A 72,089-nucleotide genomic window follows, 5' to 3' on the forward strand; every position below is an offset into this window, starting at 1 on the left:
CAAAATTTAATAGAAATAACTATATTTGAGATAAGGACCTTGTACTATCACCCGTCTAGGTAAAAGCATATTTGAGTTATCTTTGTCAAAGACAGGCGGACAGACATGTTACAAAAAATGTGTTTTTCAAACACTAGGAGGTCTAAAACGTGTTCGAATTTTTTTTACGATTACTATACTTTTTCTTTACACGTATAAGAGAAAGTAAAAAGGTGTTTATCAGGGACATGTTAAACATAGATGCTTTTCGAAATACAGAAATGGAATTTTTCGAAGATTGTAAAACTTTCTGTGCATCTAGGTATGTGTTTGTGTGAAGATATCTACACCTTTTCCCAATCATATATATTTACGAATTTACCATTTATAAACGCAATGCATGCTGGTGAAAACATGCATTTTGTCTGTGTTTAACCTTATGATTCAAAAGTTATGCATATATTATCATCTTTCTGCATTTATTATCAATTATAATCTAAATTTTTTAAGGATCATCTCCAACTCTTCCTTCGAGAGTTTTTGCTTATAACTTCCTACAAGATTATTTTATAATAACTTCCTCCATTTATAATGGCTGTAAATACTTTTTTGTACTTTTCTTTATTGTTTATCATAATGACATGCTTCTTGTGCTTTTATTATTGTGTGAATATTGATTTGAAATAAAATTAATTATTTCCTCAGATGAATAAGTGACGATAGAAAAATGACGAATCGACATTTTTATTTTATTTATTTATTTTTCAAATAAAGGATAGCGTTTCTTCGTTTTGCAAAGCGTTTCTATTTACGAGAAGTATTTCAATGAGAATGCACGAATTCCTCTAAAGTAAATTTCCCATACTTCTCTCTAAAATTGCAATGAATACATCACTGGAAAATATATATATTGTTAACAGATATAATAGGTAAGTAAATATAATACAATTTTATTTGACAAAATTGTAATTGTATATGTAAAAAAAATCCCAATCCATAAAACGTCATGGTATTTTTAGATAAATTATGAAATTTGAGAACTATTTGAATATATCATATGTTTTTTCTAGACATTATACGCAGAACCTAGTATTCTATGGAATTGCAAATAGTATTTAGATAAAATTTTTGAACTGAGTATATAAAATATAAGAACTGTATGAATACATTGTATGCTTTTCTTAAACTTTATATGTCTGGATATTCTATAAAATGCCAATTGCTATTTCAGCAAAATATGGAAACTGAGTATAAAATATAAGAATTATTTGAGTACATTCTATGCTTTTCCTGGACATTATAAGCCTAGATATTCTATATAATGGCAATTGCTTTTTAGATAAAATATAAGAATTGTTTGAGTACATTGTATGCTTTTACTGGACATTATAAGTCTAGATATTATATATAATGGCAATTACTATTTAGATAAAATATAAGAATTGTTTGAGTACATTGTATGCTTTTCCTGGACATTATAAGCCTAGATATTCTATATCTGGCAATTGCTATTTAGATAAAATATAAAAATTGTTTCAGTACATTGTATGCTTTTCCTGGACATTATAGGCCTAGATATTCTATATAATGGCAACTGCTATTTAGATAAAATATGAGAATTGTTTGAGTACATTGTATGCTTTTCCTAGACATTATAAGCCTAGATATTCTATATAATGGCAATTGCTATTTAGATAAAATATAAGAATTGTTTGAGTACATTGTATGCTTTTACTGGACATTATAAGTCTAGATATTATATATAATGGCAATTACTATTTAGATGAAATATAAGAATTGTTTGAGTACATTGTATGCTTTTCCTGGACATTATAGGCCTAGATATTCTATATAATGGCAACTGCTATTTAGATAAAATATGAGAATTGTTTGAGTACATTGTATGCTTTTCCTAGACATTATAAGCCTAGATATTCTATATAATGGCAATTGCTATTTAGATAAAATATAAGAATTGTTTGAGTACATTGGATGCTTTTCCTGGACATTTTACGCCTAGATATTCCACAGAATAGTAAATGTTATTTCAGCAAAATATTGAAAATGAGTATAAAATATAAGAATTACTTGAATGCATTGTATTCTTTTCCAAGATATTATAAGCCTAGATATTCTATATATGGCAATTGCTATTTAGATAAAATATAAGAATTATTTGAATATATTGTATGCTATTTCTGGACATTATAAGCCAAGATATTCTATATAATGGCAATTGCTTTTTAGATAAAATATAAGAATTGTTTGAGTACATTGTATGCTTTTCCTGGACATTATACGACTAGATATTCTACAAAATAGTAAATGTTATTTAAGCAAAATATTGAAATTGAGTATAGAATATAAGGATTATTTGAATATATTGTATGCTATTTCTGGACATTATAAGCCTGGATATTCTATATAATGGCAATTGCTATTTAGATAAAATATAAGAATTGTTTGAGTACATTGCATGCTTTTCTTAGACATTGTATGCTTAAATATTCTATAGAATAGGAAATGTTATTTAAGCAAAATATCGGAATTAAATACGAAATATGATAATCATTTGAATATGTTATATGTTTTCCCAGGTATTGCATGTAATTCTAAGTTATTCTTTAAAATAACAAATCATTCAAAACATTAAAAATAATCAAAATATTGAAGAATATGGCGAAATATTGGAATTATATACTTTCACTAGACATTATATGTAATAACTTCATATTCTGAGGCAGTTGCTTTGGGAGGTATTCTTTCTATGAAAAGCATTTCACTGATGTTTGGAGATAAAATTTGGCCAAGGATATTTATGCAAAATACTGTAATTTAATATGAAATATGAGAATTATTTAAAGATGTAATATCATTTCTTGGCGCACTGTATGCATTACTGAACAGCCTGAAAAATAACAAATGGTATTTAAGCAAGGTATGAATAACTTTATATTTAAAAACCATTCATTCTATAGAAGTACGAATATTACTTAAAATAAAAATAATACAGAACCATTAAAAATCTTTATTCAAAATATCTAAAGCAAAATTTAAGTAATATAAGACTATATCTCTCTTATTAAAAATTGAAATAAAATACGACTCTAATTATTGCATAAAAAAAGGACCTAATTTTTATTTTGAATTGCATTTAATTTTGCGATATTCAAAACGAATTAGTGATGTGGTTCTTATTTTGTCATAAGACAATACATAAAATTTCTTGAGATATTAATCTTTTTCTGTTTTACTTAAACATGTTTAGGCATTCTGTAAAGGCATTTCGAAACGAATTAGTGATATGGTTCTTATTTTGCCAACTTATATATATATATATATATACAACTTGAAAGGAAAAATAAATGCATCTCAAAGAAGAATTTTTTTAAATTTTAATTTAAATGTTAATTAATTAAAAATTAAGGTGAATTTTGATGTTTTTCCGCTTTTTTGCAATAACTTCTAAAATTATTATTTCACAACAATAAATTTTACACCATTTAAAATTTTTAAAATATTGCCTTTTTAATTATTCGAATTTAAAAGTCGTATAAATTTTTCTTAAATTTGTCAAAATTTTAAAAAATATTTTTCTTTTATAATTGCCAACAATACCGACGGGATACATCAGTCCACGACACAGGTGAGGAGAAAAAGAGCGAAAGAGAGACCGACATATTTTTCTTCAGTGATTTTATGCTATGAGTTTCTGATAGGGATTTTATGACACGAGTCGATTTAAGTAAGGGAATTTTAGGCTTCTCTAAAAGAATGTTGCAAAGCATTAAGGACTTTCATCCCTTCACTCGGAGCGTGGGAAGCGCTGTTTTTACCGTTGTCCAAAGCGCATGTAGCATTAATTAAATGAAAAAGTTGAAATTGCATAAAAAAAAGAGAATATTTTAGAATGAAGTTAATATGGGCTAAATAAATCTAAAAATTAGAAAATTAATTAAGATTTAAATTCGAATTTAAAATATCATTACATAGACAGGGTGTCTCAAAAACCTTGACCGCGTCTTTTATTGCTTAAATATTGATGACAGACATATACTATGAATTACAAAGTTGCGTAAAAAAAAGGTGCAAAATGTTATGAAATCGATTAAAATTTTCAGAGGATTAAACTTTAAAAATTACAAAATTTAAATTTTTATACGGACCCCATACGAAAAAATATCCCAATGAATAAAATATGCTCCATCCTCTAATAAGTTCATGTACAAAATTTCAGAATTGTACCGTGAAAACTCTCAAAGATATGTTAAAACAAAGTTGGTGAAGGGTCAATCACAAATTAAAATGCAAATGTTTTCAGCTTCAGTGCAGATGACGCGACGCAGGAATGCATCATAAGAAGATAAAATATGCTTCATATCTTTAGTTTTAAATTCAAATTTTAAAATCTATACTTCCTGAAAAATACTTTAAAATTTTATATCATGAATTATAGAATATAACTTAAAAATATCACAATCAGCGAACTTGTGAAAACACTTATGTAATCTTTCCTTTAAGTTATAATTTCTAAAATTTTTAATACTTTTGAACCAATAAATAGCAAAATTATTCTTTATTTATTTAATCATTACTTTCTTTGTTAATTTGTGTACGACCCCAAAAACACGAACATCCGACATGATTTTTCCTCTTTGCGAACTCATATCCAGGCATCGAAAAGTGGTTTAAGTCAACATTTATGTAGTTTCATATCTTTGAGACTTTTTGTGATAAATTGCTGAAATTTTTTACATGACATTATTAGAGGATGGGCACATTTTACTCATTAGGAATTTTTTCGTACGGGGTCCATATAAAAATTTAAATTTTGTATTTTTTAAAAGTTTAATACCCTGAAAATTTTAATCGATTTCATAACATTTTACACCTTTATTTTATGAAACTTTGTAATTTACAGTATATGTCTATGATCAATATTTAAGGAGTAAAAGCCGCGATCAAGGTTTTTGAGACACCCTGTATATATAAATTTGAGATTCTTAAATTTATTCTTACCAAATAAACTAAGAGCCAAATGCGGCTGGTTTTTATATAGAATTTGTAACAAATTTTCTTCTTGTTACAATGAAGTACAGGTTAAGGAATCGAGATTCTGTTTATTTTTTCATATTCTTAGGTAAACTATGCTAAGTTTTATTTATCCTTTTAATACGGGAAATAATTTCATGAAATTTGTAAATGAAACCATCCGATATTAAATGTATTAAGAAATATATCCTTTAAGATGAATTATTATTATTGCTATTTTATTAATTGTTTTTATCGAGTAGGTTTTAATCCTACCAACATATTTCTGTACTCAAAATCCGTTACATACAATAGCATACCCAGTCATTTTGTGGAAATTTATCCTAAATTTTGTCTGATTAACATGGAAGTGAAATTGGCAGATAAATAGTGAAAATTAGATTTATGTGGCGAGAACAATTGAGTCATGTGAATTAATGACATGCCATTATAATGACATTCTTGTTTACAATGTCCAGAATAAGTGCAAGGTTGCTCATTGTAATAATATATCTTAAATATCTGCAACAATATGAAGTTGATATACTGTTGAGGAAACAATTAATATTGTTACAAAATTTCTGGGTTCGTTTGGATAGTGGGAGTTATACGGTGTGGAGAACACTCAATCAGCAGGCGGCAGTAGAAAATGAAACAACGACGCTTATTTACACGAAGACACACAGGGCAACACAAAGACGACAACTATATACAGCACACAATTATCTTCAGCCGAGACGTGCAGACAACAGCACACAACAGACTCTAATGAAGACCGTAGCACACAACTTAATTCAGCACTCACTTGACTCCGTCGCTGCTCCGCTAATCTCTGGAAGGCCAGTTCTTTCTGCCGATTCCGACTACTCTGCCCCAGCAATTGCGGCCGCTTCCTTTTATAGGTCTCAGGAGGCGGGGCTAGACGCCTCTCAACCAATCAGGAACGTTCGAGGCGTATCTCCGTTCCTACTGGACGGGTCGGGAAAATTCTCGATGTTTCGGGTATAATCTATTTTGGCGCCAAAGTCGCCAAATTCGTCGGAAAGTCGCCAAATGGTCGCCAAGCTCCGGGAACCTCCGACGCGACACCGGACTCCGTCCAATACCGATGACTGTAAAACATTTTTTCCGATAGTGGAACCAACTATGCTGGGAAGCAACATTACAGATTCGTAACAATATCAAATTATGCACAAGAGATTTATTTGCATTGGAACTCCGTTACAGTCACCAGTAATTAATGCGCCGGCGAAAAGCTGCTTTTAAATAATGGGTTTGTATTTTTCCTTTAGACTGGATTTGTATGGATGGTAAGTAGTTGTTTTTTATTTTTCCTTTAGGAAAAAACCGTGAATTTAAATTTAACATTAACGATTTTATTATCTCTTGTGACTGATTTTCTTTGGAAAGGAAAATGATTCCATTATTTTATTTATTTGCAACACGATTAAAGTTAAAATTAAGATTTCTTACGAGTAAAAGAATAATGATTTTTATGTAACAATTCACTAGATGAACTACGTCCTCACATTGTACATAAGAATATAAAGGGAAATTTTTTATGCGTGTATTTGTGTTACAGCGTTCTGTAAGATAGATTCGAGATTTGTATGTCTAAAATGTTTAAATGGATTAAAATTAACATAAAATCGGACTAAATTTGTTAATCATCGTTTGGTAACATATCTCAAGTTTGGATAGTTAACATGTTAGAATAGGTGGAAAGTCTGTGTCAAAGAATTTTTTTCAGTTAAATAGTTTGAGAACCAGCAGAAGAGGTTAGGGATGATGAATATTTTACGAGCGGTTATTACGTAACCAATATCAAAAAGTCACAAATACCAGTGATCAATACTTTTCAAAAAGGGGTGGGGTTCAAATCCTTGATACGATCTTAATGGTTGATATTTCGATTACAGGTTTTGGATCACGATAGAAAATAACAATCGATACGATATCACTGAAATTTACCGGAGCGGTGACTTCACTGGAAAGTAACAATCGCTACGATTTGTCCAATGGAAACTCTCGAACAAAATAGAAAAGGAGAAATCTGTGAATGGATTGAAAAATAAACGGACCGGTTATTGGAATTATCATATCTTTGAATTGCATATCACTGAAATTTATCGGAGCGGTGAATTCACTGGGAAGTGTGGAGTCGCCGCTCCACTTCCTAAGAGTAACCTTGACTTTCTGATATTCGCATTTGATGATGCACTATTCCACACAAATCCTTTTTAATTGCTTGTGACATGACTTTGCATATATTCCGTTTACTGCTGGCGCCATCTATTGGTAGAATATAGAACTGAAGTCAACAATTTAAAGAAATGACGTATCTATTTAATTCAAATTTTTCAGAAAATGGTTTACTCCAATAAAGAAATTAAATAAATAGTTTTGAAAAAAAATCAAATTTAAGAAGTAAGCTGAAATAGATAAATTAATTCAATCACACGTTACTTAAATTAGTAAATTAAGTATTAATTACAATGAATAAATTTTATGTTTAATATTAAGTAATAATTTTTACTTTATAATATGACTGAAATAACAGATATTTGGAACAAATATTTAAAAATAACAATCTCAAAATTATTTGTTATTCAAAAAGTCGTGGATTATGCATCTCTAAACAAAACAGAAAAGGAGAAATCTGTGAATGGATTGAAAAGTCAACGAACCGGTTATTGGAATTATCGTATCGTTGAATTGCATATCACTGAAATTTATCGGAGCGGTGACTTCACTGGAAAGTGTGAAGTCGCTGCTCCACTTCATGAGAGTAACCTTCACTTTCAGATATTCGCATTTGATGATGCACTATTCTATACAAATCCTTTTTAATTGCTTGTGACTTGACTTTCGAAATATTCCATTTACTGCTGGCGCCATCTATTGGTAAAATATAGAACTTAAGTAAACAATTTAAAGATCTGACATATATCTATATCTATACTTATAATAAAGCTCAATGTGTGTGTGTGTGTGTGTGTGTGTGAGTGTATGTGTGTGTGTGTGTGTGTGAGTGTATGTGTGTGTGTTGGCGCTCTACAGGCCAGACCATTCAACCTACAGCTACCAAATTTGGCACGTGTATACCTTGGAGGCCGGGAATGTGCACCTGGGGGTTATTTTTTCGAATTTTTAATTAGAATTTTATTTATTTAAAAATTAAGCAAAATTTTGGCGTGTTTCTGCTATAACTTCCGAAAATATTACCGCACAAAAAAGATTTTTACATGAAGTTAAAGATCAAAAATTTATCTTTTAAATGATACCAATGTTTTAACCTTAAAATTTAATTTCTATTTTTAATGAATTTTTAAATAAATATTTTAACTATATTTCAAAGAATGTCAGAAAGGTATGTCAGAAAGTTGCTAGGAGTTCAAGTCGTTGTATTTTTAAGCTCTTCTGCTCTATTTTATTATACTATCTGATATATTAAAAGTTGTCATATCTTTTTCTAGGTTCACTTTTTATTTCTTTGCCCTTTTTATGTATCTATAAACAAAACATTTTCGACGTGACAGTTATATTATGAAATATCGCCAATAAGCATACTGATCTATTTACCTTATAAACACGTTTTCATGCCAGCGTCCTGGCATAGGGGTAGCGAGTCTTCCCCGTGAACTGGGCGTCTTGTGTTCGAATACCTTTTTGGGCATGGTTGTTCTTCCGTTGTTCTATCTGTGAGATGTGTGAATGTGCCCTCCTGTAAAAAGGGGTTGCGTAAGCGAATGAGTGATGTGTGAGTAGCAAAGTCGTACTCTTGGACCAAATTGGCGCTACTATAAAAGCAAGAAACGCTCCCCCACCGGCTTAAAAAAGCTGTCGTCGTAACAGTGGGCTTGTCCACGGCAAGTGACATAAGAAACAACAACAACCACACATGTTTTCATTCAGGTAACAGAAATTCTTAAATTTTTCGGCATTTGTACATTTTTGGCACTGGCAGTATAAATTTCATATGAAATACAAATTGGCGAAATCGGTGTGATATATTCCCCAGGGAATAAGTGTTCATGGATTCCGACAATTGTTTAAAATATAAAAATGATTGGCGAACCATTGTCGTCGAAAGCAATTAGAATTTCTCATTTTAGATGAAGATCTAGGTCGATACAGTAGAGATTATTGAGTTTGAACTGTGCACTTGTTATATAATCCATGCCATAAAACGTGCATCGTATCTCACGCTTAACTAATGTTTTCAGTTCACGCTGGATACTGCGTGACGGAGGTTTGCTATTTCTATTAACATAAAATAATAGAGACACAATTTAAAAACAATAAGTATATCCTTACTCTTAATCAATGAATTTCTACTTATTGTTTCTTTTAGTGAATTACCTTTTGTCGTTTTCCGGTCTAAAGGGAAATTATTCAAATGTAACAGAAAGAAATTAACCAGTGGGATTGGTCTCCGCAAAACTTTCTCGCATTCTCTCTAATAAAGGTATTTTCCCAGAGAACGCCTTGATTGGTATTGGAGTGCAATAGTTACGAAATATTTTCTGGCGTGAATTTTGTATTTTTACTGAATCTATCCTGCAATCCTTGGCGAATTATTTGGTGATTAATCTCTGACATGCGGTTAATAGTATCTAAAAATCGAATTTGTGTTTTATATGAGTTTTTCCAAACCGATTGGAACAGAAATTTGGCACAAAACTACACTTGCAGTCACAAAATCCTATACCAAATTTTATATATTTAAGTCACTGCATTTTTGAATTATCGTGTTTGCATGTTTCTGAAAGTTCAGACCGACAGACAATCAATCCCTTGCTGGATTTGGCCCAAAATTTTATATATGTCTACAATATAGATGTTAATTCTGTGTACCGAATTTAATTTATTTAGCTCTCTTCGTCTTGTAGTTATTTTGTTAACCCTTTCTAGGGCCGTGGGAAGTATGCTTCCCACCAAATTTATCAATCTTTGTATGAAATTATGTAGGTTGGCATCAGTTCTGACAACTATTTTTAGAAAGACAGAAACTTAGAGGCTTTAGTTCTTTAGTTTACACAAAATGACGTGCCTTGATTTGTTACTTAATTATTAATTAACCAAATTAATTAATGAATCAAATTAAATTTATCTAATAAGCTATATGAATCCCTTTTCTTATTCTAATTTCAAGCCTAAAAATATTCTAACATAATATGACTAGAAAAAAATAGCCCTTTAGGTGGTTAAATTATATTCAAATAGCCGGACAGACAGACTTCCTCTGAGAGGTTTTTGCTCAAAATTTGATGGAAATTTACAAATTTGATATAAATACCGCATACCAAATTTCATACGTCTAGACGAAAACGTTTTTTTTTTTTTTTTTTTTTTTTTTTGGTTTCTTTGTTACAGACAGACAGGAATTTTCTTAAATGTGTTTTTTGAACTCAGTGAAATCTAAAACTTGGAAATTCATCACAATCCCGAATTCGAATTTTTGAGAATTGCATTACTTTCTCTATACTACGTGTACAAGTAGTTTAATAAATGTTCACACTGATATATTTTCTTCTTTCTTGTATGCAAAGCATACAATTGGAAAGTATGGTAATTGCTAAAAAAATTCGAACTCAAAATGTTGACGAATTTTTACATTTTAGACATCTCTGAATCCGATTGTTGTAATTATGCCCCGCTGTCTGGTTACAGGGTAATCCAAAAACGAATTGGAGCTAAACAAATGAAATTTTGCATGCGGACTTCACGTTAAATTTGTAGATTTCTGTAAAATTTTGAAGAAAATCGAGAGGCACTCTGTCTATCCGGCAAGTGAACATAATAACTGCAAAACAAAATAAATTTAATTCATAAAATGTGTTTCACAGATTTAGCATTTAAATTTCAGATCTGTATCAAATATGGATCCAAATCATTCAAGGGCATGCACTGCATGCATGTAAAAGCTCAATTCAGCAAACGTTTGAGCTTCACACAACTCTTACGCTTCGAGGGACTGATCCACCTATTCCGCCGTCCTTTACACGACTCGCTTCACGACTATGACTAACCGCATCTTGAGATTGCCGGCTTTTTATAGTTCCTGGAGGCGGGCAGAGAAGGTTCTGGACCAATCAGTCATATCTTGGTTCCTATTAGTTCAACTGCTAAAATTCTGGAAGTTTCTAGTAATATCTATTTTGTAGCCAAAGTCGCCAAATGGTCCCCAAGTTTGTCACTAAAGTCTGAGATCACTGAAGAGGCACCCGATCAGCACCCAACAGAGCTCATCGTAAAACAGACTTTCCAGTGATTGAACTAACTGTGTTGTGAAGCAACTTTACAAGTTTGGAACAATACTATATTTGCAACTAGGTGTCGACTTTTGGTTTCAGTTCTTTGGAAAAGCAGTCAAAAAATATATGCGATTTTTTAGACTGCTATTAACACATTCCGTACGGATCACGAGATTTCTCGTTTTTAGCAGACCAAATGTTGTGGTCGAATCTCGAGATAACTCGTTTTCATGTTTTTTCCCCCGGCTAAATCGATGCATAACTAACCACAACACATTAATGACAACACAGAAATCTGTAAGACATACGCCTGGGACAACACGTTTTTGGGCAAACTTGTACGGTCTAAAATCATAACAACTTTGTTATTTATGAACCAATAAAAGACGAGAAACGCAACACGAGAAAACTCGTGGTAGGTCTGTAACAGATGTGACGCGAAACACGAGAAAACTCGTTAACGGTCCTTCATGTCTTAAAGCAAGATACTGCTGCAAATCGAGCCGAACACCATTGCACAAGGGAATATGCTTTACAAAATATCACACTCCAAAGCATTATTCAAGTCTGTGAAAAAAATAATATATAAAATATAAAAAATCTTTTATAATAAAGACACGTATAAAATACATGTATTATTTAAGAATACCTAATGTAAATATAATACCAAATGCAAATTAAAAATGTGCATATATGCATCCTATTGTTTGCCAAGCATGCTTCTAGAGCGTTCAAAAATGTGTGGGCCCTGGGATCGCGTTTAGCCCGCAGAGGGCCGTACGCAATGTGTTAATGACGCATTCCGTAAGTTCCTTTCAAATCGTCCGCAAAATCGTAAGTTCTTTTACTGAATTGTATTGCAAGAGAGGGAATAATCTAGTTAAATGTATGTCCTGTCTCGAAAGGAAACAATGGCCATTTTGGGACTGACCTCATTTTTACTTTCTTGTGTACGTAGTGACGTAGTACAAAGAACGTATGTACGCGTAGTATAAAGAATGTATAGTAATCATAAAAAATTCAAATCCTTTTGTCTATCTGTCTATGATAGAGATAACTCAAAAAGGCTTTGAGTTCGATGGTTGAAATTTGGTATACGGTGTTTACACCAAATTCGGCGATTTCTATTAAATTTTGAGTAAATTCGTCAGAGAAAGTCCGTCTGTCCAGCCGTTTGAATATGAGTTAACACGATAATTACAAAAACGAAAAGAGGTAATCAGAGAATGCACTGATTTAACATCTATTATGTGGACACTTATGAAATTTTTAGCCAGATCCATTTAAGGGTTGATTGCCTGTCTGTCTGTGTGTTAAAAACATATAAACGTCATAACTCTAAAACGGAATTAATTTGTGGAGATGGCATTCCCGAGGACAGACCCCGCGACGTTACGCTCCGTAGCCATGTAGCATAACCACTAGACAAAAGTGACCACTCGTATCCGGAGGATGTTAACTATGTTATGAAGCTACCACCACAATACTCCCCGACCAGTGAGTCGGCGGAAAGACGAACCATATTATCACGCCAAGCGTTATGACGTCACAACTTAAATGTATGAAATTCGGTATGTGATTTTATGACTATCAATGTAGCTGTGTGTAAAATTTTTGTTTCAATCTTCAGGTAAAAAATTTATATAAAACACAAATACAATTTTTGGATACTATTAACCGCATATCAGAGAGGAATCGCCAAAAAAATTCGCCAAGGATTACTCGAGAGATTCGATAAAAAGGCTAAATTCGCGAGAAGAGTTATTATTTTGTAACTATTGTACGACAGAGCCATGTAAAAGCGTTAGATGACATGACAAATTTATTAGAGAGTAAGCGTGAAAACTTGGATGGATCATTCCCTGTGATTTTGAACGAGGGCCAAGTGACGAGGACTATATCAACTGAAATTTTTAAGACCAGTAAATCTGATTTCGGCGATTTTCCTTAGAATACGTCATCAAGTATGAATGCACGGAAAACTAGAGCTTGAAATAATAGCTACAGGAAAATGAGATGAGATTAAGCCATGGGGACGGTTGAAATGGAATGACTTGAATACATTTTCTTGTGCACACAGGTGCACTAACAATAAAAGCTGCCGACTTTTATTTAACAATAAAAGCTGCCAACTTTTATTGTTGACGCACCTGTGTGAAACAACTGAACGAAAACGTGCGGTGAACACTTTCAATAGCCGCGAGGCCACCAAAAAGCGAGTTCAACGAAATCCGAGGATTTCCATGAGAAAGATGGCTTGTGAACTGGGAATAAGTGACCGATCAGTGCAACGAATGTCAAAATCAGAGCTCGGATAAAAGCCTTACAAGTTCCAGAAAGTTCAGCTTCTCTCTAAAGAAAACAAACGCGTGCGGCTCAAACTCAGCGCTGGTAGAGATTCCTTTCCGCTAATGAGAAGCTCTTTACCGTCCAACAAGCACATAAATCCTAGAACTATAGGATCTAGTCTGTAGATGGTCCAAACGCTTCAGCAATTGTTGAACATCACCAACATCCGAAATCGGTCATGGTATGGCGCGTAATTTGCGCAAGTGGCAAGACACCTCTGGTTTTTGTGGATGAGGGCGTTAAAGTAAATCGCAAAGTGTACCAGCGGAACATTCTAGAAATTATTACATTTCCGTGAGCCAAAACTAACAATGTAAAATGGGAGTTTCAACAAGACTCCGCGCCAGCTCACAAGGCTAAAAGAACAGAAGAGTGGTACAAGGCGCATTTTCCGGTCGTGATGTCATATGGGGAGTGGGCACAACACTCGCTGAATCCCAATCCCATGATCACAGTGTATATGGTCCATTTTGGAGTCTAGATGAGTGGTGTAAGGCGCATTTTCCGGTCGTGATATCATCTGGAGAGTGGGTACAACACACGCTGAATCCCAATCCCATGATCACAGTGTATATGGTCCATTTTGGAGTCTAGATGAGTGGTGTAAGGCGCATTTTCCGGTCGTGATATCATCTGGAGAGTGGGTACAACACACGCTGAATCCCAATCCCATGATCACAGTGTATGGTCCATTTTGGAGTCTAGGTCTTGCACAAAACAACGTAAAAATTTGAACACTGTAAAACAATGGCTTCGGTGGGACTGGGATAGATTATAGGTAAAAGACTTGCGATCCATTGCTGAAAATTTTAATAAGCGTTTGCGCCTCTGCATTACTGCAAAAGGCTGTCACTTTGAAACAAATTAAAAAAATTTTTATTTATAAAAATCTGCTCTTATTATTCTTTGTTATATTTTGTTAATTTATTTATTTTTAAACAAGTTATGTTAAAAATTGTTGTCCGGGATTTTCTGCCGCACCCTGTATATATTAATTTAAGACTTACTAGTAGAGTTACTGAGATTTCTCACGAAAAAGATGGTAGGATGGGAAAGGCAGGGGGGGGGGGTAAGCAACCATTAATGATCATGAGCTTTCACATTAAATAAAAATTGGCGAAAACGGTACACTGTATATAACTGGAGGATTCTCTTGCTTTCTTAATTATTTTAAATGTAATGATGATCTTTATACCATGATTACACCATTATTTTCCTTTACAGCGAAAGTAAATAAAGTAGAGTTATTGGCATTTCTCTAGTAAAGGATGGTAGGGGGGGGGGAGGTGAGATGACGAACAGACGTCCATTAGTGATCGTAAACTTCAATATGAAATAAAAATTGGCAAAATCAGTACACTGAATATACTTGGAGGACTAGTTCTTTGGTTTTCTTCATTATTTTAAATTTAATAATGATTTGAACTTTGTGAAATCTTGGATCAAAGTGCTAACGAGCAGATTATTTATTTTTCTATCAGTTTATATGTAAACAGGATAATACAAAGTTATCATTAGCAATAATGGAAATTTATTATGTTGTTTTAAAAGACAAAATTATTTATCTATATCAGATTTTCACCTTAATCGGTCAAATGAAGAAAATCCGAAATTAATAACTATCTTTAATATATTATGAAATTAAACACAAAATATTCCGCATTGAGTAAATATATGAAGGACCCATGAGGAAAAAGCTTTTTTAATTCTGCCCTCATGATGTGTAATGGATTCGGCATGGCATTGACGTGTATCACGTCAGCATACATACTCACCATGTGGAATTAATAGAGTTTTAAAAAATATTAAGATTATAGTTAATGCAAATTTTCTTCTTTGATGTAAAATTGAATTATCTTCCTTTTCTTAACGCTCCCAAATGATTACGAAATTTAATAATATTTATGATAAACATTTTTTTTTTTCTAAATTTGTGCTGTGTTGGTATACAAAGGGGTTATCATCCGTTCCCATCCACTTCAATGGAATTGAGAAACTTAATCAGTCTTATCAAGGAATTGGTTTCCAAATATAGTACAAACATGCTTAAAATTATCGCAGCCTGACTCAACTGGTTGCTAATAATAGAATCATTGAAGAGATATTTCCTAAAAATAATGCAACCTCTTGCATAAAGACACACTTCCGACATTTTTTTTTTTTTTTAAGTTTTGGACTTTAATTTTTGATACTTGACGCGATAATCGCTAAAAACATTTCAAACTATTACGTAAGGACACACCTCCAGCTAATACTTTGAACATTGAACTTAAAAATTTGGGAATTTTGTCATTTGGAAATTTTTTATCAGTTTTAACTGAAATCAAATAAATACAGTCTGATTCAATTTCCTTAATAATGCTTCGGCTTATTTCAAGCAAATCTTCCTGGTCAGGCTTTTATCGAACAAAAATTTAACACATCGAGTCAATATTTCAACTCATCCTAATAGAAACTGAAGGAATTTTTGAAATCATTTCTGTGATAAACAATTGTTTTAAAATAATATATGAGAAATTTTCTTCTCAAAACGAGATATCGTTTTTTATACAATGTGTTAAAGTTCACTGCTTACTACCAGAATTTGAAGATTTCCTGCTGAAATCTATATTTTTGCCTGCGATTTACGATGAATTCAATAATTGAAAAAGAAATGGCCATTACGAAATACGCTAGGTGAGGTTATTTTATGTCATTCTTTTATTGAAAATTTCTGTATCTGCGCTGTTTGTATAAACATTTAGAAATTTGTAGTGAAATGATTTCATCAATTAAATTTTTTGTTTAAAATATATTTCCGGAAATTAGAAACTAAAAAATGGAAGGTCAAGTTTCCATTAGTTAATTTTAATTCTTTTATAGTTATAATATGTCCCTTGCAGTTATGTAAAACCTCTTTATGTATGCTGGATATTTTCAGAAACTGTTTTAGTCTTCGCCAGTTAAATTTATATCATTCGATAGTTTTAAAGCATGCTTGATGACACGATGAATCTAATGAATATGTCAAATAATTTTAAAACATTTTTTTGTAGATTTTGGGTGTTCTGAATAATTTATAAAATATTTTTTTTAGATTTCAGTTGCGGATTTTGTATCGAACATTTTAAACGCAACCCTGCTTATTATTTCTTGTGATATATTAAATATCTTATATTCGTCGTTAACTATTCAGTGTCATTTTAGATTATTGGATAATTTTACAACTTTCATAAAGCTACTGATTGTCCGGAATAATTTATAAAAAATTGCTTTCAGCTTCTGATATTGTATCGAACATTTTAAGCGTGACTCTGCTTATTATTTCATGTGACCTATTAAATATCTTATATTCGTCGTTAACTATTCTGGGTCATTTTAGATCATCGGATAATTTTACCACATTTATGAAGCTACTGATTGTCTCAAATAATTTATAAAAAATTGGTTTTAGATTTTAGTTGCTAATTTTCCATCGAATATTTTAAGCGCGAATATATCGAATATTTTTTTAATTATTCTGCTTATTAATTATTTTACTTGATATATTAAATATCTTATTTTCGTCATTAACTATTCAGTGTCATTTTAGATCATCGGATAATTCTACCACATTCATAAAGCTACTGATTGTCCTGAATAATTTATATATATATATATATATATATTTTTTTTTTTATTATTATTTTTTTTTTTTTTTTTTTTTTTTAAGATTTGAGGTGCGAATTTTGTATTGGACATTTTAAGCGCAACTCGGCTTATTATTTCACGTGATATATTAAATATCTTATTTTCGTCGTTAACTATTTAGTGTCATTTTAGATCATTGGATAATTCTGCCACATTCATAAAGCTACTGATTGTCCCAAATAATTTATAATTTTTTTTTTTTAATATTTTAGTTGCTGATTTTGTATTGAACATTTTAAGCGCAGCTCTGCTTATGATTTCATGCCATATATTAAATATCTTATTTTCGTCGTTAACTATTTAGAGTCATTTTAGATCATTGGATAATTTTAACACATTCATAAAGCTACTGATTGTCTCGAATAATTTATAAAATATTGGTTTTAGATTTCAGTTGCTAATTTTCTATCGAATATTTTAAGCGCGAATATATCGAATATTTTATTAATTATTTTACGTGATATATTAAATATCTTATTTTCGTCATTAACTATTCAGTGTCATTTTAGATCATCGGATAATTCTGCCACATTCATAAAGCTACTGATTGTCCTGAATAATTTATAATTTTTTTTTAGATTTCAGTTGCGGATTTTGTATAGAACATTTTAAGTGCAACTCTGCTTATTATTTCATGCCATATATTAAATATCTTCTTTTCGTCGTTAACTATTTAGTGTCATTTTAGATCATTGGATAATTCTGCCACATTTATAAAGCTAATGATTGTCCCGAATAATTTATAAAAAACTGATGTTAGATTTCAGTTTCTGATTTTGTATCGAACATTTTAAGCGCTTTCATCTGCATTGTAGCAACTCTGCTTATTATCTCATGTAACATTAAATATCCAACATTTGTCATTAAATGCTTAATGTCATTTTAGATTGAATAATTTCAATACATTCATGAAACTATAGACTATCCTGAATAATTTATAAAACACTATTTTTAGCATTTTGATTATTAATTTTAAATTATTCAATATTTTTAACTCATTCATAATTGGCTGCAGTAACTTTGAAAATTATTTCATGCGATATAAAATATTTCATAAATCAATGTTAAATATTCAGTAAAAAAACTAAATATTCAGATAAGTTTAATACATCATAAGACCACGGCGGGATTAATAATTATTCCATATAAATAAGTTTTAAACTGTTTTCAGATTTTGATAGCTAATTTCTTTTATCATTGGATATTTTAGCCCATAGTTTTGGAAAACCTGTTAATAATTTTATTAGCATTAATTCTGCTTATTATATTAGTACATATTTTGTAGTGCATTGCGTGACCAAATAATACCGATTTTACAATGAATTAATTGCCTCTAGCAACCATCTTGTTCACACCGCATATGGCTTTTCTGGCTACTAACCTTTTTATCATTTGAGAACATGATGCTGCTTTGGTTTTAGTTTTTGGGGCGATTTCAAGGCAACAAATTGTTGAAGCCTCAAAATGCGTAGTCAACAAATTGGCGATTTATCCCTTTTTTATTTTGGAGAAGGCTTTCACAGTATAGCTTTTGAAATTTATATCGTCTGCTAATGTAGTTTTATTTTGGAGTCGGCTTTCTTCACAGTATAATTTTTCCATTATCTATCGTCTGCTAATGTAATTTTTTTTGACAATATCTTTTTTTATTTTTTTATTTTAGTTTTATGCTTGTATGTAAATTATAATGTCTTTATGTAGAATCTAAAAAAAAATTATAAAGAATTTGGAAATAGTCTGAATTTACTCAAAACGACTTTCAGCTTATGCTCATTAGTTTAATTTACTTATTTAATTTTTTATAGAATAGAAGATTTTAGATTTTTTTTCTTTCTATTAACACATTGTAATATATGTAAGAGATTTTGACATGCATATTGGAATAGAGTTCGGCATTCTGAAATCTAGGGGTATTTCATATTATAGAATCTTTATTGGATAAAAAAATAAATTAAAATAATTCGCAGATTAATTACCAGAAAATTTTATAGAAAATTTTAAAAACTAATAATTACCAAATTATTTTAAAATTGTCAAAGAATTAATCATTAACAAATAAATTAAAAAAATAAATTAACCATTAAGAAGTAAATTTTTAAAAAATGCAAATTAATCATAAACAAATCAAGTGAAAGGTCAATAAATTTTTTTAAAAATTAATTCGTTACTTCAGTAATAAAAGATAAATAAAATAATTTTTAAAAATAACATTTAGAATTGTAAAATTGTATATTAAAATAATGTATTGATTTTTATTTCTTTCATACAAATACTGAAATATTTTTTTTTATTTTATAAGCATTTAAAATTGTTAACTAGCTTAGAAAATAACTGATTTGGGCAAAATAAATTTTCTAGGAAAAGAAATAATACCGGTGATTAGTAATTAGTTAATCATTACTAGTAACGATAAGTGGCAATAAATTGTAACTAATAAAATCTCATCAGTAGCCTTGTAATTAGTTCTGTTTGCTAATTATTTTGTCTTCGTTCTCATTAACTCTATTTCCTGATTTTCATAGGCATCTTTCTATTCAGTGAAAAATATATTAACAATTATTAAGGAATAGGAAAATAATAAACCAGACATTTTTTTAAACTAAGCTATATACAGTGGCTCAAAAAATTGAGAGTACACCTTACGTTTACTTGACAAATGCGACTTTCAATATAAATAACACATTAACGGGAAGTACAAATTTGTTTTTATTTTTACACATAACAAATGGTTTAATTTAGAGTAAAAATAAAGAAAAATCAACGGAAAATTTCTAAATTGAAAATTTTCAGAATCATTTTAAATAAACATACGCAGAATTTTGCCTCAAAAAATTGAGAATACACCAATGAAATTTTCGCAATATCACGCATAGAAACAAAGTGTTAGTATTAAATTGAATGTCTTTTGGCTCTTATAATGGTCTCTAAACGTCATGGTACCGATTCGACCCATTTTTGGTGGTATCTGAAGATATTTTACCCCATTCTTCTTGCACCACTTGTTTTAAATAGATTTTGTTTCTAATTTTGTATTTTTGAACCACTTTTTCGAGTATCCCCCACGAATATTCAATGGCATTGATGTCAGGGTACTGTGGTGGTATGTGTAACTGTTTTTTACAATGAAAAAGACATCATATTTTGACGTTACGTGCATTCTGTTTGGGGTCCTTGTCCTGCTGGAAAATGGAATTTCCATCTAAACCCAAATTTTTAACACTTTCCTTTAGATTGCTGCAACCATATGGTTCATCCAACTTGTTGCAGAAACTTTTCAAATCATAGGCAGAAGTGCAAGTGCTGAAACTGTGCGAAATGCCATTAAACAAGCTGGATATAAAAGTAGCATTGTTAGAGAGAAACCGTTCACCAGCTTGCAAATTCAGAAAAAGCATTTGAAGTTTGCAAAAACTCATCAATTGAAGACCAATAACCTTTGGAAGAAATCTATATTTAGTAATGGAAGAAACCTCAACATTTTTGGCAGTGACAACCATCTTACTGTATGGAGAAAGCCTAATACTGCTTTATATGCAAAAAATTTACGGCCTACAGTTAAACATGATGGTGAGTCAGTGATGATTTGAGGTTACATGGCTTCATCCGGGGTAGGAAATTTAATTTTTATAGATGGCATTATAAATGATACTATTTACTTGGATATACTTCGCAGCAATCTAAAGGAAAGTGCTAAAAATTTGGGTTTAGATGGAAATTTCATTTTCCAGTAAGACAACGACCCCAAACAGAATACACGTAATTTCAAAATATGGTGTATTTTTCATTGTAAATAGCAGTTACACACACCACTACAGTACCCTGACATCAATGCCATTGAATATTCGTGGGGGATACTCGAAAAAGTGGTTCAAAAATACAAAATTAGAAACAAAACCCATTTAAAACAAGTGGTGCAAGAAGAATGGGGTAAAATATCTTCCGATACCACCAAAAATGGGTCGAATCGGTACCATGACGTTTAGAGACCATTATAAGAGACAAAAGACATGCAACTTAACAGTGACACTTTGTTTCTATGCGTGATATTGCAAAAATTTCATTGGTGTATTCTCAATTTTTTGAGGCAAAATTCTGCGTATGTTTATTTAAAATGCTTCTGAAAATTTTCAATTTAGAAATTTTTCGTTGATTTTTCTTTATTTTTACTCTAAATTAAACCATTTGTTATGTGTAAAAATAAAATCATGTTTGCACTTCCCGGTAATGTGTTATTTATATTGAAAGTCGGATTTATGAAGTAAAAGTAAGGTGTACTCTCAATTTTTTGAGCCACTGTATACATATAACCAAATTAGTAAGAATATTACAGTATATAAGCAAAAAGCATAAAAATAGAATCAAAAAAGAAATTAATCCGGCCTGAAGACTTTCTCAAGAGTCACCCTCAGCAGGGATTCAAATAAGGGATATTTTTCTGTGAGGGGTCTGACTTCCGTCCAACAATATTGACTTCTCGTGACCCGAAAATGTCCTGAAATTGAGGTCTTAGAGATAAAACACTTTTAATAGAAATAAAATAATAAATTATAACTTCCAATTCAAGCAAAAATTACAATAACATAATATAAACTATAAAAGAACACTCACAACCAAAAATCATTAAAACAAAAAGGAAAGCACATACCAGTAGCAGGTAAAAACTTCTACAAAAAAAGCATCAAGGCCAAGCTATATTAATGCTTCCCGCGTGCATCAGAAATAAATTGTAATTGATATTTCATAATGTTTGTATTTTTGATTATTTTTATATATAGGTGTGTGCGTGTGGGTGGGTGGGTGTCTATGTGTGTGTGTGTGTGTGTGTGTGTGTGTGTGTGTGTGCGCATGTGCTTGCGTGCGTGCGTGTGTAATTGTGAAAGTATTTCTTTTTCCACCTTTTCCACATCACACAGCAGCGTTAGATCCAGATTTCGAATTCTTGTCACAATTTAGACGCATGCGTAGTAACAATAAGAATTTACAAAATAAGAAGGAACATGAGTATAAAATTCCAATACAATTATTTCCCCCCAACAGGGACTGTAAATATACGTATAACTGAATATAAAATATCTAAAATAAACTTTTAAAATGAATTTTATTTGATTTAAAACTAGTTATTTAATAACACGAATTGGTGATTTAAATTTATTCCATGTATACTTTTCTCCAACAAATCAAAAATATTCTTAACAAATAATTTCGTTAAGAAAGTATCGAATTCTTCAAAATAAAATGCAAAATATTTAAGAGATGTAAGATACAAGAAATTCAGGATTAAAAATTTCAGATGTTATCTAAGTTTGAACATTTACTGAACGTTGTTAAAGTTAAATGCATTCTAAAAGTAATCACATATCTTCAAGATTCCCATTCAATCTTTAGTGTTTAAAAAGAAACCCTTAGAAAGCAATGTTTAGTTCTCAAACCTTTGGACTCTTTAAAACTAAATACTTCACTTTTCTAAATATGATTATAATTCGATTTATTTTTATCTCTTATAACGCATACTGTGTTGGCTGCGAAATATTTAATCCTTTGCTCATTACAAAACACGAAGAATCTTGCATCTTTTCTGCAATGAAATGAAAATTCTAATTATTCTAATTAATTAATACAGACAGTCTAATAACATACAAATAACAATGGAAGGAAATATTTATTAAAAAATCTAAAACAACGACGTGATTAATATAAATGGTACTTTCCCATTTTGCTAGAACTATGGATACAGTCACCAAAAATAATACAACCGACGCAAAATAGAATATAGTTACATTTTTTATGAGTATGCTATAGTGGCGCAGTGTCTATTGCGTATTGTCGCCAATGAAGTCTGCTTGGCGAGATTTGACAAGGCGAAATGGGAAAGTACCAGTAAATTTATCTAAAAAGTAAAATAAGCGTTAATTCCTATGTCAAGTTCGAAAAACAATGAATATGAAAATTATATCCATTAAAAATCACATAGGATACCTTTATTATTTCTTCGTGGTATTAGATTACCTAATATCACGAAGAAATAATCTTAAAAGTGAGTTGTACACTTCAAGTAGCAATTAAATCCAGTTAGGGAAATTATAATTTTAAATTTGTAAAATGTTTCACCATGATTAGATAACCTCAGCATTGCACGATTTGTTAGAGAATGAAATTTGTTCTGAACAAACATGTGACTGCGATATCGAGAAATTGCACTGAAAAATGATATCTTTTCCACTCGCAAAGAAATTATTGGAAACTTGAAAAATGGTGCAACGACGCAATCGTATTGTATATGTTATTGGGCTTTAAGCGGAACTTGACTAGGTTAGAAAAAACATTAGCCAACATTTTTTTTAATGTTTTTAGAATCAAACGATTTCTACTTTAAAAGAAACGAGAGGAAATGGTCCCCCAAAACTTTCTCACATAACCTCTAATAAAGGTATTATGGCAGACAATGGGTACATGGTGTGGTGAATAGCATATAAGCCAGTTAACAACTCTTCTAACCGAACCATCCTTTTGGTATAATGGTTTAGTTACTGGACTGCTAACCACTAGGTCCTAGGTTCTATCCTCTCGCATACCATACCGCCACATTGGTGACCTCGGCCGATGAACCTTCAACCTTCGTAACAGCTGTTGTGGCGTCATCTACCCGCAACCATAGTCATCAGAACAGCTAAAATGGTACTAGAGTGCAGTAGTTACGAAATATTAACTTTATGCGTGAATTTACCATTTTTATTGTGTCCATTCTGTCATTATTTAGTGTTTATAACTGGCATGAATTAATATTGTCCGAAAATCGAATTTGTGCTTTGAGTGTGACGGAAGTAAATTGAAGTTATGTTGGACTTGCAATCAGAAATTCCCAAACCAAATTTGATATATTTAGGTCATTGCGTTTTTTAGTTATCATGTTTATTTATTTCAGAAAGCATAAAGAAAGCAGACAGTGGCGTACAATAGTCACGAAATATTAACCTTTGGTCGCTTTTTAGCATTATATTTTTTTAGAAATATTAACCTTTGGCGCCAAATTTAGCATTTTTGCTGAATCTATTGTGTGATCTTTGGTGAGTAACTTGGCGATTAATCCCTGGTATGCGGTCAAAAGTATCCAAAAATCGAATTTGGGTTTCAGACGCGTTCTTACCAACCGATTGAAACAAAACTTGGCATAAAACTACACTTAAAGTCACAAAACCATGTACCAAATTTGACATACTTAAATTATAGCGTTGTTTACAAGTATCTGAAAGTACAAACCGACAGATGGTCAACAACTAATTGGATTTGGCTCAAAATTTGCCAAGATGTTAAATCCATGTACCGAATTTTACGCTTCTAGCTCTTCTTTTTGAAGCTATCGTGCTAGCTTATATTCGAACAGTCAGTCAGACAGACTTCCTCTCAACGAATTTTGCTCAAAATTTGATAGATATCCATAAATTTGGTTTTAAGCCTGTATACCATATTTCATCCGTCTAGATGAAATAGGTTTTGAGTTATCTTTGTCACAGACATACAGACAGACGGACATTTTCAAAAAATATATTTTTATAATTCAGAAAGATCTAAAACGTAGAGACGTCGTCAAAATCTTAAGTTTTAATTTTTTGACGCCACTATACTTTATAATGTTCTTTCTTATGGCACTTTACAAGCCCGCTGATGAACAGTCAAGGATTTAAGCCGAGAGTGCAGTCCCTTCTGAAGGCCAAGGCCCCTGAGCAGCCGAGAGCAGAAGTCTGAATTCTAGCTCATATGAAGATGACACACACATTCGCTCGCTCAACCCCTTTTTACAGGGAAGCTCTTTCACACACCTTACATATAGAACACATGGAAGAGAACAACCATACCCGAAACAGGACTTGAACTCGGGACGCCCAGGTTACGGGTTACCCCTAGGCTAGGTCACCGGTGCTATACTTAATACTTCGTATATGAGAAAGTGGAAAAGCATGCATCAAAATAATGAATTACTTTATTACAAATTTATTTCAATGCCTTTTTCGGAATGGAGCGCATTGCCCTATTTTACATGGATTTTCTATGGAAAAAATTATTTCGCTTGACAAATTTTTCCCTAGGCTAGGTCACCGGTGCTATACTTAATACTTCGTATATGTGAAAGTGGAAAAGCATGCATTAAAATAATGAATTACTTTATTACAAATTTATTTCAATGCCTTTTTCGGAATGGAGCGCATTGCCCTATTTTACATGGATTTCCTATGGAAAAAATTATTTCACTTGACAAATGTTTCCCTAGGCTAGGTCACCGGTGCTATACTTAATACTTCGTATATGAGAAAGTGGAAAAGCATGCATTAAAATAATGAATTACTTTATTACAAATTTATTTCAATGCCTTTTTCGGAATGGAGCGCATTGCCCTATTTTACATGGATTTCCTATGGAAAAAATTATTTCGCTTGACAAATGTTTCCCTAGGCTAGGTCACCGGTGCTATACTTAATACTTCGTATATGAAAAAGTGGAAAAGCATGCATTAAAATAATGAATTACTTTATTACAAATTTATTTCAATGCCTTTTTCGGAATGGAGCGCATTGCCCTATTTTACATGGATTTCCTATGGAAAAAATTATTTCACTTGACAAATGTTTCCCTAGGCTAGGTCACCGGTGCTATACTTAATACTTCGTATATGTGAAAGTGGAAAAGCATGCATTAAAATAATGAATTACTTTATTACAAATTTATTTCAATGCCTTTTTCGGAATGGAGCGCATTGCCCTATTTTACATGGATTTCCTATGGAAAAAATTATTTCACTTGACAAATGTTTCCCTAGGCTAGGTCACCGGTGCTATACTTAATACTTCGTATATGAAAAAGTGGAAAAGCATGCATTAAAATAATGAATTACTTTATTACAAATTTATTTCAATGCCTTTTTCGGAATGGAGCGCATTGCCCTATTTTACATGGATTTCCTATGGAAAAAATTATTTCGCTTGACAAATGTTTCCCTAGGCTAGGTCACCGGTGCTATACCTAATACTTCGTATATGAAAAAGTGGAAAAGCATGCATTAAAATAATGAATTACTTTATTACAAATTTATTTCAATGCCTTTTTCGGAATGGAGCGCATTGCCCTATTTTACATGGATTTCCTATGGAAAAAATTATTTCACTTGACAAATGTTTCCCTAGGCTAGGTCACCGGTGCTATACTTAATACTTCGTATATGTGAAAGTGGAAAAGCATGCATTAAAATAATGAATTACTTTATTACAAATTTATTTCAATGCCTTTTTCGGAATGGAGCGCATTGCCCTATTTTACATGGATTTCCTATGGAAAAAATTATTTCACTTGACAAATGTTTCCCTAGGCTAGGTCACCGGTGCTATACTTAATACTTCGTATATGAGAAAGTGGAAAAGCATGCATTAAAATAATGAATTACTTTATTACAAATTTATTTCAATGCCTTTTTCGGAATGGAGCGCATTGCCCTATTTTACATGGATTTCCTATGGAAAAAATTATTTCGCTTGACAAATGTTTCCCTAGGCTAGGTCACCGGTGCTATACTTAATACTTCGTATATGAAAAAGTGGAAAAGCATGCATTAAAATAATGAATTACTTTATTACAAATTTATTTCAATGCCTTTTTCGGAATGGAGCGCATTGCCCTATTTTACATGGATTTCCTATGGAAAAAATTATTTCACTTGACAAATGTTTCCCTAGGCTAGGTCACCGGTGCTATACTTAATACTTCGTATATGTGAAAGTGGAAAAGCATGCATTAAAATAATGAATTACTTTATTACAAATTTATTTCAATGCCTTTTTCGGAATGGAGCGCATTGCCCTATTTTACATGGATTTCCTATGGAAAAAATTATTTCGCTTGACAAATGTTTCCCTAGGCTAGGTCACCGGTGCTATACTTAATACTTCGTATATGAAAAAGTGGAAAAGCATGCATTAAAATAATGAATTACTTTATTACAAATTTATTTCAATGCCTTTTTCGGAATGGAGCGCATTGCCCTATTTTACATGGATTTCCTATGGAAAAAATTATTTCACTTGACAAATGTTTCCCTAGGCTAGATCACCGGTGCTATACTTAATACTTCGTATATGAAAAAGTGGAAAAGCATGCATTAAAATAATGAATTACTTTATTACAAATTTATTTCAATGCCTTTTTCGGAATGGAGCGCATTGCCCTATTTTACATGGATTTCCTATGGAAAAAATTATTTCACTTGACAAATGTTTCCCTAGGCTAGGTCACCGGTGCTATACTTAATACTTCGTATATGTGAAAGTGGAAAAGCATGCATTAAAATAATGAATTACTTTATTACAAATTTATTTCAATGCCTTTTTCGGAATGGAGCGCATTGCCCTATTTTACATGGATTTCCTATGGAAAAAATTATTTCGCTTGACAAATGTTTCCCTAGGCTAGGTCACCGGTGCTATACTTAATACTTCGTATATGAAAAAGTGGAAAAGCATGCATTAAAATAATGAATTACTTTATTACAAATTTATTTCAATGCCTTTTTCGGAATGGAGCGCATTGCCCTATTTTACATGGATTTCCTATGGAAAAAATTATTTCACTTGACAAATGTTTCCCTAGGCTAGGTCACCGGTGCTATACTTAATACTTCGTATATGTGAAAGTGGAAAAGCATGCATTAAAATAATGAATTACTTTATTACAAATTTATTTCAATGCCTTTTTCGGAATGGAGCGCATTGCCCTATTTTACATGGATTTCCTATGGAAAAAATTATTTCACTTGACAAATGTTTCCCTAGGCTAGGTCACCGGTGCTATACTTAATACTTCGTATATGAAAAAGTGGAAAAGCATGCATTAAAATAATGAATTACTTTATTACAAATTTATTTCAATGCCTTTTTCGGAATGGAGCGCATTGCCCTATTTTACATGGATTTCCTATGGAAAAAATTATTTCACTTGACAAATGTTTCCCTAGGCTAGGTCACCGGTGCTATACTTAATACTTCGTATATGTGAAAGTGGAAAAGCATGCATTAAAATAATGAATTACTTTATTACAAATTTATTTCAATGCCTTTTTCGGAATGGAGCGCATTGCCCTATTTTACATGGATTTCCTATGGAAAAAATTATTTCGCTTGACAAATGTTTCCCTAGGCTAGGTCACCGGTGCTATACTTAATACTTCGTATATGAAAAAGTGGAAAAGCATGCATTAAAATAATGAATTACTTTATTACAAATTTATTTCAATGCCTTTTTCGGAATGGAGCGCATTGCCCTATTTTACATGGATTTCCTATGGAAAAAATTATTTCACTTGACAAATGTTTCCCTAGGCTAGGTCACCGGTGCTATACTTAATACTTCGTATATGAAAAAGTGGAAAAGCATGCATTAAAATAATGAATTACTTTATTACAAATTTATTTCAATGCCTTTTTCGGAATGGAGCGCATTGCCCTATTTTACATGGATTTCCTATGGAAAAAATTATTTCACTTGACAAATGTTTCCCTAGGCTAGGTCACCGGTGCTATACTTAATACTTCGTATATGTGAAAGTGGAAAAGCATGCATTAAAATAATGAATTACTTTATTACAAATTTATTTCAATGCCTTTTTCGGAATGGAGCGCATTGCCCTATTTTACATGGATTTCCTATGGAAAAAATTATTTCACTTGACAAATGTTTCCCTAGGCTAGGTCACCGGTGCTATACTTAATACTTCGTATATGAGAAAGTGGAAAAGCATGCATCAAAATAATGAATTACTTTATTACAAATTTATTTCAATGCCTTTTTCGGAATGGAGCGCATTGCCCTATTTTACATGGATTTCCTATGGAAAAAATTATTTCGCTTGACAAATGTTTCCCTAGGCTAGGTCACCGGTGCTATACTTAATACTTCGTATATGAAAAAGTGGAAAAGCATGCATTAAAATAATGAATTACTTTATTACAAATTTATTTCAATGCCTTTTTCGGAATGGAGCGCATTGCCCTATTTTACATGGATTTCCTATGGAAAAAATTATTTCACTTGACAAATGTTTCCCTAGGCTAGGTCACCGGTGCTATACTTAATACTTCGTATATGAGAAAGTGGAAAAGCATGCATTAAAATAATGAATTACTTTATTACAAATTTATTTCAATGCCTTTTTCGGAATGGAGCGCATTGCCCTATTTTACATGGATTTCCTATGGAAAAAATTATTTCACTTGACAAATTTTTCCCTAGGCTAGGTCACCGGTGCTATACTTAATACTTCGGATATGAGAAAGTGGAAAAGCATGCATTAAAATAATGAATTACTTTATTACAAATTTATTTCAATGCCTTTTTCGGAATGGAGCGCATTGCCCTATTTTACATGGATTTCCTATGGAAAAAATTATTTCACTTGACAAATTTTTCCCTAGGCTAGGTCACCGGTGCTATACTTAATACTTCGTATATGTGAAAGTGGAAAAGCATGCATTAAAATAATGAATTACTTTATTACAAACTTATTTCAATGCCTTTTTCGGAATGGAGCGCATTGCCCTATTTTACATGGATTTCCTATGGAAAAAATTATTTCACTTGACAAATTTTTCCCTAGGCTAGGTCACCGGTGCTATACTTAATACTTCGGATATGAGAAAGTGGAAAAGCATGCATTAAAATAATGAATTACTTTATTACAAATTTATTTCAATGCCTTTTTCGGAATGGAGCGCATTGCCCTATTTTACATGGATTTTCTATGGAAAAAATTATTTCACTTGACAAATTTTTCCCTAGGCTAGGTCACCGGTGCTATACTTAATACTTCGTATATGTGAAAGTGGAAAAGCATGCATTAAAATAATGAATTACTTTATTACAAATTTATTTCAATGCCTTTTTCGGAATGGAGCGCATTGCCCTATTTTACATGGATTTCCTATGGAAAAAATTATTTCACTTGACAAATTTTTCCCTAGGCTAGGTCACCGGTGCTATACTTAATACTTCGTATATGTGAAAGTGGAAAAGCATGCATTAAAATAATGAATTACTTTATTACAAATTTATTTCAATGCCTTTTTCGGAATGGAGCGCATTGCCCTATTTTACATGGATTTCCTATGGAAAAAATTATTTCACTTGACAAATTTTTCCCTAGGCTAGGTCACCGGTGCTATACTTAATACTTCGGATATGAGAAAGTGGAAAAGCATGCATTAAAATAATGAATTACTTTATTACAAATTTATTTCAATGCCTTTTTCGGAATGGAGCGCATTGCCCTATTTTACATGGATTTTCTATGGAAAAAATTATTTCACTTGACAAATTTTTCCCTAGGCTAGGTCACCGGTGCTATACTTAATACTTCGTATATGTGAAAGTGGAAAAGCATGCATTAAAATAATGAATTACTTTATTACAAATTTATTTCAATGCCTTTTTCGGAATGGAGCGCATTGCCCTATTTTACATGGATTTCCTATGGAAAAAATTATTTCACTTGACAAATTTTTCCCTAGGCTAGGTCACCGGTGCTATACTTAATACTTCGTATATGTGAAAGTGGAAAAGCATGCATTAAAATAATGAATTACTTTATTACAAATTTATTTCAATGCCTTTTTCGGAATGGAGCGCATTGCCCTATTTTACATGGATTTCCTATGGAAAAAATTATTTCACTTGACAAATTTTTCCCTAGGCTAGGTCACCGGTGCTATACTTAATACTTCGGATATGAGAAAGTGGAAAAGCATGCATTAAAATAATGAATTACTTTATTACAAATTTATTTCAATGCCTTTTTCGGAATGGAGCGCATTGCCCTATTTTACATGGATTTCCTATGGAAAAAATTATTTTGCTTGACAAATGTTTTCCATTTCGAATAAAATTTGGGAACAAATTATGTTCGTCAAGCGGGGTGGCACTATACTGTGTACTGTGTGTATTAAGCTGTGTATTAACAGCTTAATACACAGCTGTTTAAATGGATGTATCCGATAACTCCACCAGATATGTAAATCCACTGCTATCATAATAAATTTCCGATAACGCTACGATTGACATTCCGGATTAACTTACTGTCGCTATTGGAGACTTTGACATCCTCTGGAGTACCACAGCTCCTATTGGGTAGTAATGAAACAATGCTGTAACTGGGATTAGAGTTTTGAATTCTTTCAGTGGTAATAAGCAAATCGGTTATTAGCAGATACTTAGTAGTAGATAAGCAGATGCCTAAGACCGCTGAAAATATTGCGCACAAATAATTTATATATTATCTTAAAATTAATATATATATGTAATGATGGCTCTAAATCTAAACTAAATCCTAATTAATTTTCAAAGCTTTATCTTAATTTAGGCCATATTAACTTCATTCTAAAATGTTCTCTCATTTCCTGATCCAATTCCACCTTTTTTATTTAATTAATTCAACTAATACTTAATGTGCGAGAAGGCAAAAATGCAAGTTTTCCTAATAAGTCCAACTGTCTGCTTTAATACCTGATTTAATATTTCCTAGAACAAAGAAAACCAACTACCTGAAATCCATATCCGCGTATATTGATATAAGAAACCGTGCATACAGCTTTCAATATCAATTCCGCTGTAGTTCTTAGAATTCTCTTTCAAGGACAATGTGCAAACAGTGACGACGTTTATATGCTACATAATGTTCCGTAATTCTTCGTATCCGTACTCACGATTTATTAAATGTCTGTAAAGCAACCAGAAATGTGTAGCCTCCTAAAAAAATATGTAATCTCATAGGGCTTGATTTATTTCGTTATTAAGTTAATTAGAAAATGATTATTAAATTTTTACTTAAAATATTTAATTGAATACAGTTACGAAACTAAAAAGTCTGTTTATATATATATATATATATAAGCTAATTTCCTGATACAATTCCACCTTTTTTATTAATTGATGCAACAGAATCTCTGTAAAACTGCTGAAATCGACAAGTTCCCACATTCCGAGTGAAAAGATAAAAATTTGTCAGTCTAAACAAATTCTTTTAAAATATACCTATTTCCCCTTACCTAAATCGATACGTGTGAAGAAACCCTAACACGTGTGAAGAAAAACTGTTTCATTCTATTCACGCTCTTTTCTCCTTTCACTCTTAGGTCGTTCTGTAGATTGACGTACCTCGTCGCTTTTTGCTTGTACATAAAATATGCCTCCCGGGAGGGAATAAAGAGAAATTGAAAATTCAAAAGTCCTTTCTCTGTCTTCGGCCACGAAACAGATCAAAATCATATATATATATACGACAAATTCAGAGGGGTGATAGTAGACATCAAGAGGATAAAGAATCACCATACGACATGGGGTCCCAAACGACATTTAATTGGTGAAAATCGCAAAAATATAGGGAGTCGGTAACTGTTGGAAAATGTAAAAAAATAATAACAAATGGTGTTACAACTACGAATTTTTTTAAAGGGAAATCACAGTCTTAAAAGTTTTTTTTTTTCATGTTGGTAACATGTGGATTTTATGATCTGGGGGGGGAGGGTCGCAAATTACTGAAAACGAAAATGCAGTTTAGAACCCATAATTGCAAAAATATTAAAACTTGAAGGAAAATAAAACCTTGAAAATGTAAGTAATTTTATAGTCTATAATTTGATATAAATGTGTGAAGTGAGAACTGGGGAATTTTAAAGATATTCAAGAAAAACTTAAATGGGAACCAGAAAACATCGCTACAACATTAGTACCGATGTTCGCAGAGAGATTTATCAACTTCGAAAGACAAATTCAGAGCAAGGATAATAGGCCTTAAATGCATAAAAAATTACCAGAAAACACAGGGTTGCAGGTAACGTTTTTTAATGAAAATCGCAAATCAGATGGAGTTTGCACGTGGATGCTTGATGCCACACAGGAAAATGTATACTTTTCTGCTTGAGCTTAATTCTCAGATGAAGCTTGCTTTACGAGATAAGATCTCTTCAACACACACAATGCGAACATTCAGTCTTTCGAAAATCCCCACATCACTATCTCCTCGAACTTCATCTACTTATGGTCTATTATTGTTTGCTCTGAATTTGTCTTTCGACGGCGCTCTCTGCAAACATCGTTACTGATGTTGCAGCGATGTTTTCTCGTTCCCATTTTAGTTTTTCTTAAATATCTTAAAAACTCTCCAGATCTCACTCTCCACGCTTATGTCAAATTATAGGCTATAAAACTCCTTACATTTCCAAGATTTCATTTTTCTTCAAGTTTTAATATTTTTGCAAATATGTGTTCTAAACTACTTTTTCGTTTTCAGTAATTTACGACCCCCCCCCCCAGATCATAAAATCCACATGTTAGTAGCATGAAAAAAAATCTTTTAAGTATGTGCTTTTCCCTTTAAAAAAAATTCGTAGTTGTAACATCATTTTTTTTTTTTTATTAATTTTTTACAGTTTCCAACAGTTCTCCGACTCCCTATATTTTTGCGATTTTCACCAATTAAACGTCGTTTGGGACCCCATGTTTTATGGTGATTCTCTATCCTCTTGGTGCCTATTATCACCCCTCTGAATTTGTCTGTCAATTCGGCAATATATATATATATATATATATATATATATATATATATATATATATATATATATATATATATATATATATATATATATATATATATACAACTTCAATTTATTCCATCCCGGGAGGCAAAATTTATGTACAAGAATAAGTGGTAAGAAATACGTCAGTCTACATCGCACAAGAGCAGAAGAGCAAAAGAGAGACCGAAATTTTTCCTTCCGTGATTTTACAATGAGATTTTTGATTGGATTTTTTTTAACACTCGGCAATTAAAGCAAGGGAATTTTACGTATCTTTAAATGAATGTGGTAACCAGCTGAAAGCGTGACAACCTACTGAATTTACAGTTTTCTGGAGCTCTTGCTAAAAGTAATTAAATAAAAAGTAGGAATTTGATAAGGAAATAAGAGAACATTATAGAATTGAAATTAATATGGGCTAAATTAAGATAAAATCAGGAAATTAATTAAGACTTAAATTAGATATAAGAATATCATATGCATTTTTTTTTCTATTCATATTTAATCATTTTAAAGTAATTTTAGTTAATCGAAATAAAATTTAAATCGTTTTTATCTTTGCTACTAATTTTTCATTCTAAAAATTTTCCCGTTGTCGATGATCAGAATATGATTCTGCCTATTATTTCATGTTGAATAGGCTCAGCATAAAATTACTAAAATAAATTACTAAAATTTAATAATAAATTTTAATTATTGAATAAACTAATAAATTTATTACTAAAATAAATAATCTTTTCATTTACGTTTTAATTTTTGAGTAGGTTTCATGTTAATATTTTTTTAAAGTTTGATTGAATTTACTATTGGGCTTTAACTTCAAAATCAAATAAAGGTTTAATTTTTTTTTTAATTTCTACCATTTTCTGCTCTTTCCTGTGTTGTAACTAGATATATAAGGATACAGATAAAAAAAATTAGGAAAATTAAATGCTAAGAAAATTAGGAAATAAAAATATTAAGGGAAAAAAGGTCTGAAGCTTATAAGGATTCTAAAATAATGCAAGTTGCAAGTGCATCACAATTTAAAGTTTAAATATATTTAAGATGAGACTATTAACATCACGTTACATAAACAACATTTATTTAAAAGTTCAAGTAACCATCAATCTTAGTCAACCATCTGGTCCCAAATAAAAAAAAAATAACTGTATGCATATTCTAATAAAGTTAGTAAAATTTAAAAAATAAAATAGCTTAAAGTAAATCATTAACATATTGATTAAATTAAAAATGGCAAATTTAATTGATCGAATTATTTATTGAAAGGGGATACTAAATTTCCATATTTATTTTATTTATAAAGCTAAGACACAGCATATTGTCAATTTTTCAAAGCGTAGAATTTAATTTAATTTCATTTAGAAATTAGCCAAAATTTTATCATTTTTCAGCAGTAACTTCGGAGCAAATAAACCCATAAGATATTTTATATTAGTATTAAATTTCAACTTTTTAATTATACTAATTTCATTTCTAAAAGTTTTTTTTTCTTAAAATTATTCCTAAATTTAATTTTAAAAAATCAACTCAGACGATTTCGAAATAAAGCAATTTTTATGTAATTTTGTTGCTAGGCAACGGCGAGATTTTGAATCAATCTATCTTTATTTTTGATGTTTATATTTTATTTTTTTTAAATATTTTTGGCAGCGTTTTTTATTGGTTTTAAAGAACAATTTGTGCATTTTTTTTTATTTATTTTTTTTGTCGGTAAAGAGTAAAAATAGAAACGAAGAATTATTGCTAGAATATATTTGCTGAATTCTGGAAGAATGCTAAAAAAAATTTGAAAGCAGATAATTTACAATTCATATTAGGAGCAACTAATAATTTGGTTAATTGATGTGGAGAAAATTATTCAATAAAGAAAATTACTCAGTAGTTCTGGAAATTCTTCCTGTCAGAATTTTATCTTTAAGTTTCACAATATTGTGATTCCAATGTTTATGCAAATAATTTTAATAAAGTTATAAACTCTATTGTTTTATTTGATGCCTACTTTATATTAATTTATATAAAGTATTTAAAATATAATTATTCAAAGTGTTTAAAATATTTTGCACTTTATACAATTTAGAATAATTATACGACGATTCCAGTTTCGAAAATACCCATTTGTGAAATCTTTCAAAGTAACTATTTTATGATTCAAAGGTTAAAAAATATCGATCTGTGAAAAACACCTTCTCATTTTGCTTCTTACAGAGAACAATTGAAAATCAGTTACGAAAATGTTCATATCTTCCTGAATCTAAACGGCGTTCAACGGGAACTTTTAAATACGTTGCCCTTAATATCTAGCTTCGAAATCATTTATGCAGTTAAAGCATGCCCATTATGAAGTTAAAATTTTTGCACGTTTATGTAGTTATTTATTAGAAAAACGCATTTCTTCGCGAATATTTCAATTAAAAAGCTGGTATATTCTCTTCATTCTGGAAGTTTTGTGCAATTTTGTTTAAAAATTTGGGCGTTATTAGAAAAAATATGTGGAAAAATTCAGAATTAAAAAAAAAAAAACATTATTTTTTCCAGAATAAGCATGGCGTTATTACAAAAATGTTTTCAAAACAGCTAACGAAAGTTTCTAATCATTATCAGCATTCTGAAAAATTAATTGATCCCAAATACTTTTCTGTTCCATCGGGTCTTTTAATACCCTCGTCAATATATCCTCATTGAAAAGCAGGAATTTTGTATATTCTTTAAATTACTGAAATTGTCGTAAAGGTATTATTTCACCCTTTCACGATTACAATACTATCTTTGAACTTCGTTTATGATAATGTAAAAATGAAAAATTATACATTTAAGCAAACATATGTAATGTTTATATTGCTGCCGAATAATTTAATATTTAAGAAAATAAATAATATGGAAATACAAATACTATAAAAATAATATACTAGGCGTCTTGCAAAGTTTATATTAGCTTTGTAGTTTTAAATGCGTAAATCCAGAAGAAGTGGCCGAATATTATATCGTTTTAGATAATCAAAGAGCACAAAGACAGAGTCATTAAAAGCATTCTAACTACTTTTATTTTTGACAGTCAGAATTGAATAAGACTCAAAAGTACAAGCACAAGTTTGTGAGTAGAAACACAAAAACACAGACCCGTTTCGCATGACAATAAAACATGCGACAAATAATCTGCTCGGAACGAGAAAACTTCATTATGGCAGGATGCCACGCCATCAAAGTCAATCATCATGCATTTGCTACGAATCTCTCAAGCACTAAAAAAAGAATTTAAAAAAGTGGTCTTTTCAAAATTTTCTCGTATGCTCTATATTATAAGGACTATCCAAACGAACGTTTTCTATGGCATTGGCTTCAATGGTTAGGAAATATTAATATTTGATTCAAAATTAGCATTTTTACTTTATTTATAACTAGCCGCCTTTGGCGACCAGCCGGTTCGCCAATCTTAATGTTAGTTAAAATTTTAATAAATAAATATTTTATACAATTCTTATTTTAATAGCTTCTTCATCAAAATATTTCAAAGCTTCAAATTTTAATAGTCATATAATTCACTCATAATATTATAAAGGCCTTCAGTCATAACGTAATATGTATCTCTCTCATTTTCTTTCAGCTCCCGTAGAATTTATGCTTTAAATGAAAGTTGAAATGATAAAACTGCAATAAATATAATAATATTTTTTTTTTTTTTACTGAAACGAAGCATTTTTTTTAAATATGAGTACTGAAAACAGGGTCGCTGAGTATTTAAACCTTATGGGCGCTAAAGAATATTTTTCTTAATTTATGTAATATCTCAAGAATTTGTCAACAAAATTTTCTCAGATTCATCATGAACAGATCGATTCATTAACAATGTTTCATTTTAAATGCATCAAACACTAAGAAAATAAAATGAATCGTTTAAAATAATCGGTCGAAAACAGGTTTTAAAAAACTACTTAAAAAAAGATGCTCTTAAAACTATAAGTATATATAAAAAATATATAACTAACATAAATACAATTTAATTACAAAAGCATGCAACTAACCTAAAAATAATTTAAATCAAGAATTATCCGTTGATAATATTGTCAACAATCAGAACACAATGCGCATGCGTGAATTTTCAACGCCAGTTACGGTAACGCAAATGCGTGAATTTTTCTACGCCAGTTGGGGTAACGCCATGCAGATTTGACATTATTAATTTCCTTTATTCTGTGTTATTTTAATTCAAAAGTACTTCAGAATGAATCTGAAAGATCGATTCATTAACAATGTTTAATTTTAAATTCATAAAACATTAAGAAAATAAACAGAATCGTTTGAAATAATCGACCGTAAAATGTTAACCCTAGCCTCATTACTGTTGGGGAAAAAAACTGAAGCCTTACTCATTTGGCGTTGGGGAAAATGAAAAGATTTTTTTGGCGGGAAAGTTAGTTTTTAATTAATAATTAAAATTCTAATTAAAAATTCAAAAAAGGGACCCCAGGTGCACATTCCCGACCTCTAAGGTATACATGTACCAAATTTGGTAGCTGTAGGTCAAATGGTCTTTTCTATAGAGCACCAACACACACACACACACACACATTGAGCTTTATATATAAGTATAGATATAGATGCGATCCTTGGCCAGTTTTTTGCGACTGATCCTTGGCAAGCGTTTAACGATATCCTCAAATCAAATATGTGTTTTATAATCATTAGATTGAAACAAAAATTTTACATAGAAATGTTATTATAATCACAGAAATACATACCAAATCTGACATATTTAATTGATTGTGATTTGGAGATATCTTATTTATATCTTCTAAAATTACCGACCGACAAACGGTTAACTTCTTCTAAAATTTGGCTGAAAATTTGATTAATGTATACACTATAAATGCTATTCCTTTACAGCTTTTCGTTTTGTAGTTGTTGTGTTCATTTATATTCGAACAGTTGCACAGATAGACTTTCTCATAGCGGATTTTATTCAGATAGTAATCTACAAATCTGGTGTTAAAAATGTACACCAAATTCATTACCATCTATCTCGAAGCATTTCTGAGCTATCTTTGTCACATACAGACAGACAGACATTTTCCAAAAATGTGTTTCTCGAACTCAAGGAGATCTAAAATGTAAAGATTCGACAAATCTCGAATTTAAACCTTAGTTAAATATAATATTTTCTCTATACTTCGTATGCAAGAAATTAAATAAACCTTTATCATAGTACTTTTTATCAATAAAAGAAGCTTCTCAATTGTTTCCAATTTCACAAAAAAGATCATAAATTTCATGAAAATATATTTCTTTGTAATTTAAAGTCAACTAGATTTTTTCAAACTCCGACTTTTTTCAAACGGGTTATCTCCGCGTACAAAAAATATTTTTTAGAGCCTCCAAGGTGTACGTACACACTTGAAAATTTTTTTTTTAAATTTTAACTTTAAAAATCCAGTTTTTTCACAGCAGGTTATTAATATATGTTTAAACTCATTTCAGTCAGAAAAAACCATATTACACTCATTATTAATTAATTAAATAATATTTAATGAGTTAATTAGCCTATTTTTTGAAACATGATATCTTAATTTCTAATATGTGCAGACACATAATTCTAGTTGGAAATGATGCCTAACATTAGTCTTCATGTTGTCTGCCTCAATCAAGTTATAAAAATGTATAGTTTTTTTAAAACAATTTTTTCATCAACGATGAATAGAAAAAGCGAGATTTTTTCTGTCATTTTAACATTTAAACAGCTATTAAAAATTTATTTCTATAAATATAACTTTGATTGAGGCACTAAACATCCGCTATTTCATACAGATTATTTTGATAGATAAATAACTGTATTTGGTTCATTTCTTGTTGAGTTATGATTGTTTGAATGAAGCAACAAAGTGGAAAAATATCATTCTTCTTAAAATGAGTTTTAAAAACACCGTAACTCGAGTTTTTAATGAAAGCACCTCAAGAAAAATAATTATAACTCGAGAAATATTTCGAATATTGAGAACATCTTGGTATCGTTTGAAAGCTAAAAGATCAGAGAATATTATTAAGCAATAAAAAAATATTCGATATTTTGAACGATTTTCGAAGTTTTAAGTGTGTACATACACCTTAAGTAGGCATTTTTAATATACGTGTTATAAATACCTGACAGAAAACTACTGACTTAATTTTTCTAAAAATAGTATAGAAATAAGTTGGCTTTCTTTCGAAAACAGACGATTCGATTGTATATTCGTCTTGCATTAATTATATTTAATCAGGCGGCGATCTTCACTGCTGTGTAAAATCCCTCGAAATCTGTCAGAGACTTATATCTCGAACAAAAGGCTTCTATTGTATAAGAGTTCTATTCTTTTTAAATGTCTAACGAAGGTATTCTATTTTCAATGCTTCTCTACCGCAACAGGAGACCTGAATGTGGATGGGAGACCCCGAGTAACTTCTTCCAGAACCTTTGGATCGCAATATACGAGTGGTTTGGATGCGATGATTATGCAACTATAGTATGGGGTAATTATTGTTTTGATATTCATATTCATATTCATCATAATTACTTATGTTTTTGATGTTTTGTTGAAATTCCATGAATCTATTACATTTCAGTTTTTTTTTAAGTAATTACGTAAGTTTTAAGTTTTTTTTTTTTTGTAAGGTTTTTTTTTTTTTTTTTTTTTTTTTTTTGTGTGTGTGTGTGTGATTGGGATTGATTTTTTAAAAAAAGTTTCACAAATATTTATATATTTTAATATTTGCAAACGAAAGACTGACTTGAGTGGCAAAAGTTTTTCAATAACTGGAAAAAAAGCGCTGTTTTTATGGCTCAAAATACTTATAAAGCAAACACAATATATATTATTTAGTTCCTGAACTAAAAAATAAGCTGTGTTTCTATTCATTTAAATATTTCACTTCGATTGATAAATACTACGAAATTTTCAATTTTTTTTTTTTTCACATTATGAAGCCCTAAAATAACTATAAAATATATCTAAATATTAGGTGCTTGTATGTATTTTAACCCTTCAAAGGGCCATTTTTTCCTCGTCATATTATGTTAAAATATTTTTAGGCTTGAAATTAGAATAAAAAAAGGAGATTCATTTAGCTTATTAGATAAATTTAATTTGATTATTTAATAAATTTGGTTAATTAATAATTAAATAACAAATCAAGACACATCATTTTGTGTAAGATAAAGAACTGAAGCATCTAAGTTTCTATCTTTCTAAAAAAAAATTTGTCAGAACTTATACCAATCTACATAATTTCATAGAAAGATTGATAAATTTGGTGGAAAGCACACATCCCACGGCTCTATAAAGGATTAATCAGCGACATCTATTGGTAAGCATGCGAAGTATCTATATAAAAGACAATGGTTTTGGGTTTTACCAATTTACAATTATTTCATTGTTATCATTTTGAAAACTTCCCATTTAGTATTATTGAGTTATTCAATGTATGAAAACACCAATCATGGAACGCTTCAAATTGCATCTTCCACATTCATTGCTTTTTTTTTTGTTTGTTTGTTTGATTTGAAGAAATCAGCTGCCGAAACCCATCAGACACGTTTAGAAACTTGGTGATGTTGTTCCGTCATATCCCAATTGTCGGTTTTGGTTTCAATGATTTAACAGTGGTGACTTCGATGTCAACGGCAAAGAAAAGGCCAGGAGGACCAAAAAAATTCAAAGACAATCAATTATAACACGTATTGGACGAAAATGACGAAACGTTGTATAAAATGATGGAAAATATTTTAATTGATATATATATTGTAACCGATTTTTCTCAATAAATTCCTTTTCAAAGAGAAAAAAAATGATCAAAATATATGCAGGCACCTAATAAATGCATTTCTTAAATCTAGTTCAGAAATTGCAGAAGGTATTAAGAAATCATACAAAATTAAAACAAAAAAATATACATTAAAATTTAATTTATGTGATTTTTCGATAAAAAAATTCTATCAAAGACCAGAATTTGAAAAAAATGCCATCTAAAAATACAAAAAAAGCATTAAAATATACGTAAATATATATATATATATAAAAATCTGTATAACTTACCCTAAAATATACTTGTGAACAAAATTCTAACGGTTTTATAACGAAGCTTATTCAAACCTTAAAAATATTAAAAATCATAATTTTACAAAAAAAAAAAATCGACTTTTCAACGTAGTCACCTACCGCACGAGGGCCGCGGTGGCCTGGTGGCAAGGTCTCGGCTTCAGAACTGGAGGGCTTCAGGTTCGAGATCCGATTCCACCGAAGAATCGTCGTGTAAACGGGTCTGGTGCACGCTGAATCGTCCTGGCCAAACGTCCTCCCGCTGGTGTGGCGTGGTGTGGAGAGGGGGGTGCCAGCTCAGGTGTCGTCCTCGTCATCTGACCGCGGTTCAAAATGACGAGGCCCGTCCCAAAATAGCCCTAGTGTTGCTTTAAAACGGGACATTAATATAACTGAACTAAACATACCGCACGAGGGTATTATAATAGCAATTTATAGACGAAATTCCAATTAAGTGCAAAGTTCTCCCCTTATGTTGAAAATTCAAACAAAACCAGTCAGATTGGCCTCCTGAAACTTTCTTATATGCTCCAGAATAAAAAAGTTATCGCCCTTTTTATTCCAGCATAAAAACTGTGGTCTTTGAGCAAAATCATAAAAATTTGCCACGACCGTATTTTTATTTCCTGAATTCCACACGTAAGCATTTTGTGCTTCGTATTACAATGAAGAAACCAGAGTATGCATTTAGGATATCTTTTGGTTAACTTATTGAAACTATTACAGCACACCAATGGAAGTGGTCTCTCCGAAACTGTCTCGCATACTCTCTAATAAAGATGTTATCAGGCATCTGTTAAATGTTTATTAAATATCTATAATATATATCTTTAATATCCATTTAATCAGTTTTTAAGTTGAAAATGTCATGATAGACTAAAATAAAAAAATATCTAATTGCACATCATTTTCAATAGAGTTAGTTTCAATACCTCACATATAAAAAAATAAAGCTAGAAGCTATTTTAAAACAAAGCAATCATTTTTAAAACATGGTAAACATTCTAAACGTCCTCAAAATACTCAAGTACAAATTTTACCAGTGTTACTGACCTGAAAGTCACTAAACCAGTCGGAACAAAATGAATCTCACTTGTCTAAAAACAAAAAAGAAATCAACAAAATAACTTATTATTCTTTCGGTTTTTCTGTTTATTTTGTTCTGAAATTTAAACATGACCTTATTTTAAATTGAATATGTCCAACTAAATGGCTTTTATAAAGCAAATGAAAGCATAAAATTTGATTATACGAAAACTACCTTAAAAAGAAAAGAAAAAATGAAATCTACGATCTCAAATTTTAAGTTATCATGTGAGAACATTATTATTTTTTAAGTCATTATTTGTCTTAATTTAAGTCATTAACCAGTTTAAACCGGTTTACGAGAGCTCCAAAACTTATTTTGCCAGCCAAGAAAAAATTGAAAATGAAAATTGCCATTTATGCTTTATTCATTGCCTACGCGATTTCGAGCTTCAAAACCCCCTAACCAAAACAACATTATGTTCTCGCAAAAAGGAATGCCACATTTGGAAGCTGAATAACAAGCGTTTCCGTCGCAATGCGATTTCCAAATGATAAACTATTTAACAATAAATTTTCAAACATATTAATTTATATAGAATTTTTATGAAAACACTATTTTTGTAAACACAAACTTCTATTTTCTAATTTCTGAAATCATAAAACAGTTTCATAATGGATTAATAATAGAACAGAAGTCAAATCTTTCAATGCTTCCCACTTAAGAATGAATGATGTGATATTTCCCCATTGGGGGAACGAGAGAATACTTTTATCAAAACTGTTATTAAACTGTTAGTGAATTTTTTTGGACATATTATAAAAATTAAATTATTTAATTTCCCCCGGAAAAAATTTACATTCCATGAAAATAACAGCTATGATGTCGCAGCAATACTGGTAAAAGCAAGTAAAAAAAATATATACGATTAAAATATGATGATGAAAATTGCCATTTATACTTTATTCATTGTCTACGCGATTTTGAGCTTGAATATTCATAGCCTACTCGTTTTTGAGCTTCAAAACCTCCTAACCAAAATAACATCATATTCTCACATGATAATAAAGCCTCTTGGCTTGATAAGCGGATTTTCTCTGTAGTTTTTCCTACTTCGCCATTTTGATAATCCGGCTATGCCTGCATCGTAGTATTGTAAAAAAGAAAATAAAACCTGGCGCTTACGTGTTAATTTTAAAGCAGTTGCAAACTAAATTATGAAATATTGATCATCGGCAACTTTTAAAATTACTATTTCAGATAATAAATGAGTACCAGAAAATCGAATACGTATTTTGGACATCTTTCTTCCAACCGATTGAAACCAAAATTTGTCATTTAGCTGCAACTGTAGTCTCAATATCACATTCCAGATTTCGTTTGTTTAAGTCATTGCTTTTCAAATTACATAAGTGCGCTTGAGTTTACATGAGTGCGAAAGAATACACTGACAGGCGACGATGAATTTGGTTTCAGATTTGATATGGATCTACATTTTAGATGCTTAATATGTGTTGCCACTCCTAATAAGTTTTATATTTCCGGTTTATTTTCATTTTAGAGTTTACGTTGCATCTTATTCCAGCTTGGAATCTGGCAATCCGGTTTTGATTTAAGTAAAATATATTGCGTTTGCTTTAACGATAGAATTTTGTACGTCACGTTATTTCATCCTTTTGATGTAGGAATCATTTGATGAATTTAAGTCTACGTCATCTGTAAATACTCTAATCAGTGTCTATCATCATTATGTCAATAATCTCTTGAAATTCTCTGTCTTGTGTTTTGCAATAATAAATTGATTCCAAAACGAAGTTGGTGTTCCTAGTCATAACAATATGTGTACCTTAACAAATGAAGCCCGTTACACTCATTTCAACAGCATGAAAATAAAAGCAAAATTTGTTTGAAAATAATAAAAAGTGTGCATGACAGTTTGAAAGAAATATATAATACAGTATGCGCCAAAATATACAGTGCTGAAACTCGCGCATCTCGAACATGGAGTTGCGTTTGGCTACGAGGCATAGCTCCAGCTATATATGTGCGCAGTAGTGTAAAGGAAATTGTGTTGTGTAGTTTGTTCGAAATGGGTTTCTCGACGGAGGAAAAAGTATTTGTAGTTTGAGCATTATGTCCGCTCATACGGAAGCGGTTCTGAAAGTGGAACGAGTTTGAAAAAATTGACAGAGGAATTCCAAGATAAGTTAAATAAGACGACACCAAATAACACATTTATGCTGTCTCTTGTTACCGAATTTCGCTTTTCTGGTAGTATACTGTTACGAATCTGTGATGCGGCTTCCCAGCATAGATGGTTCCATAGGAGGTCCCAGAGCTTAGCGACAAACTTGGCGACCATTTGGCGACTTTGGCGCCAAAATAGATTATACCCGAAACATCGAGAATTTTCCCGTCCGTCCAGTAGGAACCGAGATACGCCTCGAACGTTCCTGATTGGTTAAGAGGCGTCTAGCCCCGCCTCCTGAGACCTATAAAAGGAGCTGGAACTGTCGGGGAGTGGTCGTGAATTGAGTCGTCGTGGACCGGTGGAGTCGAAGAGTAGTCGGGATCGACGGTAAAGAACTGGCCTTCCAGAGATAAGCGGAGAAGCGACGGAGTGAAGCTAGTGCTGAACTAAGCTGTACGCTACTGTCTGCAGTAGAGTCTTGTTATATGCTGCTGTGTATGCTGTTGTTACTGCACGTCTCGGCTGAAGATAGTCGTCTTCTGTGCTGTATATAGTTGTCGTCTTTGTGCTGCCCTGTGTGTCTTCGTGTAAATAAACGTCGTTGTTTCATTTTCTACTGCCGCCTGGTGATTGAGCGTTCTCCACACCATATAACTTCCACTATCCAAACGAACCCCGGAAATTTCGTAACAATACTGTGTCAACGGAAGGGAGTGTTAAAGGAGAGTGTTCAACTGTGAAGATCCACCAAGAACTGTGCCTGCATTATGTGAGAAAATCATGACTTTTTGCAGGAGTCAGCAGCAACCTTTATTTCAGGATTTGTTTGAGAAACTGCGTGAACAATATGAATATTGCCTACAGTGAGGCGGTGCACACTTTGAACATTTACATTACGCATACTATGGCAAATGAACACACTAATTGTATGTATGTATGTAGGCTTTTTTTTTTTTTTGATGAAACATAAATTCACAGATGACATTAATGTAATTTTATTCATCTTTTAATTTCAGTATCGTATATTTTGGGCAATACTATATTTAAGACTTAAAGAATAAAAAGAAAATCGCAAAACTTTTGTTTTTAGTTATCATATTAAATATTGGTGTTTTCTGAAATGTGATTTTTTTTTAAATCTTAGGTACCTCTATAATAGCAAATCTCGTCTATTGGATTCCAGGACTATGTTTCACGTTCATTGATTTGACAGGAAAGCCAGCATTCATTCTGAAATACCGAATACAAGAAAATTCACCTTATCCGGTATGTTATGATTATACAATATAACTACTTTTCCGTATCCTGCAACCCCCGGGGGGACACCTAGTAATGAGGATGAGATGCTTCCAGCATGGTGGTTGGATCTCGCCACCCTGGAGGGTACACAAATAGGTGGGGGATATGACTCCTCCCATCGATGACGGGGCGTACTTCCTTCGGGGAAGGTTGTACCGTGGCCTGGTGATGGCCCTTAGGACTGAACCACAATTCCCGCCAGTGTTGCTGTTGCGGCGGTTAGGGTCATTCAGCCTTATGGTTTAAATCCTTGTGCTTTCGTCGCGGGTCGGAGAGTCAGTTGGTTGACTTTCCATATCCTGCACACATTTTTCTTATAGAAATTTTGATGTTAGAAAGTGTAAGGATCTTATAGGTACATAAACCAAATTAAAAAGTAAAAACATTATGAAATAAAAATGGATGTGAAAAATCTTACTTCAGAATTATGTTTCAAGGAAAGCCATTTTTTTAAAAAAATAAATCTTAATTATAACATTAGCAAGAAACATGCGATTGAATGCTTTCATGGATTAGTTCGAATTTCATTATAACATCAACAGCATTGTTACATATTGTGTGTGAAATTTATATTTAAAAAATTTATTAAATATAAGAAAATTTACTTAGAAATGAAATTAATGTCATTAAAAAAGTAAATACAATCATAACGATTACCTATCTGTCAACGATTATACTTATTTTTGCATTTGATGAAACCTTCTACTCGAAGTCTATTACTAGCATTTTGATTTCTTTTACACCTTCTTTTCTATAACTGCATAGAAGTTTCGGTAACACAGCTCGCTCTTTTCCTAGCATTTCTAAGAATATATTTCAGATCCATTTTTTTAGTTCGGCAGTAAAAGCATTCAATGGAGCATTCAAAAATGATTATCCATTAACTTATTTACATTTGACTATTACCATTTAGCCTTAAGAACGATCTCTGTGTCATGTGCCTTAGCGTTTTATATAGAGAGAGATATCGATAAATTATAACCAGTGTATATAAATATGAATATTGTATGCATATCTTTTATTCAAATATCAATGTGTTTAATCTTTAATGTGTGGAAGTGTTTTAATATTTAATATATGTCAATATGTTTAATCTTTATTTTGAAGAAAATTGGTGCACTTTCTTTCCAAGAAAAGAAAAAGATAATTGACAGCGTTTCAAAGTCAAAACCATAATATTATTAATTGATTAGTAATATTAATTAATTAATTAATATTAATCATAATATTAATTAATTAATTAATATTAATCATAATATTAATTAATTAATTAATATTAATCATAATATTAATTAATTAATTAATATTAATCATAATATTAATTAATTAATTAATATTAATCATAATATTAATTAATTAATTAATATTAATCATAATATTATTTAATTAAACACTAGACACGTTTCCGGTGCTTGCCTGTTATATCACCTCTAACAAATTAACTCACCAAAATATTTTTTACGATATCTTAAAATTCAAAAAAAAAAAAAAATACTTTTTTAATAATACTTTTGCGATTTACTGATTTCATTTTAGTAAAATTTAAATCTAACTTGAAGCGAATATGTAATATTTTTATTATGATGAAATGTAAATTAATTTCATTGTTTCAGCCTGCCATTCGATGGCGCGCTTTTGTCAGTGCTGAAATTAAAATTTAAAAAAAAAATACTTCCTTTAGGCTTAAATTCTTAAGTTCCAAGTGTTTCTTTTAAGTAATGTATTCAATTTTTGCCTTCTAAAAATATTGTGATAGTAAATTGAAACTCTAATGACTGTTGTTACAATTACATATTGGAAATGTTATTAGATCAATTTATGACATGCACCTGGCAACGCTCAAAAGATTATATTCCAAATTCTACCGTAATGGCTCCCGTAATGGTTAAAAATCATAAGCAACAAATCACATATTGATCTAGAGTGGTTGTGTGATGTTAAGAATCTAAATTATTAATGGGAGAAAAATTACAAGTATGTATTGTTACGAAATTTCCCGGGGTTTATTTGGATAGTGGGAGTTATAGGGTGTGGAGAACGCTCAATCACCAGGCGGCAGTAGAAAATAAAACAACGACGTTTATTTACACGAAGACACACAGGACAGCACAAAGGCGACAACTATATACAGCACAGAAGACGATTATCTTCAGCCGAGACGTGCAGCATACAACAGCAGCTCTACTCCGTCGCTGCTCCGCTAGTCCCTGGAAGACGAGTTCTTCACCGTCGCTTCCGACTACTCTTCGACTCCACTGGTCCACGACTCAATTCACGACTCTGGATTCACAACGACGACTACCCTTTCTGTTCCGACTATTCTCGCACTCCACTGGCTCACGACTCAATTCACCGTCACTCCCCGGCAGCTGCAGCTCCTTTTATAGGTCTCAGGAGGCGGGGCTAGAAGCCTCTCAACTAATCAGGAACGTTCGAGGCGTATCTCCGTTCCTACTGGACGGATCGGGAAAATTCTCGATGTTTCGGGTATAATCTATTTTGGCGCCAAAGTCGCCAAATGGTCGCCAAGCTCTGGAACCTCCCATGGAACCAACTATGCTGGAAAGCCGCATCACAGGTTCGTAACAGTATTCTAATGTTCAAGACACGTGAGGAGATGAACAATTGAATCAATTTTATTGAGCCAAATAAATCATAATTAATTGAAAATTTGAAATTGCTGAAAAAAATATTTATTGAAACAGAAAGGACAACTGTTATAGGGGTAGGTCATTCGAAGGAAAGATAGCTAATAAGTTTGATTTTTCATTAGTATCAAATTAACGATATCTATTTTTAGTGCTGTAGCAAAAAGAATTTTTTACATACTAAAACTATTTATCTATTAAGAAGTTATAATTTTTTTAATATTTATATGTGAAATATTTATTCTTTTCCGTAGATTCCACTCAGTCGAGTTTTGAAAGTTCTGGCAGTAGTATTTTTTAACCAAACAGCTGTCTTCATCGCAACGCAGATTTGTTGTTATTATTTGATGGTTTGGAGAGGCTACGAAAGCGGAAGAACTCTTCCTACATTCCAAAGACTTATTCTGGAATTTGCGTTTTTTATAGTCATAGAAGAAATACTGTTTTATTATTGTCACAGGTTTGTTACCTTCTATTGTATCCAATATTATTTTATATTGTTGCTTATGGCGCTTTCATAGACAAGCCCGTTGACGAAGTCAGCAATTTTAAGCCGAATTTTAGAGGCTCATGTTTCAGTAGCGTCATCTAGAGCCAAGAGTACGTCTTAGCTACGCATGCGTCACAGCCCTTTTCAAGGGACCGGACTTCATTCATACATTTCATTCACAGATCATAATTTAGTCCCGAATGAGAGACTGATCACCTCTGAACCAGTACCCCCAGTGGTATTACCTCGACTTGGTAGACTTTGTGGCTGCGACAGATTTATACGTGCACTAACCACCATGCAGACGGAGAGTCTTAGGCCAGCGGGGTTCGAACGCACAACCCAAGGGATACAAATCCAATGCCCTACCAACCAAGTTATATCGGCAATATATTATTTTATCTTATTCTCCAGTTATAATCTAATTATAACTAGAGAATAATAAAAATAGAATAATAGAAAAATAGAATAAATAGAGAATAATATAATAAAAATTCAGATTTCAAAAAACTGCATGGCAAATAATAATACTGTTTAATAAAATTTCATGAAGTTTTCGAATCTGCATTCAAATGAGATTATTTAATACTTTCTAGTATATACAATATTATTTTATGTCATTCTCTTATTATAATCTGATCGTATTAAGAATACAGATATCAAAAATGGATCATGGTAAATAATGACGCTATTCATCTCATTTTCGCGAAGTTTTCTCCTGAATCTTAACTGCAATGCGAAATACTCGTAAGAGAAATAACTTTTTTCCACAGAAATTCATGTCAAAATAGAACAACGCGTTCCATTCCAAAAAAACATTCAATAAATTTATAATAATGTAATTTTTTAATTATAATATTTATAAGATTTAATTTTTTACAAGAAAGTTATTTAAAGATATTTGCCTTTGTCTCTGAAAAAAGTGAGACACCATTATTATTGCATTCATTACATTCTTCGGTGGTTCTGATTATATTCTTCCATCAGTTCATTGATATAAGCGTTATTCACTTAAAGCCCCATAATCTAGATCAAAGACACAATCTTGTCGATTAAGACTTTACAGGTACTTGCTCAAACTTCCCTAAGTCGTGTTCAACAATTCTATCCGGCTAAAGCCTCTCATCCAGAAATAAGGAATCTCTTCAAACAACGGCTCAACATACCAGAGATCAAAGCCAATCCAGCATGCATGTCACGATGTCTTCTGGCCACTCGTTCTGCGAAACATCGCTCCTTAAGTAACTCATTTTTTTAACAATTTGTTTTATTCGTTATATGAATAATGTTTAATCATTCGAAGTATGATTAAACATTAGTACCCAATTTAATGAATTAGCCAGTATGAGGTGATTGCGAAAGATCGATGAATGAGAAAAAAATGGAATGGCGTGAAGTTCCACCCTGCCTAGCCGTTTTGTGGCGTCATCATGAATGGCCGACTTAATATTAATTTTGCTTCTAGACGATTAGTTCGGAGAACTACTATCCAAAATTTTACAGAATCAAAAATTTATCTTTGCTATTATTCATAAAATTTTGGATTTATTTTTAATTGCTTAATCATCAGTTATTCATGTTTCAAAATGTCTTCCTTCTAGACTCTTCCATTGCTCTTATTCATGTTTCAAAATGTCTTCCTTCTAGACTCTTCCGTTACTCTTATTCATGTTTCAAAATGTCTTCCTTCTAGACTCTTCCCTTACTTTTATTCATATTTCAAAATGTCTTCCTTCTAGACTCTTCCATTACTCTTATTCATGTTTCAAAATGTCTTCCTTCTAGATTCTTCCCTTACTCTTATTCATGTTTCAAAATGTCTTCCTTCTAGACTCTTCCATTACTCTTATTCATGTTTCAAAATGTCTTCCTTCTAGATTCTTCCCTTACTCTTATTCATGTTTCAAAATGTCTTCCTTCTAGACTCTTCCATTGCTGTTATTCATGTTTCAAAATGTCTTTCTTCTAGACTCTTCCATTTCTCTTATTCATATTTCAAAATGTCTTCCTTCTAGACTCTTCCATTACTCTTATTCCTGTTTCAAAATGTCTTCCTTCTAGACTCTTCCATTGCTGTTATTCATGTTTCAAAATGTCTTTCTTCTAGACTTTTTCACTACTCTTATTCATGTTTCAAAATGTCTTCCTTCTAGCCTCTTCCATTGCTGTTATTCATGTTTCAAAATGTCTCCCTTTTAGACTCTTCCATTTCTCTTATTCATATTTCAAAATGTCTTCCTTCTACTCTTCCATTGCTCTTATTCATGTTTCAAAATGTCTCCCTTTTAGACTCTTCCATTTCTCTTATTCATATTTCAAAATGTCTTCCTTCTAGACTCTTCCATTACTCTTATTCCTGTTTCAAAATGTCTCCCTTTTAGACTCTTCCATTTCTCTTATTCATATTTCAAAATGTCTTCCTTCTACTCTTCCATTGCTCTTATTCATGTTTCAAAATGTCTCCCTTTTAGACTCTTCCATTTCTCTTATTCATATTTCAAAATGTCTTCCTTCTAGACTCTTCCATTACTCTTATTCCTGTTTCAAAATGTCTTCCTTCTAGACTCTTCCATTGCTGTTATTCATGTTTCAAAATGTCTTTCTTCTAGACTTTTTCACTACTCTTATTCATGTTTCAAAATGTCTTCCTTCTAGCCTCTTCCATTGCTGTTATTCATGTTTCAAAATGTCTCCCTTTTAGACTCTTCCATTTCTCTTATTCATATTTCAAAATGTCTTCCTTCTAGACTCTTCCATTACTCTTATTCCTGTTTCAAAATGTCTTCCTTCTAGACTCTTCCATTACTCTTATTCCTGTTTCAAAATGTCTTCCTTCTAGACTCTTCCATTGCTGTTATTCATGTTTCAAAATGTCTTTCTTCAAGACTCTTCCATTGCTCTTATTCATGTTTCAAAATGTCTTTCTTCAAGACTCTTCCATTTCTCTTATTCATATTTCAAAATGTCTTCCTTCTAGACTCTTCCATTACCCTTATTCATGTTTCAAAATGTCTTCCTTCTAGACTCTTCCATTGCTCTTATTCATATTTCAAAATGTCTTCCTTCTAGACTCTTCCATTGCTGTTATTCATGTTTCAAAATGTCTTTCTTCAAGACTCTTCCATTGCTCTTATTCATGTTTGAAAATGTCTTCCATCTAGACTCTTCCATTACTCTTATTCATGTTTCAAAATGTCTTCCTTCTAGACTCTTCCATTGCTGTTATTCATGTTTCAAAATGTCTTTCTTCAAGACTCTTCCATTGCTCTTATTCATGTTTGAAAATGTCTTCCATCTAGACTCTTACATTGCTCTTATTCATATTTCAAAATGTCTTCCTTCTAGACTCTTCCATTGCTGTTATTCATGTTTCAAAATGTCTTTCTTCAAGACTCTTCCATTGCTCTTATTCATGTTTGAAAATGTCTTCCATCTAGACTCTTCCATTACTCTTATTCATGTTTCAAAATGTCTTCCTTCTAGACTCTTCCATTGCTGTTATTCATGTTTCAAAATGTCTTTCTTCAAGACTCTTCCATTGCTCTTATTCATGTTTGAAAATGTCTTCCATCTAGACTCTTCCATTACTCTTATTCATGTTTCAAAATGTCTTCCTTCTAGACTCTTCCATTGCTGTTATTCATGTTTCAAAATGTCTTTCTTCTAGACTCTTCCATTTCTCTTATTCATATTTCAAAATGTCTTCCTTCTAGACTCTTCCATTACTCTTATTCCTGTTTCAAAATGTCTTCCTTCTAGACTCTTCCATTGCTGTTATTCATGTTTCAAAATGTCTTTCTTCTAGACTTTTTCACTACTCTTATTCATGTTTCAAAATGTCTTCCTTCTAGCCTCTTCCATTGCTGTTATTCATGTTTCAAAATGTCTCCCTTTTAGACTCTTCCATTTCTCTTATTCATATTTCAAAATGTCTTCCTTCTACTCTTCCATTGCTCTTATTCATGTTTCAAAATGTCTCCCTTTTAGACTCTTCCATTTCTCTTATTCATATTTCAAAATGTCTTCCTTCTAGACTCTTCCATTACTCTTATTCCTGTTTCAAAATGTCTCCCTTTTAGACTCTTCCATTTCTCTTATTCATATTTCAAAATGTCTTCCTTCTACTCTTCCATTGCTCTTATTCATGTTTCAAAATGTCTCCCTTTTAGACTCTTCCATTTCTCTTATTCATATTTCAAAATGTCTTCCTTCTAGACTCTTCCATTACTCTTATTCCTGTTTCAAAATGTCTTCCTTCTAGACTCTTCCATTGCTGTTATTCATGTTTCAAAATGTCTTTCTTCTAGACTTTTTCACTACTCTTATTCATGTTTCAAAATGTCTTCCTTCTAGCCTCTTCCATTGCTGTTATTCATGTTTCAAAATGTCTCCCTTTTAGACTCTTCCATTTCTCTTATTCATATTTCAAAATGTCTTCCTTCTAGACTCTTCCATTACTCTTATTCCTGTTTCAAAATGTCTTCCTTCTAGACTCTTCCATTACTCTTATTCCTGTTTCAAAATGTCTTCCTTCTAGACTCTTCCATTGCTGTTATTCATGTTTCAAAATGTCTTTCTTCAAGACTCTTCCATTGCTCTTATTCATGTTTCAAAATGTCTTTCTTCAAGACTCTTCCATTTCTCTTATTCATATTTCAAAATGTCTTCCTTCTAGACTCTTCCATTACCCTTATTCATGTTTCAAAATGTCTTCCTTCTAGACTCTTCCATTGCTCTTATTCATATTTCAAAATGTCTTCCTTCTAGACTCTTCCATTGCTGTTATTCATGTTTCAAAATGTCTTTCTTCAAGACTCTTCCATTGCTCTTATTCATGTTTGAAAATGTCTTCCATCTAGACTCTTCCATTACTCTTATTCATGTTTCAAAATGTCTTCCTTCTAGACTCTTCCATTGCTGTTATTCATGTTTCAAAATGTCTTTCTTCAAGACTCTTCCATTGCTCTTATTCATGTTTGAAAATGTCTTCCATCTAGACTCTTACATTGCTCTTATTCATATTTCAAAATGTCTTCCTTCTAGACTCTTCCATTGCTGTTATTCATGTTTCAAAATGTCTTTCTTCAAGACTCTTCCATTGCTCTTATTCATGTTTGAAAATGTCTTCCATCTAGACTCTTCCATTACTCTTATTCATGTTTCAAAATGTCTTCCTTCTAGACTCTTCCATTGCTGTTATTCATGTTTCAAAATGTCTTTCTTCAAGACTCTTCCATTGCTCTTATTCATGTTTGAAAATGTCTTCCATCTAGACTCTTCCATTACTCTTATTCATGTTTCAAAATGTCTTCCTTCTAGACTCTTCCATTGCTGTTATTCATGTTTCAAAATGTCTTTCTTCAAGACTCTTCCATTGCTCTTATTCATGTTTGAAAATGTCTTCCATCTAGACTCTTCCATTACTCTTATTCATGTTTCAAAATGTCTTCCTTCTAGACTCTTCCATTGCTCTTATTCATATTTCAAAATGTCTTCCTTCTAGACTCTTCCATTACTCTTATTCCTGTTTCAAAATGTCTTCCTTCTAGACTCTTCCATTGCTGTTATTCATGTTTCAAAATGTCTTTCTTCAAGACTCTTCCATTGCTCTTATTCATGTTTGAAAATGTCTTCCATCTAGACTCTTCCATTACTCTTATTCATGTTTCAAAATGTCTTCCTTCTAGACTCTTCCATTGCTCTTATTCATATTTCAAAATGTCTTCCTTCTAGACTCTTCCATTACTCTTATTCCTGTTTCAAAATGTCTTCCTTCTAGACTCTTCCATTGCTGTTATTCATGTTTCAAAATGTCTTCCTTCTAGACTCTTCCATTGCTCTTATTCATGTTTCAAAATGTCTTTCTTCAAGACTCTTCCATTGCTCTTATTCATGTTTGAAAATGTCTTCCATCTAGACTCTTCCATTACTCTTATTCATGTTTCAAAATGTCTTCCTTCTAGACTCTTCCATTGCTGTTATTCATGTTTCAAAATGTCTTTCTTCAAGACTCTTCCATTGCTCTTATTCATGTTTGAAAATGTCTTCCATCTAGACTCTTCCATTACTCTTATTCATGTTTCAAAATGTCTTCCTTCTAGACTCTTCCATTGCTGTTATTCATGTTTCAAAATGTCTTTCTTCAAGACTCTTCCATTGCTCTTATTCATGTTTGAAAATGTCTTCCATCTAGACTCTTCCATTACTCTTATTCATGTTTCAAAATGTCTTCCTTCTAGACTCTTCCATTGCTCTTATTCATATTTCAAAATGTCTTCCTTCTAGACTCTTCTATTACTCCTATTATTATCAAAATGTCTCCCTTCTAGACTTTTCCATTACTCTTATTCATGTTTCAAAATGTCTTCCTTCTAGACTCTTGCATTACTCTTACTTCTACAAGTACATCCACAAACGCCATCACGAATTCACGTCTCCAATAGGAATTGCAGCACTCTACGCCCATCCGATAGAGCACCTCGCCTGCAATCTCTTGCCAGCATTCTTCGGTCCCTTTCTGCTGGGCACTCATATAATGGTATACTGGCTGTGGTACAGCTTGGCATTGCTGACGACTCTAAACGCCCACACAGGCTTTCATCTACCGCTACTGCCATCACCCGAAGCCCACAATTATCACCATTTAAAGTAAGCATTAATTATTCTGAAACTGTACAATTGTTTTAACTATAAATGTGAAATATAAAATTGAAATCTGCTGTCGCAAATTTCAAGTTATCATGTAAGAACATTACTTTTTAAAGTCACGTGGTATCAATCAAACAAAAAAAAACGAATTTGTGTTTTAGAAACGTTTTCCTCAACCGATTAAAAAAAAAAAATCTGATACAAAAATGCACATGTAGTCACAAACTCCCACACCAAATTTGATATATTTTTATCCGTCTAGTTCCAAGCTATCTTTGAGTTACTTTTTTGTCACAAGCAGACATTTTCCAAAAATGTGTTTTCCGAACTCATAGAGGTATGAAACATGGAGAATTTTTTGACGATTACTTTTTTATTTCGTATACGAGAAAGTAATAACATTAAGTTGGTTATTTTAACATATTCTATTTAATTATAGAATCAAGCATTCTACAAAATATGAAGTAACACTTTTTATGGGGGATTTAACACTATTTGCGAATTGTTATTTTCTATGAATGTTAGATGAGTTTTTGAATATATCAGATCTTTATTAAATAACTTGAAATGCACAACTCTTGCAAATTAATTGAAAGCAGAAAATTGCAATAATTGAAAATAACGTTAAAAAAAACGGAGCTACCCCCTCGAAAGTTGTAGGAACTCTTCTTGCTTTCTTTATTTATTTGATAACCTGGTCCTGACTGCTATCAAGCTGTTTAATTTCAATCTCCTTTTTTTTTTTTTTTTTTTTTTTTTTTTTTCTGACGACCCTTCACTAGTTTTTCTAGATCAGTGCATTTAAAATTAAACTTTTTTTATCATTTCCTTATTGTAAAACCAGAGGCAAGAATCTTCCCGAAATTTTCTTTCATATCTCTAATATTATCTTCATATCTCTCGCATGCCCAGATTTTTATTTCAACACATGGGATTTGCGTGCTTTCGAGTTTAACCTCTTAACTGTTTTGCCCGTATGCCATACGTGCATCGATTTATTAAATTTTGATAGTTGTAAGCAAAAAAAAAAAAAAAAAACTTCATAACGATTATAATTCAATATTAAAATTACTTCGAATACATAGATAAGTCAAGTATTCAAATGGATTTTTATTTGAATCAAAATAAGAAAATATTCCCAAAATAAAAGGTGTCATCTCATTAGATAGTAAAGGAAATAAAACAGTTAAGTGGTTAATAGTTAACATTAGCACTTGTGTGTTTACATTAAGCCGCTTCCGAATATTAGTCGTGAAATAGCCTTTAAGGAATTATCTTCAACGATTCCTGACTATTTTAGGCGATTATTAGCTGGTATACTGTTAATGAACAAGTACTAGATGTCGGCTCAGATGTCGTCCTTGTCATCTGACTGCAGTTCAAAATTACGAGGTCCGTCACAAAATAGTACTAGTGCTGCTTTAAAACGAGACGTTAATATAAATAAACCATTCTTTGTACAGTCATCTACCGCTGTTTCAGGAACTATTTTTTTTTTTTTTTTCGCGTAATCCGTTTCCTAATGTCTTGACACGGCACATGCTCGAATCGTTGTTGCCACTTTCCATTCTTTTGTTTTGAAACAATTTAGTTAATTTCATTTCTTTTTTTTTTTTTTCTTTTTTTTTACTGACAACTATTATCTTTTCAGATTCACCGAGAATTATGGTGCAATGGGATTTTTGGATGACATCCATGGAACAAATAAAACTTTCCGCAACAGTGAAATATATGAACGCCATATTTGGTCACTTAGCTTAGTTCCTCTAAAACAGATGTATCCCGCTAAAAAGAAAGAAGAGTGAAAAATTATTTGAAATCAATTAATCAACAATATGAATGATTTTTCGAAGATGTTTGAGATTATGTTTATATTTTTATAACTCAAGATCTTCAGTGAATTCAATCCTATGTAAAGAGCTTATGTCTTTAGAATAATTGAATGTCTGATGTCAGTTATTTTTAAATGTATTATCTTGAACTACATGTAAAGAAACAAGGAAGGCAATATATGTTTAAAATTTATCCAATTAAAAAAAGTATGATGTTAATTCTTTCGGTAAAAATTGGTCTTACAACTTACCAGTATGGCTATAAATAATGAAAAAGATGCAAATATACATATCATTAAAAAAAGGTGCAATATTTCTTCTCGTAGAACCATCGAAATAACTCAATGGAATTTTAAAAAATAATAATTTAAAACAGAAAGTCATTCTATTACATAAATTAGTCATTTCTGATGATTTAACGTAAATCCTGTACAAATATATTATTTGTTTTTGAATACATAACCATCTAATTCAGAATTCGACAAAAATAATGAAGTTTTCCTGTTCTGAAGAGTTGCCATGTATATTTATATATATATATTTATATATATAAATATATATATTATATATATAAATATATATATTATATATATTAATTTTATTAATATATATATATCCTAAGTCAAAATATGACCAGCAGACTCAACAGACCAACAACCAACTACTTGAGTTGAATTTTGAAAAATGATTTTTCATATACATAAAATGAAAGAAAAGAGAACATGTTTCAACAAATGTAATTTTTTTTTATGTATTTTGATAATAAAACATTTTTTGAAAGCTGTTTTGTAGTTTTTTCTCTGGCCTGAATTGTATAAAATAAAACCCAGTTAAGTAGAAAGAGAAAATGGGGCGCGGGGCAAAAACTTCTTTGGGGGCCCCCTCTGCTTCACCACTTCAGCAATGAAGAACCGTGCATAGAACTTGTCTATGGTATTTTTCGTTAATTAAATTTGTCCATCGTAATTGTGAAAATTTAGCTGAATTCCGCCCTAGAAAGCCATGAATTCACAAAATATAGATTTTTATGAAGAAGTTAACATAAAACTGACGGATTTTACATTGTACTAATATTTTGTTTAAAAAAACCTCATTGAAGAAGGAAACGTAAAACAAGCTTCTATTCAATTTGATTTGACCCCCCCTCTGATATAGAGGTCTGGGTCAATTGCCCCATATGCCCCTGCCTTAGTCAGACTCTGGATATATCTATATGTGAATAATCCTTAAAGTTAGAAAAATTAAAGCATTAATGATGACAATTAGTAAAGACAGATAATAATCAAAAATAACAACTATTAAAATTTCTTAGTAATTTTAATAACAGCATTTATTTTCATTTTTTAGAAAACACAATTGAATTAAGAGACTAACTGACATTTCTGAAAATATTGGAATTTAGAATCAGTTACGTTTTAGCATTTATTTACTTTTAATTGTCAGCATCAATTCCTCCCCATATTAAATGTGCCAATATACAATGTCCCATACATTTTAAAAGATCAAAATTACTATAAGAAATTTAATACAACTGAGAATTCCTAAAGAACAACTTGAATAATAAAAAATTATCGAAACAATGTTGTGTAAAATTTGTGGAACTATATCAAAATGCCATCTACTGGCACCATTATATGAAAAGTGAACTGATAGAAATAAGATATCAAAAGGTTGAGCAAGGAGCAATGAATTCTTTTAAGAACAAATGAGATTAGGGGGGGGGATATCCTTTTATGTATTTCTTAAAATCTCTGACACTGAGGTAGCAAAAGTAAATGGTTATAATAGTTTTTTTTTTTTTTTTTTTTTCAGCTTTCCATCATTATATCTGTAAACTTATTTATATGCCAGAAAACAAATATTGCTGCACAGTATTTACATAGATTATTTTTTTCAAATGATTATGCTAATTAAATTCATAGAGTCACAGTATTTTGTATTAATCATTTCAATAAAATTGCAAAACAATTAGAAAATCTTATATTAGGTTATTATTTAATGGTTATATAATAGAAAAGTACATATATCCCAGTAAATAATAAAAATAATATCAAAAATCCCTTTACATGATAGAGTACTAATTTACAGGGAAAAAACTGCATGTAATTTTATATTCCAATATTTATAATAATAATTAATAGAACTGTTGAAATTATGTTACTTCACATCAGACAAAATTTTTGAATTTTGAGAAATTTTTTACGACCTATAAATTAATTTTGGTTCAAAAATAATGTTGACGGAAATCAATTAAAAATATAATAAATGATATATTTTTGGTGTCTATATTTAAAAGCGATATTTATGCATTTGATAGAAGTTAGCCTTGTAAACCACAAGAATTTGGCAAGCAAATCAATAAATAAAGAATATGAAAAAAAAGAGCATCACATAATTGGTCAAGTATCAAATTTGAATTATAATTTAATGGGAAAGCTACCACTTTTTTAAAATATTTAATTGCAGATGCATTAGTTTCCAATATTACAAACAAACAAACACACACATATTACTTTAAAGAGATGTTAATTGCCATGTTTCAATAAACTTGAACAAAGGGGAAAAAGATATTTTTATGTTTATCTGTTAGTTAACAAAATAATTAAAAATTACAAGCTTGAGCAAATCTTGCATATGGTTTATTAACACAATCATAGAATTTTCCTAAATAGAACAGTTCTCGTATGTTTCATTCATTATTTAAACATTCTAGATAAAATCCTTTTAATAACAATACACATTATTTAATACAATACTTTACTTTTTATAAATAAATACTTTTATGTACTTGCATTTTATAAATACATAAATATCTTTTATAAAAAAATTTGCACTAGATTAGTCATTAATAATTGGCATTATGCTTTTTGCTTGGACTCTATGAGTCTTATTGCTTATCATACTCTAAAAAATTTCAAAAAATATTATGAAATTAAACAGGAACATGAAACACAGACAATTGAATGAAGAGAAAGACTTTTTAAATGAATACAAAGAATACAGGTTGCAATAAATATGTACAAGAAATATAACAAAAGTATTATATCCAGTCTTATTGCACCTCTGCACATATCTGAAACCACCAGCATATCGATGAAATTGAATATCAAAGATTAAATGTAAAAAGAGGCCAAATCGGACTTGGTGCTTAAATATGATAATATATACAACAAATCTAGAATGAAAAAGAAAAAAAATATTAAACAAAAAATACACATACTTGAAAAAGGGAATTCTTAAATTATATTACAAATAATTGCACATAAATGAATTATTATATGCTAAAAACAACTATCAGTAACAAAAATAATAACATGTTTGTTGAATATAAAAAAAATATGTGTAGGAAGGTAATGTACAAATAGCACCTTGTGCTGTAATTTTCACTTATATATATCACGAGAATATACATAAGTGAAATACATTTTCATATTCATTTATATGAAAAATTTTACTATATTACTAAAATAAGGAGTATCAACTATATCATAAACCATCATAGTAATTTATAATAACCATAAAAATAACATAAAAATTTATCTGCCAATTAAATACATCTTTTATTTTTGTTTCAAGCACAATGGATAAAATTTTTTACCTTATTCATGTACGTGAAATTTTATTACAAACAGAATTAATGCATCTTGATTTGTAGTAATTATCAAATGATTCTATTCTTTTTGATGTTGGAAAGTAGCATTTAGATTATGATTTTGAAATAGAACAATCCAGATAAAAAGTTTTTTTTTTTTTATCAAAATAGTACTTTTACTTCAACTCAAAAGAAATCTAAATAATTTCCAGTTATAAATTTTAGTGTGTAGATTAATTTACTATAAGTATACCTATTCAAATACGAAAAGTTTAAGAGTTATGAATTGAATAACTACAAACAGTAGCTCAACAAATAGTATCTCAAATTAATATCAAAGCTATGCATAACTTAATACATGTAGCAAAGACACTGTGATAAAGATGCTAGTTATAGAATTTTAGTATATAGATTTATTTACAATATGTATTCCAATCCTGAGAGAGTGAAAAAAATGAATATTTTTTGTAATTGTTACAACATAATAATAATATAATAAAGATAGCAGTTAGTAATTTTAATAAATCATTACATTGAATAGAATGCTGCAGTACTACCTAAACATGAGCAACCAATAAACTTATTAACTTTTAAAATAAGAAAAATAAAGTATTGATTAAAAGAAAGAATATTCAAATAAAATACATTTAAAATTTCTGATTAGCCATTTTAAGATTTGTTTAAAATAATTAATAATCTAAACATGAATTAAGAAAAAAAAATTAATACATATATAACTAAAATATATATTTGGATAACATATTTCATACAAAAACTTATATTAATTTTTAGCAATAAGTATTAAAAATCACGATAAGTCAATGCATGTATGTCACACAAGCAGAATAGGTAAAAAGTTAAACTAAGTATAAACTTCACATTTTTCAGGGGTTTTTTCTCTATGTTTACGATACTGGTGAATTTTCAAGGATGCAAGACCAGAATAATTTTTATGACACACATTACATGGAAATTTCTCATTCTTGTGTATAAGCTCATGTCTTTTCATGACACTCTTGATAGTAAAGCCTTTATTGCAAATTCCACAAACATATGGAAATTCTTGAGTGTGTTTTCTATAATGAAATCTTAAACTGGTTTGAGAAGAATATGTCTTGGAACATAAATCACAAGAAAAAGGCACCTCTTTGGTATGAGTTAAGTAGTGAGATTTCAAAGAATCTGAACGAGAGTAAGACTTTCCACATAATTCGCATTTGTAAAGTTTATCATTGGAATGAATTTCCATGTGTCTATTGCAAAGAGATTTCCGACTAAAACATTTTCCGCATATTTCACATATATGAATGTTTTGCTTGGTATCATTCCCTTCATGTTTCAATCGATGTGTTTTTAAACTACCCGACTGGGAAAAACTTATACCACACACCTCACATTTGTAAGGTTTTATTCCCTTGTGAATGTTAACATGCAATCTCAAATGAGATGCAGTAGTAAAACGCTTTTGGCAATAAGAGCAAACATGCCTTTTTTCACCGGTGTGAGTAAGTAAATGTTCCTTAAGAGTATCAGCTCTTGAAAAACCTTTCTGGCACACTTCACACACATGTGGTCTTTCATCAGAATGCACTACACTATGTTTCCTAAGTTTTGATTGTAACGTAAATTTTTTGTCGCAAACTTTGCACTGGTATGGTTGATCTCCTGAGTGATTAAGGCAGTGGGTTTTAAGCGAATACACACGAGAAAATGACTTGTTGCAAATGCTACACACAAAAGGTTTTTCCATCATTCGTTAGTTTTTAACAAGAAGTTACGAAAATACAAATTAAATAGATAATTATAGATATAGATATGTTACGTAAGTAGCGACTAAATATATTTAATGTATACTGTCCACATCTTTGCTCACAATACACCTTTCGGATTATTCGTATCCATTATTCCAAGAAATTTTGCAAAGTAAATAAAATTCTCATCTTACAGGAGAACGCGCCAAACGTTATATTATTAAACATTCCGGAATCATTCTACGTTAAAAAAATCAAATTTAAATGTTTCGATTTGAAAATCAGTTAGTTAAGAAATTGAACCAGACCACCATACAACAAAATAAATTAGAAATGTGTATTTTTCACTTCAGTTCAAGTCAAGTTAGTTTATGTACCAAAACTCTCTGATTTCAAGGGCTATGCAGGGCTAACATCAACCCTATGTGTGTTTTAGATGATTGAATTTAAATATATACTGAATGAGTAAAGATAAGACATGTTAAGCATTTAATTACAACACAAACACAATATTTAAAAAAAATGAAAACAGAATAACAGATAACACTGGTTCTGGTTGGCTAGTTGTTGGATGTTGCCGTTCGCAATAATTTGAGTTGTTTTGTGAACGAGTTAGGAATCTGTGAGTTATTGTTGCATTATTTGTTTATTTCAGGCGATATTATCCTTGCAAGCATTGACAACTTAGGAAATAATTGTAATATTTGACTATATACACATATGGCACAGCCGGCTTTTCCGTCTCTCACCCCTCGTGTGTGTGAACAGCATTGGTTTTCTGTTGATAGACCTTGTGATGATGAGCTTGAATTGACACAAATGGAGCGCGAACATCAAAATTGGGTATTTTCTTTTTTTGCCCAACACTATAATATTGGATTTCTTCTTTAGATGTCTCTATTGATAACTATTAGATGTGCGGTTAAATTGAAAATAAGATTATTATAGCAAGATTAAATTTAAAAGGAATGTTAAAACATGTTTCGAGATGCATGTTTTACTATAGAATAAATGTTTTTAATATTTATTTGTAAATTTAAATTGTCTTATAACATAATTTTGGGCTAAACTAGAAATAAATGGTAGTAAAAGAAATGTGTAACATAAGAGAAGAAAGTTTAGATATTTTGTAAAGAAATTCACAAAGGGGCAGAATATCCATTTCAAGAAAGAAGCAACATTTGATTTTTACTTAATAATAATTACTAAAAAGGCTTTATGATAAATACATTAAGAAATCGGACAAATTTATTTAGAACACCTGGCACTGAAATTCTTGGATGTTCTATAAAATATGTATTTATATTCTTGAACATTTCAACTTGTTTTTTTTTTTTTTTTATTGTATTACAATGCTATGTGACATAAATCATTTTAACTGTATAAATTATTAATAATAGTTAAAATTATATTATTTAATATTTTTGTTAATTCATAGACCACTTTGAATTGAATAATTTAAAATTTATATCTGAGATTCATGAAGATAAATATTTTCATGGGCATGAAATTCGACTCTGTGTGGTGGCTAAATGATAAGGGTGTTTGCATTATTTTCTTGCAACCCACTTTGAACTCTTTTGGTTTATTAACTGCAAGATGAGCATAAAAGCGTCTTTATTTCTCATCACTGAAGTATCTAGAAGTATTAAGCAGAAAAATAATGGCACATTTGAACATTAATAATGGAAATATTTTATTTAAAATGATCTTTTGCTTTGCTTAAAATAAGTAATTATATGGTCTTTGAATCTTAGAAATGTTTTAAAAAGTTCTTGATTTTTTTTTTTTTTTTCTGGAAGAGTAGGAACTCTCTAAATGTGGCTCTCAGCCTGAAAAATTTTCTTCCATTGTAATTGATCATTCCTATCAAGTAGAAGATGAAAAACAGTTTTCATTAATTCAGTCTATAGTATTGTTTTTATAATGTGCTGAAATACCTGATGAGTTTTAAGTACTACTAAATACAAATACTAAATATAATACTATGTGTCCACCATGAGAACACTTCCAGGCAAATATCTATGTTGATGGTGGGCGTTATAGAAACAGGTCTCTGTAGTGAATATCCATTTCGAATCGGAGGGAAGCCTGGGGGTTATTTCTTTTCTTGGCATCAATTTTAAGCTACATTGGGCATGACGAATTTTCAACCCCAAATGATAAAATGAATGCAAGAATTTATGAATCCTTCATTACTATGCTGCTCGTGACTACTAATATACACTGAAAAGAAAAGCTCATTTATCGCCCTATTATTTGAAAAGACAGAAAAGGCTGTCTTTGGAATAATTAGATTTCTTTCTCAAGGCGGGGAAAATTGATAAATGGTCATCTGGAATGCTATTTTAAAACAAACTTTTACAGATTTTTTCAGCAAATAATGTAAAGCGATGTTGGCTTTATTTATTTGGGTTTTCTTTTAAGTCTGGGACCTTTGGTACGTGCCTGAATGAACACTTGAATTATTTACATATAAACTTTGTGAAATTAATTATGTTGCAGAAAGCTTAAGCATATTGAAAATAGGTTACAAATCATAGTTAGATTTTTAAAAATTGATAGTATGGTAATTGTTAATTTTATGTTTCGGAATATAGTATATACTTCAGAAAAAATAATTAAATGTAAATTTCAAAAAGTTTTAAGCATATTTAATAATTAACATTTTATTTCATGACATATAAACAATCTTTTATAAAAATTATGAAATAATTACAATTAATTATACTATTGTTTTTATGTTAAATTAGACAGATTACATTGCATTTACTCCAGGGAATTTGATATTAATTACTTACTTAAATATAAAACAAATGAAATGAAGATAATTAATGTTTTGTCATACATGATTCAACTTTAGATTTCTTAACTATTTTTTTTTTTTTTTCTTCTTGTGCAATCATTAGACATACAAATAATTATTCAGTTTTTCTATTTGATTTGCATTGTTCTTTGTATACATATAACAGGAATATCAGATATTTTCAATATTTTGTGTATTCAAATGATTTTCAGCTTAGTAAATTATTTTTAGATTTTATTTTTTTAAATTATATGCAATGACAGCAAATATTGCCAATTTGGTGTTAAACATGCCAATGTAAGAAATTTGAAAGATTTTCTACCTATGCGAAATGAACTTTTCCTACAGTAACCTATTTCTTTAGCAACTGACATTAACATAGACATTTGTCTGGAAGTGTTCCTGTGGTGGGCACACAGTACTATATGCAATAAAAAAAAAATGTAATATATGTATTACTAAATTCAAAATCAAGTATTAAATGTTTATTTATATTAGCATAACTTATTAGTATTAGTTTATTTCAGGAAACTTATCTTTTTATTATTGGTCTCATTTAATTTTCATTCTTATTTTGTTGTTCATAGACCTCATGATTATTTTTAAAAGTTATTAAATTTTAGATATGCTTTTCTTTCAGTTAACATCAATAGCAGAAAAAGATAAAGATATAGTTCCTATTGGTAAAACAGCATCTGAGGTATGTTAATATTTCAGGTTTTATTTTGAAAAGTGTAGAAATTTTTTATTTTCAGTTTTTTTAGGTTACTTTATGATTTAAAAAAAGTATGGTTAAAGTTATATCACCTGAAAATGAGATATTTTAAAAACAGAGATTTTTTTTTTTTTTTTCTTTCATGGAAAATGCTCTAACCACAAATTTTCCTCAAATGCTTTGATTATAAAAAGATATGAATCTAGGGTGTGAGCCAACAATGATGCTACAATGGAACTCGTTAATACTTATTTTTAAAAAAAATTGCCTTACAAAATAAGCAAACTAAGACACTAGGCAACATTTATTGAGTACAAAATGGGTTTAAAAAAAGAAAATAATAATAAAAATAAAGGAATATAAAAATTAAAAAGGAAGAATGGTAGGAAGGGGGGGGGGAGTAAACAGAAAATAAAGAAAGGAATAAAAATTATTATAGAGATAATAAAAAAAAAAAAAAAATGAAAATATAAATAAAAAGAAAAATAGTATTAAAAAAGAAAATTGATTTCATTGTTATTAAAAATTCAGTCATTGAGGGAAAAAAAGATTGAGTAGCTTGTGGTGAAAGCTTATAAGCCAGTTAACAGCTACGCTACACGAGCAATTGCTTTTGTATTTTAGTCATGTTACTGGGCTGCGAACCACAAGGTCCCAGGTTCTATCCTCGCTTATAACAATCCACCACAAGCTCACACAAATATAGAGTTCGATAAACAATGGACAAATCCTTGAAAGTTCCAAAGTTCATTAAAATAAATTTAATAGCAATAAGACTTTAGATGAATAAGGTGAAAAATACTATTCTAAGAGTGAATGAGAAAATCCAAAGTGTTTTTGGCTTTGGATACAAAAGATCTGTTATATAGGATAGAGAGGAGGTTGGTTTGACCAGATATCCTCTTGCCTTTAGTGATTAGTAAGAGGGCACTTTACAGAATGCTTAATGACATCTCATCTCCACAAAGACAACTGTGAAGGTTGAATTTTCTCTAGTATTTGGGGCACAATCTATAGTTCATTGCTATTTCAGAAAGATATCTATTGGTTATACATCTGGAATTTTTTATCTTTGAACAATCTGAAAAGTAACCTTTCTCTTCATCATCCCAGCAATTTTGTGAAACACTTTCTAACTAAATCTTATTCTGTTTGAAATGCTGATATGTATAAACACTTCTGCTTTAGTTATAGAAGCCTTAACTGCTTTATCAGACATTTCATTTCCAACTATGCCACTGCAGGCTTTAATCCAGTTGATTAGAGATCAGCAAGTCTAATCAACAAGCTTCCTGATGTCTTCAGCTATTTCATTCTTGAGATAAATTTTTTGAAGAACTTTCAGAATTGGCATGCTGTTAGTGCATAGATGTCCAATATCATTAGATCTATTTTACTTTTACTAGCCGATAGATTTGTATATGGCTAGGAGCTCAATTGAAGAACTGAGCAATGATCTTCAAATCAATACCGAATCCTGTAGTTATACTAAAAAATACAGACAGCTACTTCCAGATGACTGTTAAGTTTGGGACCAAACGTTAAGAACATAATTTTGCTTTTTTTCCATTTTCTGGGGAAGTATATTATATGAATATAGTAAAATAATCTATCGACGTTCTGTACTTAAATGTAACTGACTGCTCAGTAGTAATTTTATAGATGTTATTGAATTTAAAAGCTTATGAAGAAACCAGGACAACCACTTTATTTCATAAAATATTATCTTCTTCTTCAGTTTATGAAATGGGAAACAGCAGGAATTTATTATTAGTACATATGTGTTTGTAATTTTAATATATGGCAAGAAAGCAATCGACTAGACATTAAGTTCAGTGAAACAGTATCTCTGTAAGAAGCTCACTGGTTGTAAATTATTGTGTTAAGAAATGTGTTACCTAATGCTGATGCTTTTCTTTTGTTTATTAAAAATCCATTAACAGTTTTGGCTTATTTCTCTAAAGATGCAGAAAACGGAAACAAATATTACTATTGGTTCAAGGACAGGGGAGGCAGATTTGCAGCATTTCATTTTTTGCTGTTAATTTTTTATTATTATTATTTTGCTCTTGGATTTGTATTTTAAGATAAATATATTAATCATTTAAAAAATGACTTATGAATTCCCATGCTGTCATCTACAGGCCAGTAATTTTGGATGCACTCTAGGACAAACGTATCTAATCTATTTTTAGCTATAATAATTGTTTTAAAAAATTGAATTTGCAACTACATTTTATTTTAGATGAATATTAAGGATTTCCTTTAAATGAAATGATTCACTCTAAAATTTTCTTTCTTTAGAAATATAAATAAATAGATTTTAAAATTATTTTTAAGAATTTATTTAATTTTTAATAAGGCATTGTTTTTTTTAAAGTAAAATAATTTTTGTAACAAAATATAGCAAGCATGTTAATGATATTTTTTTTAAGATGGGGCACATTCTGCTTCTTTTCCTAAAAAGATTTGAACAGGGGAGGAAAAGGACAAATATCACTTTCAATTATCAGTTTTGAATTAGATATTTTTCTTCTCATATATTAATAAATATATATATATATATATATATATATATATATATATATATATTTTATCTCTTTCTCTCTTTTCCTTCCTTTTTCTAAAATTTCATTTACGAAGAATGACTCTTGTATACTATTGCAATATGTTGTCCAGGTTTGACCAAAAGAATTCTGTAATATATATTAGACAATAAAATTGAACTTGTTGATTTATTCGCATATTTTTGCAATAGTATTCAGGTACAAAATGATTGATAATGAAAATCTGGATATTTATAATAAAATGCAAAATTTTCTACTTACTATTTACATTTTTTTAGCATAAAGAGCTTTATCTATGTCTTTATTTTAAATTTCTAGTCTAAACATTTGAATTTCTTAGTCTTCTAACATTTATGCTCATTTTCTTGTATTCATTTATTTATTTATTTTTCATTTTGACAAAGCTGAAATATAATTTGAAAATATGTGGCGTATCTATGCGATATCTATGAAAATATATTTATCATATAAGTATTAAAAGTAATCACATTTTTAAAAGTTATTCAGAAACTGTTTCAAATACATTTAATATAAACTCTTTATTTTAGCATTTTGATGAAGATGAAGAGGATGAAGAAGACGATGATAATGATGATGATGAAAGTGAAAGTAATGAGGAAGATGATGAAGAACTTGATGCAGAGATGAATTATGATCAAGATGCAGAAGTAAATTTGTGATTATATAAATTCTTATAACTCAAAAAATTATGTGATAAAGACATCTATACCTATTTTATAAATATTGTTTTATTGTTGACTTGTATTCATGTAATATGCAGTGCAATTTATGAGCATTAAACAAATAATAATTTAATCATGCCTTTTTTTCATTTCTGGTTTAAAAAAATTCTGATTCCTTTAGTGAAGCTTATATTTTAATACATCCAATCTTGAACATTGAGTGATACATTTCCCAGCTTTGATTTTTCTTGATTGGTCTAACACATTTATACTTGGGAGAGAAAATATGCTGTTATCAAAATGGAAATAAATTTGTTCATAACAATAGAAAGAGTAAGGATTTCCTTATTGTAACCTATATGCAAGTGTTTTACAAAATGGGGAAATTGCTTTGTAGTTAATATGTATGGAATTTTATTTATACCATTGTTTTTCATTGTAGGGATACCTTTCTTAATAAATACCAAAAGTTACCAGTTTTTTTATACAAATTAATATTATAATAATTATACAAATGATATTTCCCATTCATTTTACTAACTATAAATGTAGAGAAAATGTTTTCAAATACAAATTTAATTTTTAATTAAATATCTTTTATGTGAGGTTAAAAAATCATATTACTTCTGCTTCTGTTAGAGTATTGTTATTCAATAAATACTTTTAAATTGGGAGATAATTCAATAATACATTTACATTGTATCTCAGTTGTTAGCATTTTTAATAATGAATTTCAAATTTATTTTATGGGATTTTCATAACTATATCAATTAAACTAAAAAAATGTACCTCCCATTTGCTCTAAGGAGGAAAGTTTGAAATGGTATATTATTGTGCTTTAGGATTAGGGATCAAATGATTTTGTGTAGCTAAATATATATTGAATTAATTGTATTATTAATTTTAAAAAGAACTTAAAATATAAATTAACTAGCTTTATTATAAATGTCTTTATTTTGAAATTATTTGATGTTTATTGTGTTTCAGATAAAACTAAGAATTTTGATTTGCAGTGAAGTAATGAGTAGAAATTGATAAAAGAATACTTGCAATAGATTTAGATATGCTGATTTTGTATTGATGCATTGAAATGTTTTTTAGATTAGTAAAAATTTAAAAACTAAAATCTCTTATCAGTATTTTTTTTCTTTTTTTTTTTTTTTTGGCAATGTATGGCATTTTAATATCTAACATCAATTTGCATATACTACTCAAAATATAATCATGTAAAAATCATTTTATTCATATCAGCAATCCTTTTGTACAAATGTATAATACATTATAATTCAAACATATAATACATTAATCAGATTAAAAAAAATGCTAATCATATAAAATTTGATTAGATAAATAATCAAATAGGCTTAATTTACATGTTTTTATGAGTGTAAAATATATTATGTATGTAAATTGTCATTTTTGATATTATTAATGACCTATCTGTTTTGATGTTTTGAATTAGGTCAATTAAAAGTTCAAAGGAAAATTTTTACAATTATTTGCTAAAAAATGTTTTTTTAAAAATTTTTAGAAATAGATTATTGATATATTTTTTAATTGCACCTAAACCATGATTGGTTTAATGCTTCAATGAGTAAATTTCCAGATATGTTAATTGTTCAGTAAATTTTTTAATTAAATCATATTTTTTAAATATATTGTATGAAATATAGCATGTGTTGGCTGAAAACAATCTTATTATTAATTATTTAGGACAATGATGAATCATGTAGCCCAAAAATAACTTCTTTCCTTATTTTTATTGATAAATGTTCTTAAAAAAATTTTAGAATGGTTATTCATTAAAATTTGCAATATAGTGACTGTAAAAAACCATTAGAAAGTCTAAAACTGAAAATTGATACTAATTTAATTTTTAAAA

The 72,089-nt window shown here is 30.5% G+C and overlaps 3 protein-coding genes across 3 annotated transcripts in view; 2 read left to right on the top strand and 1 right to left on the bottom strand.

Annotated features, from left to right (window-relative positions):
• Positions 1–791: 791 nt before the first annotated feature.
• Positions 792–58,807, top strand: LOC129957330 (fatty acid hydroxylase domain-containing protein 2-like). Its single transcript, XM_056069601.1, has 6 exons — positions 792–908; positions 40,290–40,393; positions 46,321–46,442; positions 49,378–49,583; positions 55,989–56,261; positions 57,913–58,807. Exons 1-6 carry the CDS (start codon positions 862–864, stop codon positions 58,064–58,066), a joined length of 906 nt encoding a protein of 301 aa, XP_055925576.1. The 5' UTR covers positions 792–861; the 3' UTR covers positions 58,067–58,807.
• Positions 58,808–60,423: 1,616 nt separating this feature from the next.
• On the bottom strand, positions 60,424–63,760 carry LOC129956439 (zinc finger protein 708-like). Its single transcript, XM_056068321.1, has one exon. It carries the CDS (start codon positions 63,436–63,438, stop codon positions 62,548–62,550), a length of 891 nt encoding a protein of 296 aa, XP_055924296.1. The 5' UTR covers positions 63,439–63,760; the 3' UTR covers positions 60,424–62,547.
• A 238-nt stretch (positions 63,761–63,998) lies between these two features.
• The window catches only part of LOC129956423 (anaphase-promoting complex subunit 15-like), an 11,245-nt gene continuing 3,154 nt past the window's right edge, over positions 63,999–72,089 (top strand). Inside the window, exons 1-3 of the mRNA XM_056068303.1 lie at positions 63,999–64,279; positions 66,883–66,942; positions 70,073–70,192. Of these exons, the coding sequence (XP_055924278.1) occupies positions 64,157–64,279; positions 66,883–66,942; positions 70,073–70,192 (303 nt within the window). The 5' untranslated portion in view covers positions 63,999–64,156. The remainder of the gene's footprint in view (positions 64,280–66,882; positions 66,943–70,072; positions 70,193–72,089) is intronic.

The sequence above is a fragment of the Argiope bruennichi genome, chromosome 11 (genome assembly GCF_947563725.1).
Source record: "Argiope bruennichi chromosome 11, qqArgBrue1.1, whole genome shotgun sequence".
NCBI classification, from domain to species: Eukaryota; Metazoa; Arthropoda; class Arachnida; order Araneae; family Araneidae; genus Argiope; species Argiope bruennichi.

Excerpts from the sequence above, each read along its gene's own strand:
- LOC129957330 (XM_056069601.1), top strand. The coding sequence starts at position 862 with ATGAATACATCACTGGAAAATATATATATTGTTAACAGATATAATAG. Across the intron at positions 46,443-49,377 it reads AAGAAAATTCACCTTATCCG|ATTCCACTCAGTCGAGTTTT; the intron begins GTATGTTATGAT and ends TCTTTTCCGTAG. Across the intron at positions 49,584-55,988 it reads CTGTTTTATTATTGTCACAG|ACTCTTGCATTACTCTTACT; the intron begins GTTTGTTACCTT and ends TCTTCCTTCTAG.
- LOC129956439 (XM_056068321.1), bottom strand. The coding sequence starts at position 63,438 with ATGATGGAAAAACCTTTTGTGTGTAGCATTTGCAACAAGTCATTTTCT.